Source organism: Neophocaena asiaeorientalis, unplaced genomic scaffold, assembly GCF_003031525.2.
Source record: "Neophocaena asiaeorientalis asiaeorientalis breed wild unplaced genomic scaffold, Neophocaena_asiaeorientalis_V1.1 scaffold118, whole genome shotgun sequence".
NCBI lineage: Eukaryota > Metazoa > Chordata > Mammalia > Artiodactyla > Phocoenidae > Neophocaena > Neophocaena asiaeorientalis.
Window position 1 is genome coordinate 10067266 of NW_020175528.1, and position 61872 is coordinate 10129137.

The 61872-nt window shown below is 37.1% G+C and overlaps 2 protein-coding genes across 2 annotated transcripts; one reads left to right on the forward strand and one right to left on the reverse strand.

The window, feature by feature from the left end:
- Positions 1-10375: 10375 nt before the first annotated feature.
- SERP1 (stress associated endoplasmic reticulum protein 1) lies at positions 10376-14952 on the reverse strand. The gene is made up of 3 exons (XM_024769044.1): positions 14451-14952; positions 14085-14160; positions 10376-12904 (listed from the first exon to the last, which is right to left on the reverse strand). Exons 1-3 carry the CDS (start codon positions 14532-14534, stop codon positions 12864-12866), a joined length of 201 nt encoding a protein of 66 aa, XP_024624812.1. The 5' UTR covers positions 14535-14952; the 3' UTR covers positions 10376-12863.
- A 157-nt stretch (positions 14953-15109) lies between these two features.
- EIF2A (eukaryotic translation initiation factor 2A) lies at positions 15110-52955 on the forward strand. The gene is made up of 14 exons (XM_024769043.1): positions 15110-15277; positions 24897-24966; positions 29838-29912; positions 32976-33094; positions 34218-34317; positions 34677-34759; positions 37799-37872; positions 38016-38160; positions 38363-38479; positions 41431-42002; positions 45745-45858; positions 50937-51065; positions 51864-51929; positions 52553-52955. Exons 1-14 carry the CDS (start codon positions 15226-15228, stop codon positions 52616-52618), a joined length of 1782 nt encoding a protein of 593 aa, XP_024624811.1. The 5' UTR covers positions 15110-15225; the 3' UTR covers positions 52619-52955.
- Positions 52956-61872: the final 8917 nt, after the last annotated feature.

Consider the following 61872-nt stretch of genomic DNA (forward strand, 5'->3'; position numbering starts at 1 on the left):
GGAATAAATTTAACATAAGTGCAAAACATTGAAAACTACAAAACATTGTTGAAAGAAAACCTAATAAATGAAAGGATATCTCATGTTCATGGATTGGAAGACTTAATATTGTTAAAATGGCAATGTTTCCCAAGCTACAGATTCAACACTATCCCTACTAGAATGCCAGCTGACTTCTTTGTAGAAATTAACAACCAGATTCTAAAATTCATATAAAAACTCAAGGAACACAGAATAGCCAAAATAATCTTGAAAAAGAACAAGGTTAAATGACTCACACCTCCTGATTTCAAAACTTACTACATAACAAGAGTAATCTACGTTCTGGGGCTGGTGTAAAGCTAGTCATATAGATCAATGGAATAGAACTGAAAGTTCAGAAATAAACATATATATATAAACCATCTGAGGGACTTCCCTGGCAGTCCAGTGGTTAACCCTAACCCTAACCCAATGCAGGGGACACAGGTTCAATCCCTGGCCGGAAACCAAGATCCCTCATGCCCACGGTGTGGCCAAAAAAATAATCAATCAATTAATCACCTGAAATTCCTCTCTCTGATTATGCTACTAATTTGTTACACAGTTAGGTTCATTTGTTCCATTTGATTTTGACTTTCAGGCTTTTCTTTATTTCTTTTTTTTTTTCCTAACAGCTTTATTGAGATATAATTCACATACCATACAATTCACCCATTTTATTAAAGTGAAAAATTAAGCAGGTTTTAGGATATTCAGAGCTGTACAACCATCACCACAATCACAACATTTTTATCACCTCAAAAAGAAATCTCGGGCTTCCCTGGTGGCGCAGTGGTTGAGAGTCCGCCTGCCGATGCAGGGGACACGGGTTCGTTCCCTGGTCTGGGAAGATCCCACATGCCGCGGAGCGGCTGGGCCCGTGAGCCATGGCCACTGAGCCTGCGCGTCCGGAGCCTGTGCTCCGCAACGGGAGGGGCCACAACAGCGAGAGGCCCGCGTACCGCAAAAAAAAAAAAAAAAAAAAAAAAAAAAGAAATCTCGTACCCTTTGCCAATTACCACTCAATTATCCCCCGCCCACTTTATAGCCTAAAGCAATCACTAATATACTTTCTGTTTCTATGTACTTGCCTATTGTGGACATTGCATATAAATGGAATCATTTGATATGTGATATTTTGTGACTGGCTTCATCCATGTTGTGGCATTTATAAACACTTCGTTCCTTCTTACAGCCGAACAATATTCCATTATATGGATATACCATATTTTGTGAATCCACTCATGAACTGATGGAGATTTGGGTTGTTTCTACCTTTGACTATTGTGGATAATGCTGCTATAAACATTTGTGTACAAGTTTTTGAGTGGATGTACGTTTCCATTTCTCTTGGATATATACCTAGGAGTAGAATTGCTTGGTCAAATTGTTAAGTCTTTGTTTAACTTTTTGGAGGACTGCCAGATTGTTTTCCAAAGCAGCTTTACATCCCCACCAGTGTATGAGGGTTCCAATTTCTCTAAATCCTTGTCAACATTTGTTATTATTATCTTTTTGATTCCAGCCATCCTAGTGGGTGTGAAGCGGTATCTCACTGTGGTTTAAGTTTGAATTTCCCTGATGGCGAATGATTTTCATGTGCTTATTGGCTGAGTGTGTATCTTCTTTGGTGAAATATCTATGCAGATCCTGTGCTTATTTTTATTTTATTTTAGTAAGAACATTTTAAAAATTGAGGTATAATTGACATACAACACTATATCAGTCCAGGTATGCAACATAATGATTCAATACTTGTATATATGCTGCAAAATAGTCACCACAATCATTCTAGTTAACATCCATCCCCATACATAGTTACAGATTTTTTTTTCTTTGCGATGGAAACTTTTAAGGTTTACTTTCTTAGCAACTTTCAAATATGTAATACAGTATTATTAATTATAGTGGCCATGCTCTGCATTACATCCCCATGACTAATTTATTTTATAACAGGAAGTTTGTACCTTTTCACTCTGTTCACCTGTTTCACGCACCCCACCCACCACCCCCTGCCTCCGGTAACCATCCATCAAAGAATATTTAATATGAGATCTCTTTTTGCCCATTTAAAAAAATATTTATTTCTTATTATTGATTTGTAAGAGATCTTGATATAATCCTAGATACAAGTCCTTGATCAGATATATGATTTGCAAATATTTTCTCCCAGTCTATGAATTGTGTTTTTAACTTTCTTGATAGCGCCTTTTGAAGCACAAAAGTTTTAAATTTAGATGAAGTACAATTAATCTACTTCTTTTGTTGCTTGTGCTTTTGGTGTCATATCTAAGAATTCATTGCCAAATCTAAGGTCATGAAGATTTATGCCCATGTTTTCTTCTAAGGGTTTTATAGTTTTGGCTCTTGCATTTAGGTCTTTATCAATTTTGAGTTTATTTTTATATATGATATAAGGCAAGGATCCAATCTGATCCCTTTGTTTGTGGCTATTATTGTCCCAGCACCATTTGTTGAAAAGAATATTGTTTTCCTATTGAATCGCCTTGGTGTCCTTGTTGAAAATCCAATTGACTCTATCTCCCTCATGAAATATTGCCCAAGGACAAAAAGAACTGCAAAGAAATTTTTTATTCTTTTTGTTTTTTCTTTTTAAAATTTTTTTTGCAAAGAAATTTTTTAAAACATTGTTGTCAGTAATCATAGTGTTAATAAAATTATTACTGTAATTTGAAGCTAGTGTAGATTTAGTGGGATAAAGTAACTAAATAATTATATTAATGTTCTCAGGAGCCAAGGTTTTCAATTTAAGAAAAAAAGGATACAAATATAAAATTTAAGAAATATGTGAAAGCCTGTAATCTTAAATTTTAGTTGGAATTATTGATATAAATTCATGTTGTATTTTCTCTTTTGTTTTCTACCTTTGTTATCTTTGTTTTATCATATTTTCTATCTTTGTTCACTAAAAGTCTTAGAAGCAATGAAAACACATGGGCAATTAGCATCCATAGACTTTAGGTTGTGATCTCTAAATACCGTATCCTGGTACAAAGAACTCTGAGAAAATGGCCGATTCCATATCTAGGGCAGGAAATATATCAGGTGAATCTTGGGCATCTTGTTATGCCAGTCTCTTTTCTATGTGCTTTACATGTGTTGGGCTGTACCCCTCAGGCCTAGAGCCTGGAGTCAGCAACAGAGACATCAATGGTTTAATGGATAAGGGGGAGCTTACACGTCTGAGACAAGGTCCTGGAGCGACATCCCACCATGTGTGGCAGACAGTGAGCAGGACATGGTGGCAGTCTTTGCTGGGTTGGGGATGGGGGCAAAATTACCAGTTATAGGGGAATTGACATCAGGTAGGCTCATTAGTTACTAGGGAAACAGAGGAGCACAAGGAGCAGAGGAGCACACCCTTCATCACACCTTTGATCAGCTATCACTGGGAATTCTCTAGAGGTCCAGTGGTTAGGACTCTGAGAAGCTTTCACTAGCTGGGGCCAGGGGCAAGTACTAGGAGGTCAGTCATATGGGTAGGGCAGAGGCAAAGCAGGCACTGGTTGGGCAGGGGATGTGCAGAGAGCAAGAGAATATCCATCTTGAGTGGCCTGATCATGCAACATGCATTAGCTCACTTAATTTCATTTTATAGTTGTGAAACTGAGACTTTAAATAGATTGCCCAAGGTTACACAGATACAAAGCGATAAAAAATAGATACAAACCCAGGCGTCAGAGCCAGCATTTGAAAAGTTGCTCAACCTTGCTAGGAATCAGACAAATGCATATTACAACAACACTGAGACTATTTTCTTATTAGAAGGGCAAAAGTTGAGGATATAGGAACTCTTACACATTGCTGGTGTAAATTTAATTTTTTAGAACCTATTTTGGATAATGATTTCACCATACTTAATACATTTGAAGATGTACATACCGCATACCCAGAAGTTCCACTTCTAGACTAGAGAAATTCTATATACATCTGTACAAAGAAACAATGTATAAACATCCACGTTGTTTACAGCTGTACAAATATTGAGAAAAAGAAAGCTGGTGACTTCCTGCCACGTTAAATATGGAGGCTGCCTTCTTTTTGTTTTCGATGAGGAAGGCCCCTTACCCTATCAGAGATCCCTTTGTTTTTGCGGTTCACGAAGCAGGGGCATGTTATTTGCATAGAGTATTTTTAAGTTTTAAAAGTGCTTTTACCATCATTAGGTTTCAGAACAGTTGCGTGTGACAAGAGGGTAAGTGTTTCCTTTTCCTTAGGCCAAGAAACTTAGGGGATTTAAGGCCATAGATCGAGAACTCGGAGCCCGCTTTAAAACTTCTCAAAATTTAATTTTCATACAAATCAGATGGTGGTCCTGTGAAAATGCAAATTATCTTTCAGTGGGCCTTGGGTGAGGCCCGAGATTCTGCATTCCTAACAGGTTTCCAGGTTACTGTGGGTCCCCTGGCCACACTCTTGAGTAGTGGGAGATTAGACCATTGACACAGGCTGGATATTAAACTCCACTGGTCCACTTTCCCTGTCTGTCCTTCGCAGTGCAGATGGATTTAAATGTAATGTTTAGCAAAAGAAAGGGATCTCACCTTGAAAAAATCCTGATGTTGTTCTCAAGCAAGCAGAAATGACTTTAAGATTTCATGTTTTCATTCTCTCTGGCACTTTCCTTCTTTGTGTAATCCATTTGTAATTAATAGGTGGGCCATGCACGGGGAACCAAGACTGGAGCTAGGCCGAAACATGCTTGGGTACTTCCAGTGTTGATTTATCTTTATGATTCAGGCTTTGTCAGAAATTATAGTCTGTCTCAGTCCTGGATGCCTTTCCACCTTAGAATCTACAATTGTTTATTAACTGATGCCCAGTGTGTCAAACAGAAAACAAACCTGCAGCACCTTCGTGGTTCACCCTGGTTCCCCAGCACTCCTGGGTGTCAGGAACTAAGTGCTGTTCAGGAGCTCTGAGTGGGAGCGCGACCCGCATTTACCCAGAGGGGCCCTGTGAGTCTCCTCTGCCCAGAGTATGAGATCTGATTTGGTAACCACACCACACCCCTTGCTGCAGGGAATTCCTCTGTGAAGAGAAGCAGCTATTCTCCCAGGGACTGGATCTGGTTTGGGGGGTACAGAGCCATTCTGGGTTCCCAGTCTGGTGTGGAGAAGGGTGCCCCAGTGTGGCATCCTTGCCCCTTCCTGTGCCCTAGAATGGGGCTGGGGACAGAGGGCAGCTGACAGCCCATAGGCACCTGTCCTAAACAGCAGGTGTGGTGGTTTGACTCTTTCCTTATAAGTGGACAGACTGGTATAGCGAGGTATCAGCTTTCTTTGTGAAGCATTTTTTGGTTTTCTCAATTATAATTATTATGAACGGTTCTCAAATGTGACTAAAGGACAAATACGGCTATTGATATATTTCCAAGTATCAAGCTTCTCTTGGGAGAGTTTGTTTCTAAGGTAGTCTGAATTCGAATGCTGAGCGCAGCCATTAAGCAGAGGCTGCCAGGATTGGAAGTATCTGGGATGCATGTTATTTTGGGGTTAGATGATCTTACAAGACACGTTCTTACTTTAAAGATGATTCTGATATAATAGCGTTCTCATTGCTCTCCTTCACTTTATCACTCAACTCAAATGTTGGGCTCAGGACTTCCCCGGTGGTCCAGTGGTTAAGGATCCACCTTCCAATGCAGGGGAAGTGGGTTCGATCCCTGGTCTGGGAGCTAATATCCCACATGCCACCAGGCAACTAAGCCTGAGTGACACAACTACTGAGCCCGCCTGCTCTGAAGCCCATGCGCCACAGCTAGAGAGAAGCTCCTGCACCATATCAAAAATCCCTCGTGCCGCAACTAAGAATCAATGCAGCCAAAGATAAATAAATATTTAAAAATAAATAAATAAAATGTTGAGCTCCCCCTATGTATGTAAAGTTTCACACTAGCCTTTGTGGTGGTGAGAGTAAATGAAAAAGAATGAAAAAGAAAGATATGGCATTTGTTCTTTTTTTTAAAATAATTTTTTAAATTTATTTTTGGCTGCATTGGGTCTTCGTTGCTGTGCGCGGGCTCACGGGCTCTAGAGCACAGGCTCAGTAGTTGTGGCGCACGGGCTTGTTTGCTCCACAGCATGTGGGATCTTCCCAGGCCAGGGAATCCCCTGCATTGGCAGGCGGATTCTTAACCACTGCACCACCAGGGAAGCCCCTGGCATTTGTTCTTAAGGACTGCATACACTAGCTGAGAAACTAAGAAACAAAACCAAGAATTATGGGAACATAATAAACACTAACTGGTCCAGAGTCATCAGTTCCAAAGAGAGTGTTTCTGACTCCCATAGCAAGGGAAAACTTCGCAGAGGAGGTAAAATTTAAGCTAGACTTTGAAGGCTGTGTAGTATTGTAACGTAGGAAAAATGAGCAAAAACACTTAAAGTGCAGGTTATCTAGAGAACAAATAGGTGGTTGCCAGAGGGGAAGGGACTAGGGGGAGGAGAGAAGTAGGTGACAGGTGAGGTGGTACAAAATTCCAGCCGCAAAATAAATGAGTCACAGAGGTGAAATGTGGGGAAAATAGTCAATGGTTATGTAATGTCTTTGTATGGTGACAGATCATAACTAGACTTATCGTGATGACCATTTTGAAGTGTATAGAAATATTGAATCACTATGTTGGGTACCAGGAACTGACATAGTGTTGTAGGTCAACTATACTTCAAAAACAAATCAACTAACTCAGAGAAAAAGAGATGAGACTTGAGGCAGTGGTGGAGCTGGGGGGAGGGGGAATTGGATGAAGGCAATCAAAAGGTACAACTTCCAGTTATAAGAAAAATAAGTATTAGATGTAATGTACAACCTGATAAGTACAGTGAACACTGCTGTATGTCATATGTGAAAGTTGTTAAGAGAGGAAATCCTAAGAGTTCTCATCACAAGGAAAATATTTTTTTCTATTTCTTTAATTTTGTATCTATATGAGATGATGGATGATCACTAAACTTATTGTGATCATTTCATGAAGTATGTAGGTTAAATCACTATGCTCTGCATCTTAAACTTACACAGTGCTATATGTCAATTATATCTTAATGAAACTAGAACAAAACAGTAAAGTGAATAAATGCTGTTGGAAAAATGGTGCTTATAGTTGACACTGGGTTGCTGCAACCTTTAATTTGTAAAAAATGCAGTATCTGTGAAGAACAATAAAGTAAGATATGCCTAAGCAGATATTGCTTTTTTTTTTTTTTTTAATTAATTTATTTATTTATTTATTTTTGGCTGCGTTGGGTCTTCGTTGCTACCAACGTGGGCTTTCTCTAGTTGTGCGAGCGGGGCTTACTCTTCGTTGCAGTGCACGGGCTATTTTTTGGTTTTTTTTTTCTTTTTTTTTTTTAGACAGATTGAGTTTTTGTTGCAACCCTGCATTGTTAGATGATTGTTATTTTTTAAAATATTTATTTTGCTGGGCTGGGTGTTAGTTGCAGCACGTGGGATCTTTAGTTGTGGCATGTGAACTCTTAGTTGAGGCATGTGAGATCTAGTTCCCTGACCAGGGATTGAATCCAGGCCACCTGCATTGGGAGCTCCGAGTCTTAGCCATTGGACCACCAGGGAAGTCCCAATAAAGTATTTTTTAATTAAGGTATATTCATCTTTTAAAGACCTAATGCTATTGCACACTTAATAGGCTACAGTGTAGTGTAAACATAACTTTTATATGCACTGGGAAATCGGACAATTCCTGTGACTCGCTTTATTGTGATATTCACTTTATTGTGGTGGTCTGGAACTGAACCCGCGTTATCTCTGAGGTTTGCCTGTATATGGGGATCAGTTTTCTCTTGAAGTTCATTCTTCCTTCTAGAGGAAAGAAAAGTGATTTTAATGCTAACCAATTCCACTAGTCAAAATAAAAGTAATGCAATAGAGCTCATGTACACTGAACCTAGATAATATGAGCCTTTCATGTATTTGTGATTTTAACGGAACCCCAGGGAGAAGACAGTACTCAAAATGGTAACATTTTGAGCCCAAAACCAAGAGTTAAAGAATACTTTTTAGTTGTTTTCACTTTTATAACCTCCCTGAAGTCAGAGTGTTTAGGCAAATCGTCATTTTATGTCTCTATTTAAGGTCAATTCTGTGTTTGTTCTTTTTCCACATACATGAAAAGAATGTTACCATGTCTGGAATGCTGAATCTGAAAAAATTGAGGTACAAGAACCTTATTGTGAATTATGCAAATAAAGGAAGTAAGCATTGAAAAAAAGAAAAGCACAAGGCTTCTGAAAAATGAAAGTAGAGTCTTTGGGCTAGAGCGAGTTTATGACAGGAAGATGTTGGGACAAGGCTAGGTTGGGCCATGTTGTTAAGTGTCCTAAAAATCAAAGCTAAAGAGTTAATGCAACCCAATGGCAGTAGGAAGCCATTGAAGTTTAGTTAATCCTCAGATTTTACCTTTATCAAACACTCAAGGGAGTTCATGCGATTAATATATAATCTTCTAAGGTAAGAGGAAACATTCCTAAAGAATTATAATTCCTTGGCACTCAACATACTAAAGAGCCAATTTGGTCATCCCAAATCCAGCTTTCTAATCCTTGCTTTGCTACTGGTTCACTGATGATGGGAAAGATAACTTCTCTAGGCCATAATTTCCTCAAGTGTAAATCAAGATCATTTGAAAAGTTCCTTTTAGCTCCAAACTCAATTATTCTCATTCTCCTGTTTGACTTTCTCTGTAACAGTGAGAAAAGAAGAAAAACCTGTTACTAACCCATTTAATGATATTGAAATCATGGTTTTAATTTTTTTACACTGGAAAAGAAGTCACATATGCATTATTCACTGAAACTTGTATCTGTGGAGAGCACATATGTGGATTTTTTTGACTACTGGGCTATCAAAAATTATTTTTTAACATCACAGATAAAAAAGAAATTAAACAAAAAAAACTTTAGCAAAACTACTTTTAAAAATGTACTCTGGAGTATGTGAAAGCGAATAACATTACTGATTTGATCTTTGTTAATTCTGTGCTGTACAGGAAACACCAATAGTAAATTTGTCACAAATTCATTTTCAAAAAAAAGTTGCATCCATAAAAGGACAAACTTTTTTTCTTTCTTCTTTAAATTGGCAACATGCAAAAATTTTAGCTTTCTAAAAGCAGAAGCAAAGAGCTCATGAAAACAGAAGTGTCCTGTGCGGGTATTTTGCAGTCACTCTTACGGTTTCTAGATGGTTGAGTGAGTCAGGAAATCTTGGCTCTAGTTTCTACTCTACCTCAACTAGTTCTGTGAGGGCAAATCCACCATTTATCTGGTCTTACTTTTCCTTTGAAAGACTTATCACAATTATGGTCGTTTTCATTGTATTGTCTTTTTCCTCACTACTGGACTGAAAGATACCTGAGTGCTGAGATTCTGTATTCATATATCTATCTCCAGATCTGGCACATAAGTTACTCAATATTCACTGAATAAATGAATTTTTTACTTATCTGTAAATGGAGGCAGTTGTACTAAGTTTCCCGTCATTTAAAAAAAAATAAATTTATTTATTTTTAGCTGCCTTCTGTTCTTCATTGCTGTGCACGGCTTCCTCTACTTGCAACGAGTGGGGGCCACTCTTCAGGTGGGTGCAGTGTGTGGGCTTCTCATCGCAGTGGCTTCTATAGCTGCGGAGCATGGGCTCTAGGCACGTGGGCTTCAGTAGTTGTGGTACGTGGGCTCAGTAGTTGTAGCTCACAGGCTCAGTAGTTGTGGCACATGGGCTTAGCTGCTCCGCAGCATGTGGGATCTTCCCCGGCCAGGGCTCAAACCTGTGTACCCTGCATTAGCAGGTATATTCTTAACCACTGCACCACCAGGGAAGCCCTCTATGGCATTTCTATCTTTGATTCTTTGATATGAATTTACTTTGAATTATTTAAGTCCAGACAGTTGAATTTTTCCCTTCAGCTTGATTTCTAGCATTTTGTTGCTCATTAGCACTCTTTCCAGATTTGGCCATTTTTGTTCTAACTTGAAGATAAAGTGGTACAAACAGCTAGAGTGGGACTGTGTATAGACAGGAAAGGATTCTCTGTGGGAGTGTCATAGAATTTGTTATTGAACCCAACTCCTACCTCTTAAAAGTTGTAGTTTGCATCTAAAATGACAAGTTAAAAAAACTAATACATAGGTAAATGTGAATCAAACTTCAGAACAATTTCTAAATGGAAAATCTGATGATGTCCTAAATTTTACAGATGCTAAAAGCATAATAAAATTTTGTTGCTGAACCTCCCAAGAATATAATCCAGCACTACATGGTAGTCCTTTGTGCCAACAAAACTCCAGGAACCTCAGTGACAATAGCCATGGCCTTGCAGTTGAGTATATACATTTCTTTAATGTAAATCAAAGCCTATTACAATGCATTCTGTTACAATGAAAATCTTCACTTATTTTGGAAGCTCACTCAATCATTTTGAGCAACATTATATACAACCCAACAGATACAATGAAATCACTGACAACTCCTTGAAACGTTATAGCTAAATTACAAAGAGTAATTGGATAATGTAGACAACCCCGATAAAGTATTTATTCTCACATTGTGCTCAATATTAGATGACATATAAAATTCAACTGGGAAAGGGAAATCAAGAAAAAGAAAAAAAATTGTGCTTTTCCTTGAACCAGACTCAAATAATGAGATGAGGGTAAACCCCAGTTGGGAAAGTATTTAATTCATTGTGCTTTTATATATTTTTCTTGCTACCTATTCCCAGTTAAAACCTTAAATTTGTGCCTCTGGGTACTATTTCTTTTAACTCAAGTACAACATACCAGGCGTTCCTTAAAATCATTTTCTATTAAGTATAAAAAGTATACTCAGATAAGAACTCTATAAAATCATTTCCTTTTAGAAGGCATCAAATATTAAGGGATCTTTATTTTTAAAGGGTTAATGAAATGACATACCTTTCATTGACCCAAACATGCATAATCCATCCTTAAAAATGCACCCAATTGGTAATGACACGATATACAAAGGGAATGCAACTTTACATATGTAAAATGATTGCTCACTATGGCAATTTAACAGTCAAATTAACAGACATTGTACATTAAAAACAAAACAACACAAAAACCCTCAATGTCTTAAAGCCAGTTATCTATAGGAAACCAAGGGAAATTCTGATATGGAATAGTTTGACTCAAAGCAAAGAATAAGGCACCTGCTATGAATTTAGAACAATAACTTTCATTTTTAAAGTTACAACAAAATAGAATTAGTTAACCAAGACACTTGTTTCCAAGAGGGAAACAAGTACAGGGGTTGATTTCCTGGGTGAGAAAGGCAGGTAACAATGCAGATAAAAACCTGCTGGCCTAAGGTCAGCAGATTCCTTTCCTATTGTAGTCAAGTTCCTAAACGTCCTTAACCACTCCTCTCCTTTATTCTCCCCATACTTAGGGGTATGGGAAGCTCTGAGGTTCACACTGTATATAGACTAGGTAGTAGATTTCCCTTCTGTTCCTCTTAAAACAGCTTATTTTCAAGAGGTATCCTGAGGCAATTAACACAGCAAACAAGCAGCTTTCTTTCCAATTCATGACCACATAGACACCTCTCAGGCTTTTTTCATCATTATGGCTAAGAATTTAAATAGCCAATACTTGAAATTTTCAACAGTACCAGAAAACTCAAAACCTGCCTTATCACTCACCCTTACCATTAGTAAAAAGAAAGTTTGATCAATCATAACCTATAAAATCATACAACAAAGGGAAGACTGAAGACTGATCCGTATCAGTAAATCCATTTAATTTCACATGACACTTTAGTCTGATGTATCTAGTACCCTAACAGAATTTTAATCATAAATCAAGAAAAAGCATTTCCAAACTAATTTGCAGTTGATGTGCCTTTTTGGTATTAAAAGTGCTATTAACATGCTGTCCTACGGCCCACTGGACTCAACAGGACGTCCTGATGAGGCATCCATTTTTAGTACTATTTTTCCCTAAAATGTTGTGAGCATAATAGGCCCCTTTGATATATTAAAGTAATTCTGGTGAAATCAATGGTGATATAAAAAACCTTCCCTGACTTTACTCCACCATGGCTGCTTTTAGTGAAACCGAAGTGACTAAGTTATAAAATGCTCAACCAAGTTGTTTTCTTATAGCCTCTTACGTTAGTATATTCACTCATGCAAAATCCAAGGTAGTGTAAAAGAAATAATATTGTTAAAATAGACGTTGTGGCTATAAGCATCTCCCTTTATATTAGGCATTTAGAAGCTTTTTAAAATTTTCAGGTGCTAAAGATTTTGGGAAAACTAGGCTAACTGTGTAGTTGTTCCATTTATAAGCACCTTATTACAGGACGGTTACATGACCCTCTATGGGAGTGTGCTTTCAAGAAATAGTAATAAAGTGCCTAGCTATATAAAAACCGTAGGATTCCAAATTTTAAATTAAGCTAATTGCATTTACACATTAGGGCTAACAAAATCTAGACCCTGTCTACACAGATTCAATCTAATTACCTATATTGTATACTGTTCTAATAACCACATTAAAAAAAAAAACTTACTCTTTACTGACTGAATAAGTAGGGTCCACTACTGTAGCTTAACAAATTTTATTGCTTTATTCATGTGGTGCTTTTGCAAGGCACTGTGGTATGGACTAGAAAACTTGGAATGACTTGTGAAGAAACCTTGGAATGACACATGAAGGATGATATGAAAAGTCATTCTGAGGCAGGATGCTTTACTGAATTGTTTTTAACCAGGGTATCAAACATCAGGAATGAGTTCAAGTTAAAATTCACAGGAGAATGGAAACATCTTAAGGTCAGTCACTTCACATGCCCATCCTGATACTTTGAATAATCTGGAAAATTGCTGTAAAGAGAGAGAGCAAGTATTAAAACATGCTTGGAATAAAACAGGCCTGGCAACTGACAAATATTAAGGTAGTTCAAGAATCCAAGAATACCCTTACAATTACTTGCAAATACTATGTAACTTCATAGTAATATGAACACAGGCCTACCGTAATAATACAATCTTTTTATGCCTCAGCTTCCTTGAATTTTATGCCAAAATGTCTAGAGAGTTACCAAATAAGCAGTGATTTTTAGAAAGAAATTAAAGCACCAAAGCAAAAAGGTTTTTCTAGCATACAATTATTTTGGTTTAACCCTAAACATTAGGTGTACTTGGCCTGTAACATATGCACATTTCCTCATTCTCACAAGGCTGAAAGTCAATAATCTTTAGGTTACATAAATTGCTTGGCTCTTGGCCATTTATCAGGAAAGCTTCCAATTGGTATGTTTAGGAGACAGGCAAAGTGAAATGTTTAAAAGAAACCTCAGTAACTTTAAGATGTCAGAACATGTAAAACAGAAACAAGTATTTCCATATTAACAGCTTGCATATTAAGATGAAGAGAAGAAGGCATTCTGTAATCCATCTCCTTGGGCAAGAGCCTACTACTCTAACAGCAGTCTGTCCTGATAACTATTTTTTCCTACCATATGTCAAACATTTCTTTTGTTAAACTAAAAACATTTGTCTCGCACGTTAAATTGCCAATCAGGTACAAGTTCCTCTACAATGAGCCAATTCTTTACACTAGCTTTACTTTATAAAATATATCCAATTTTGACATAAAGACATTAGATTTCGGAACATGTTAAATTAAGTTCGAACATCTGCATGTACATGATGTTCATAAGCTTCACTTTCGCAAAGGTTGCAAAATATTCTAAATTCTCATTCTGGGAGGTGTTTTTGTTTTTTGTTTTGGTCTAATATTTGTCAACTCGATCATTACTAAGGACCTGACCTCCTTTTCTGCTCTCCTGTGAGCTCAAATCAAGCGGGGAGAAGTTTCTAGAGCACCACCCTCTGTGCGTATGTGGGACAAGTAATTGGGTTCAGATAAAACAGAATTATGCGGAGCTCCCGGCAGGTGGATTGAGAACTATGCGGGCAGGATTCACCACTGATGGATCACCACGTCATCCCCAACCCGTCATCCAACACCCTACCCGATGATCGCCCCCAAAGCACTTACCAGAACCACAAACAACAAAAATGAAGAGAGCCAATAACCAGGGTCCTACAGACGCCTTCTCTTCGGGAGCATTTCTCTGCAAAAAGGAAAATCCACGGTCTCCAATGCAAAACAACCACTCAGACCCCGGGCTCTCACCCTGCACCCCGGGCCAGGTCGCCGGGTCCCTGCACCTCACTGGTCTCCCCTGCGTTCCCGAGCCGCCCGGCTCCGGCACCCACCTCCCTGAGCTCCCAACTTAGCGTCCGGCTCGCGACCTCGGGCCCTTGAGTCGCCCGGGTCTGGGGAAGGGAGCTCGGCGCGGCCCCGGGGCCCGGGCCTCATACCCGGCTGCGGAACCAAGAGGGGCGCCCGCTTTTCCCTTACCGAGGTCTTGGCAACGTTGCCGCGCTGGGTGATGTTCTTGCTGTGCTTCTCGTTGGCCATACGGATCCGCTGCTTGGCGACCATCTTCGCAGCGCAACCACCTGCCCCGGCCACCGCTGGGCCTCGCTCGCTCGCTTCTCCTCGGGTCGCTGCGACCAACGCTCCGCTCCCGGTGCCCGCGCCGCCGGAGCGAGGAGGCTCTCAGGTGGGGCGCTAGCTCCGGCCGCTGGGCCTGGGCGCGGCGGGCGCGGGGTCTGAGCCCTTAGCTGGGCGCGGGCCGCCGGCTGACTGACGACGCCGGACCGTCCGGCCGAGCGAGACGGGCGCGCGGGAGGGGGAGAGCAGGCCGCCGTGATATTCTCGCGTCTCCGCTGTGGCCTCCGCCGGGAGCGTGGAGTGAAAGAGGAAGAGAACGCAATGCTTCACAACGCAACAACCTGACGGTGCAAGCCGTCGCCTCGAACTACTTCGGGTTCGGCTGCCAACGTCAGCATTGGGCCGACTCCGCCCCGCGGAAGTGCACGCTCCGCCTGCTGAGGAAGAGGGAGAGGGAGGGCGAAGGCCGTCACTCCAGCCTTAGCTCCGCCCCTCCACGCTCCGTAAAGTGTTGCCCCAGAGCTGCGCGTGCGCGTTCGGGCTCCTTTTTCACGTCTCTCTCCGACCGGAAGTGAATTGGCCCCGAGGCTGGCGACCCCGGAAACACCGGTTCGCCGTCTCACGCCGGAGGAGACGTGTTGGGGCCGGGTTCGGCTCTCGTGAACTCTGACCCAAGCATATGAGTTTCTCTTTCCGGGACAAGATGGCGCCGTCCACGCCGCTTCTTACAGGTGAGCTCTGAACGAGCAAGGGATTATTTCGTTAGAGCAATAATTTTTGTGTCTCTAATCTTGGGCACCACCCGAGAAGCCTTGGAGTCTGATCCGCCTTTTCTTGTGGATTGTAGGAGAGCCGGAGGGCCTTTTGGATTTCTTGGTGTAGCGTGGCAGTCGGAAGTTAGGCTCTAGCCTCGGGAGCTCCAGCATTCCCCTTCCCTTTTGCTCGTCCATCATTCTTTCCTGACACTTTAAGTTCTACAGGAATAGAGGAAGGGGCATAAAAACGAAGAGTGCTAGTGGGATTTGTTACTCTGGGTCTGCAATATTGGTGTTACACTAACGCTTACTTGGTGACAGGCCCTGTTGACAGGGTGAAGTCATTTAGCTAGCTCTGTATTAAGAAAAAAACGTAAACGTATGACTCGGTCTACTAGAATAACCACGCACATTAAATACACCTGAATTTAAGTGATACCGAATCCTGCACTCCTTGCTTTAATGAAATTTGTGGGACTGAGTAGGGCGAGTGGAGCTGCAATAGTGTAGGTTTTAAGGGGATGAGAGTGTGGTCTGGGGTGGTAGCATATAATGAACATTATAAAGATAAAGTAACAACGTTAGAACATTACAGGATTCCTGAGGTTTCGAAGCTGAGGCAGAGTTTATAATGTTGGAGAAGATAATAAACAGTCTTAGACAATGTCGGCGATGACTCTGGATTAATGGCTGGAGTCTCGTATATGAGCATCAAGTAAGGAGAGGGGAGTTGGGAGGGAAAAGAAGGCTATAAGTTACCGATAACTTAATAACATTAAGGAAAAAGAAGCCATTGAGGGAAAGGTTGTCTACTTTTGAGGAAAGGGGTTATTTCCCCCTGAGACTTGGGGGGAAAATAAGCTTTTGCACTTTTCACCATTCTACATTTTGAAATCTTGGTTATTAAGCACCCTGCCCATTCATATTCAATCTGGCTACCACAGTTCATTCACCACACATTTATCAAAAACTAATTTGTTAGATAACATACCAGGCAGATACTGCTTAAAAAGTAACTAAATGAATTTATTTCTGTAGCTTCATAAAGGTAGCTTGTATGTTACTTATAATTTTGGAATACTAAATGCTTTTTTTGAACTTTAAAAACTGGTACATTTTAAAATTTGATCATTATTTTTTCCCTTTTAAAATCCTTACAGTGACTGCTTGCAGGGTAAATTCCATCCTGTTTAGCATAGCATATAGAACCCTTTATAATCCTTGAATAGCTCTTGTCATTCATTTTACTCCTTGCCATCCTATCCTATTTTGTTCTCCATCAATACTGAACTGCTCATAAAACCCTTGAACAACCTATTTCCTCAGTCTAACACTGCTCTCTTCCTCTTGATTTGGCTGACGTCTTTTTATCTTTTAAATTTCATTTTAGACATCATTACTTTGTGAAGTCTTTCCTTAGTCTTCCCAGATAGTCTTTCCCCAGCCTATTTTGGTACCTCATATATACTTGAGGTTTTTGGGGTTTTTTTCCCCACTTATCACACAGGGTAATTATCTAGTTTAGATGCTTTTCTCCCTTGCTAGACTGTGAATTCCTTAATGGCAGGGGCAGAGCTTTATTCATCCCTGTCTTCTCAGTACCAAGTACAATGCTTGGTAAACAATAGACACTAAGTGGGTTTTTTTGTTTTTGTTTTGTTTTTTTATTTTTGGCTGTGTTGTGTCTTCGTTGCTGCACGCGGGCTTTTCTCTGGATGCAGCGAGCAGGGGATACTCTTCGTTGTGGTGCACAGGCTTCTCATTGCGGTGGCTTCTCTTGTTGCAGAGCACGGGCTCTAGCCACACGGGCTTCAGTAGTTGTGGCACATGGGCTCAGTAGTTGTGGTGCACAAGCTTGGTTGCTCCGCGGCATGTGGGATCTTCCCGGACCAGGGCTCGAACCCGTGTCTCCTGCATTGGCGGGCGGATTCTTAACCACTGTGCCACCAGGGAAGCCCAACACTAAGTGTTAAATGGAAGAATAAATTAGTGAATGATAACCACTTTATTTGTAGTCAGATTAACCAAGAGTGACAGTTTTCTTACAGTGCTTAAGGTCAAGGACTTTGTAAGAGCTTAAGGGTTATCTAGTCTGTGTGCTCCAAATATTCTCATATTTATAGCAGCTCAGAGAAATTCACATTGCAAATTGGCAGAATCAGGATTATATTCAGTCATTCAACTCCATGGCCCATTTTTCTTTCACTATAACACACTGATTAATCTTTTAAACATTCTTAGTATAGGTATTTCAGTCAATAATAGATTCTTTTACTTCCAAAACCTTTTTTTAAATATAGACTTATGGGACTTTGGAGTTGTGAATAACTTAAAGATTATCCAGTAAATTTTATTAGTTATGACTTTTAATTGGAAATGACAAAAAGCTAAAGCAGGTAAAAAGGGGATATTTTAAAAATTATTTTTATTTTTGGCTGTGTTGGGTCTTCGTTGCTGCGCGTGGGCTTTCTCAAGTTGTGCGAGTGGGGCTTACTCTTCGTTGTGGTGCGTGGGCTTCTCATTGCAGTGGCTTCTGTTGTTGTGGAGCCCAGGCTCTAGGCGCGTGGGCTTCAGTAGTTGTTGCATGCAGGCTCAGTAGTTGTGGTTTGTAGGCTCTAGAGCGCAGGCTCAGTAGTTGCGGCTCCGTGGCATTGTGGGATCTTCCCAGACCAGGGCTTTGAATCCGTGTCCCCTGCATTGGCAGGTGGATTCTTAACCACTGCACCACCAGAGAAGCCCCGAAAAGGGGATTTTTTTTTTTTTTTTAAGAAAAAACTCATGTAACCTTAAAGCTTCTACTGTCACATCCAGGTATTCACATGACTCCAGAAATCTGTTTTTCTTCCTCCTTCAGCTCTTGCTTTCTTTCCGATTAAACTTATTGTCAGGCTGACGTTCTAATCGGGAGCTCCAGGTTTACAGTCAAGCAGCTCGACAGCCCCAGAGGAAAGTGCACATCTGTGCCAGTCTCGAGGCTGGCTGTCTTTGGCTTGGCTCATGCTCCTCTTTGAATCAGTCCAGTTTTAATCAGACCACCAGGACCAAATTATATTCTCACCCCTGGACGTTTCCCAAAGGAAAACTAAAGTCTCCTAAAAGGGGGGCCTGGATGCTAGGCATGTAAAACAATAGCCCTTACATGAAGCCCATATTGTCCAATCAGCTTGCCTAGTTGAAGCCATTGAGATAAGACTGAGTCATTTTCTTAAATTGATATATACTTCAGGGGATGTAAGCATTGGAAAAAGTATCATACTATAATGATCACCATATCCCTGGCATAGGACCCTTGTTTGTTGAAGTCCAGTAGTTTTCTCATATTGACTCAGGCCTAGAGCAATAAATAGTATGTGAGTATCTAGAAAGGCTAGTAAGTTTTAAAAAGATACTATGTAGGTACAGTATTTAATGTAATTGTTGTTTTTAAACAGTTATTCTGTGTGAAACTCTGGCATTTATTTGTTGCTTTAATGACAAGAACTGTTAGCATTCCAGATTTTTCTTTCCAGTAGAACATATTGCTGATCCTTTTTGATTAAAGGGGAAAATCACTAAAAATAAGGAATCAGGTCAAATGTCAATACACTATGTTAAGCTATCCCCACATTTTACTCAGTGTTTCACATTTAGTCGCTTCTAATTAAAATGAATTCCTCATTAGAAATTCATATGTAGAAAAAAATTGTTTCAGTTATTGAAAAGAGTTTGAGTCCATATTTATTTTTGCTTTTATTAACTTATAATGCAGTTTATGTTCTGTTATGAACCTGATTTTGTGTTTCTTCTGATAAACTTTGTATATCCACGTATTCAAGTTTGTATAAGAAGTTGCTCAAACCAATAAATCCAGTATAGTATCTTAGTGGTTCCAAAATGTCTTACAGCACTTTCTCATAGTTATGCTTCTATGTAGGGAAGTGTGAAAGAAAATATTTGTTTTAAATAGTGGTTTACATGTATGAACAAAGCTATAATGACTCCATATGACTTTTATCATGAATTTAATTGATAATTAGTTCACATATAACAGACATATCTATTGTAAAGCATCATGTACAAAGGTTGTCTAATTTAATGGGAATCAACAGTATCATCAGTGTATGAAGTAGCTTTGATATGTACTTTTGTCTTGCAGAATATGTTTTTATCTTAGTATAAAAATCTTGATCTATTCGATTTTTAATTTTAATTTAACACCTCTGTCCTGTATTCCCAGGCAAATCAGTTCTTGAGAAATGTTGACAGACTTTTGATTGGTTTTATTTCTTGCCGTATTGTGAACAAAGTATTACCAAAAAGGGATGGGCTTTTAAAAAGCCTTTTTATTTTGATATAAATTAAGACTTGAAAGAAGTTGCAGAGAGAATAAAGAAAGTTCCTGCATATCCTTCATCTAGCTTTCCCCAATGATAATATCTTATAGTATATTAGCCAAACCAGGAAATTGACACTGGTACAGTCGTATTTACTAAACTGCTCTCCTTATTTGGATTTTACTAGTTTGTGCATGTCTATATCACGTGTAGATTCATGTAGCCACCACTATCAGAATATAGAACTGCTCTATCACCACAAAGATGTTACCCGTTTATCATTGGACCCTCCTTCCAACTCTAACCATTGGCAACCACTGATCTGTCCTGTATCATGATAATTTTGTCATTTCATGAGTGTTATATATCCTGGTGAAAAGCCAACCATTTTTTTTTTAGTAAGTTTTTATAGCATGGCCGAACATAATTTGTGATAAATATTGAATAGCAACCTTAATATAATACAAAATTATTGAGACTACCTAGTGAAATTATCTTGATTATTATTCAAGGGACAATTGAAATGTACTTCTAAATTTCAAACAACAGTTTGCCTTTTTCTCCATCTCTATGCAAAATACAAATGTATTTTCCTTAAAAAAAAAAGTTAAAAAAATAAATAAAAGTTTTATAAATGGAATCATAGACTATGTAACCTTTAAATTTTTGTTTTCAAAGTGTTCTTTATTTTGAATGTGAACATATGCATGTTGAAAAGCAGTTGATTAATTTGACTCAAGATTTTGCTTCTCCAGAAACATACTAAAACCAGTCATTGAAAGCCACATGAGACTGAATGCTACTTGAGCAAGAAAGACATGGCACTTTTCACACTGACATTTCTGTGGGTGTTGCCTTCTGAGATTTGGGGTTAATAATCTGCATTATTAAGTTAAGTGGGAGTTTTGCTCCCCCACTCCTGTCTTAGTCCATTCTGGCTCCTGTAACAAAAATATCATAGACTGGGTGGTAAACAACAGAAATTTATTTCTTACAGTTCTGGAGGCTGGCAAATCCAAGATCAGGGCACTGGCAGATTCAGTGTCTGGTGATCACCTGCTTCCTGGCTCATAGACAGCCATTCTGCACTGTGTCCTCACATGGTGGAAGAGACAAAGGACCTCTTTGGGGCCTCTTTCATGAGGGCACTAATCCCATTCATAAGGGTTCTTCCTTCATGATCTAATTACCTCCCCAAAGCCATTCCAAATACTATTAGGGATTAAGTTTCAACATATGGATTTGGGGTAGGGGTACATAAACATTCAGTCTTAGCAACTCTTTTGGGATCTTCTACATGTCTTAGTTTGGGATGTAAGTATGAAATAGAAATTTTGGAAAAGGGAAACCTTGTACCCATACTGGTTGCCCTGAATACCCTGAAAGTTCCCACTGCTGTGGCCAGAAGGCTACCTTCATGGGTTCTGAGGTACAGCTGCCACTTTAATATAACATACGAAAACTTTGGATTTTCACCAAGTAAACATTGTGGTCGGTAATAACAGCAAAGTCAACAAATACAGAGGACCAAGTTCACTAGGTACAAGTGTCATGAGAACACAAGAAGCTGAGATGAGCTAGGGAAAGCTTTTTTTCTTTTTTGCCAATCACTTCAGGCATGTGTTAAGGCAATGAGCATGGTTTGATTGCATCATCATATGGCACATTTTAAAAGTATTGCGGCTTCATTGGGTATACACTGATAATGTACTGTTTTGTTTTCCTAGATAAGTATGAGAATTTTGAAAGAGCGATTAGTGAGTTAAATTGTCACTGCAGCTTGTGGGAGGGACCTCATTAGGCTGACAGAATTTTATGCAACCTAGCGATAACATGTAATCTGACAACTACAAACCCCCTAGTTTGGGAAACTCACTTTTTATTAATCCCTCAAATAAATGTTTATTAAAACCTTAACTGTAGTATTAAGAAAAGAATGGCTTGTTTTCTTCTAAATCATAATGTATCATACATTATATTGCAGCAGGCGATTGATTTGGTGACAAGAAACAACACAGCTTTGCCTGTGTAGTAAGAGAATTTTGATGCAATACTTGATTTTAGCCAGAATGCCAAGAAGCAGTTGAGAATTTCTGATGCTAAAGAATTAAACTTCATAGTTTTCAAGTCTTCTAGGAAAACATTTCCTGGCACAAAATGTTTACTAAATGTATTAGAGATTTTTAGAATAGATATCGTCAGTGTTTCATTCAAGGTGTAGCAGTAGACTGAGCTCCTTTTGAAATCATCATTTTGAGTGTAGTGATGGACTCATTTTTTAAGATCCCTAATACCTAGCACATGGAGCTGTGCAGGGGCCAGGTATAGAGCCTTGTAGGCAGTAGTGTGAGGAGTTTAGATTTTGATATGTGTAGAACACTTTGCTAGACTCCATTCTATTCAAGGGCAAACTACCCACAGCAGTTTGGCAACTCAGTTTAGTATATGAGGAAACATGGTATCCAGTTGTATACTTGTGGATATCTGACCAGAAACTCATTATTCAATTACGTGTTTACTCCCTTATTTTTCATCATTTCCACTAGAATGGAAGCTCTGTGAGTACATAGATTTTTATCTTGTCTGTCAGTGGTCCTTTTACTTTCATTCTAACTTAAAAACAAAAAAATTATTTATTTATTCATTCATTCATTTTGGCTGCGCCAGGTCTTAGTTGCAGCATGCGGGATCTTAGTTGTGGCGTGCAAACTCAGTTGCAGCATGTGTACTCAGTTGCGGCATGCGTGCAGGATCTAGTTCCCTGACCAGGGATTGAACCTGGGCCCCTTGCATTGGGAGTGTGGAGTCTTACCCACTGGACCACCAGGGAATTCCCTCAGTCTAACTTTAAATTATTTACTTTGGGAAGGTAGATTATATTATTTTCAATATCTGAAGATTGAGCTAGTTAATTTACAGGTAGAAAATTGATGTTATGAGAACTGTCCCTTGAGAAGGGAAAGAATATAGGGATCAGAGTTGGAGCCAAGAGTGGCCCCTCGCTACCAACTTTGCTGCTGAAGAGTGGGAGATTTGTGAATGAATAGCTGGCAGAAAAGGAAGGAAGTGAAATTGTAGCCATGGACTTCAGTAAAACTTTTTCCTTTCTTCAGCTCTTATAGTGTTGCTGCTAGCAGGAGTTCTAGCTGATAAAATAGTTACTCATCACCAAGTCCTGTTAGTTTTCTCTCTTGAATATTGAACACTTATTCTCCACTTTCCATTTCCACTGCCCTACCCTAGTCCAAGTTTTGTATTGTTTTGTTTTTTTGTGGCCGTGCTGCTCGGCTTGCAGGATCTTAGTTCCCTCCACCAGGGATGGATCCCAGGCCCCTGGCAGTGGAAGCTTGGAGTCCTAACCACTGGACCACCAGGGAATTCCCAAAGTTTCTATTATCTCTTCTGTAGGACTACTGCAGACCATCTTGAGTAGTTTCTTCACATCTTACTGCCTTCTGGTTCACTGTCTACACTGTACCAAGTTGAGCTTTTTGAATTGCAAGTCTGGTTTTAAAAATCTGCCTAAAACTTTTTTGAAGTTTCCCAACATTCTTAGGCTGCAGTCCAACGTTGCCTAACTTAAGCCACAGGATCCTGCTTGGTCTGAGCCCTGTTTTCTTCTCCAGATCCACCTCCTTCCAGCCACGCAGGCCTCCTTTCCATTCCTGTGATGCTGTCATCTCTCTTGTCACGGAGTTTCTGCGACTGTTACTGTTCTCCTTGCTTGTTAACTGCTATTCATCTTTCAGATCTCAGCACACAAATCACTTACTCAAGGATGCTTTCCCTAACCTTCCATTCTTAGATTAAAACTCCATATTATTCACCGTAGTAGCCTCTTATATCTTCCCTTTGTAGCACTAAATGCAGTTATAGATTTCCATATATTTGACTAATTATCTGATTAGTGAGGTCAGGGACAGGCTGATTTTCCTCCCTATTGTATCTGCAGTACTCAACATAAGGTTTTGGTGGTAGTTTTTTTTTCCTCCAGTAAGCATTTGCTGAATGAATGAATCATTTTATTTGGTTCAGCTTTAGAAGCTTCTAATTCAGTCATTTTAAAAAAGTATAATCTAGTTCTGTAGATGTTTCTGCTTATTTAATCTTGAACTTTGTTCCCATTTAATTTTTTAGAATATTACTATCATTGGGAGCTTAGTAAATGAATGTATCTCATCCTGCTTGTTCTCTTAGCTTGAGAAATTGTAAATATATTAATAATGTCATATTTTTAAGAACTTTGAATGAATTTATACTATATTTTTATGTTATTATTTTACATAAAGCACACAGTATTTTAAAGTTTATATTTTGCTGATTGGGGCACAGATTCAGAGGTGACGATGCATCTAAGGTTCCACAATCAGATAGGAACTGAGGTCTACCTTTGAGTTCATGTCCTTTCTACTATAGTACTGCCTTTCACTGGTGACAGTTACAATTTTGAGTTTTTAATGATAAAAGTTACTTGAGAGAGTAAGCTGATACAAAGATTTAACTTAGACTCAGCTCCTAATTCTGTTTCCAACATCCATACATTTTGAAAATGAGATTAGAAAATAATGTGAAAACATAATACTAAGATCACTTTTTTCCATTTGAATGAAGGAATATAAGTATGAATGCTGTATCTCAATGCAAATGCATAGATTTCTTGTAAGATAGATAAAAGTGGATTTATTGAAGTAGTCTCCTTAGAGACTAAATGAATTTGCTCTGTAGGAAAAGAACTAAGAGGGATATTACCTGTCTTAGTCAGTTCAGGCTGCTATAACAAAGTTCCACATACTGGGTAGCTTATAAACAACAGTAATTTATTTCTTATAGTTCTAGAGGCTGGAAGTCTGAGACCAGGGTGCCAGCATGGTCAGGTCTGGTGAGGACCCACTTGTTCGTTGATTGCCAACTTATTGTATCCTCTGTGTTTTTCTTGTAAAGGTACTAATCCCATTCATGAGGACTCCACCTTTGTTATCTAATAACCCCCCCAAAAGGCTCCACCTTCCAATCCCATCACATTGGGATTAGGGTTTCAACATGAGGATTTTTGTGGAGACACATTCAGTTCATCGCATTACCTGTTTATTTCTCAGCGATTACATGATTTTATGCAAGAGGAAGAAAAGTGTGCCCTTTTAATGCTGATGTTTGATAGTTCTATGAAATGTTTAATGATTTCATTAGTATTTTGACTGAAAGCTTTTTTTTTTTTAAACATTTGTGATAACTGAGTATTTATTAACAAAGTAATGGTGGTTCTTTCCCTTTTTTTTCTTTAGTCCGAGGGTCAGAAGGACTATACATGGTGAATGGACCACCACATTTTACAGAAAGCACAGTGTTTCCAAGGTATGGTTTATTTTGTCGAGTAATGTTACAGAGAACTATACAATGCATTCTAAAGTATTTTTGTTGTTATATTCTGAACAAAAAAGAAAAAGAACAGATAAGCTAGTTTCTTGGGACATATTATATAATATTAACAGAAGATGGAAAGAATGAAAGAATGCATATTCTCTATCAAGAAAAATGATCTTTAGATTTGAAAATAATAGCTTAAGCATGTTTAAAAGAAAAGGTGTAGGCAATAGTGTAATTCAGTTCATGCCTCTAGCTTAGAAGAATTTTATCTTAGGGACTGAGGAAAAACCTGCAAATGTGATAGCCAAACCACTGCCTATAATCTTCGATAAATTATAGAATGAAAAAGGTATAAGAAATGAAATATACAAAAAATATATAGCTAGATAAATAGAGAGACATTTTTCCCGAAAAGAAATAATGGAAAGGTAAACCAAAAACTAACAAAAGTGATTATCTATAGGAGGAGAGAGAATTGCAAGATCCAGGGGCATGTCTGTAAATGAACTTTGGTATATATAGTTTCGACTTTGGACCACATAATTGTTTTAAATTAAAAAAAATATTTAAATGGAAAATGGGAACAAGTGAACCTAGCTTTATATTAAGTTGGTGACATAACCATATGATGATGTACAATATTCTTAAATGCATTCAATAGTTTTATTATTAATAGAAAATTGATGTTGTCCTTTTAAATCTATTGTAGGGTAAAACAAATAAATAATTATATTAATGTCATTAGGAACCAAAGTTTCAGCATAAGAGTGAAGTGGGGAGATAGACTTGCATGTATCAATATGAATTCATGATTTCTTTTCATAAAAAATTTGTATTTCGTAGTTCTGTCCACTCTAAAGGGCTAGAGCCAGTGATAACCTGGTAGCAGTAAATACCTCACAGATTATGATTTCTAAATGCCATTCTTCACTAAAAGGAACCAGTTCCTTGGAGGAGTGGTCAACTCCAGGTATAGGACAAAAAATGTAGGAGTTGAGCTATACATGTCTTGTGCCAGAAAACGAGGAAGTTATAAAAGGCTAATGGGGTTTTGCTAAACTGTCACAGGAGTCAACATGAAGGGGTTTATACCAACCTTAGATGGGACAATTTGAGCATTAAGAAGAATAATGACTCTAAGAATTAAGACATGTTAAGTATATAAGTAGTCTGTAAAAAAATCCTCCTCCCTCCAAATCTTATTGGTCAGCATTAGAAATTGATGGGATCCTTGTTCATTACTTTGAAAATTGATAAAGAAAGAAAAAATCAAGCATTTATGTTGCCTTTCCTGTACAAACTATTTTTCAGTAACCAAATTGTTGATGAGGAAAACTTCTTTATAGAACAGTAGTAAATTTAAAAAGAATGATGGGATTAGATAATCACCATTTCGTTATCCTAAAGAAGTCATGTATCAGTGGTTCTCAAACTTTTGCATGCATCACAATCAAGAGCTTGTTAAAACACAGGATACTGTTCCCTCTTCAGATTTTCTGATTCATTAGATCTGGGGCAGGGGCCCAAGAATTAGAATTTTTAACAAGTTCCTAGGTAATGCTGACACTGCAAGTCTAGGGTCCACACTTTGAGAACGACTGATCTACGCAAATGATCATTAAAAGATGCTGTTAGATGAACTGTTGATAGGGAACTTTATAATCAGGCTGCCATCATCTGACTCTATTGACCATTTTTTTTTACTAGACTCAGTTCTCTAGAACCTTGTTACAGGAAGTATGGGCCCAAGATCAGCCATACTGGCATCACCTTGAGCCGGTGCAGAAATCAAACATCAGAACATCTCAGGCCCTACGCAGCTTACTGAATCAAAATCTGTATTTTAACCAGCTCCTCAGTGATTTGTATGCACATTAATATTTGAAAAGCACCACTTTAGAAAATAAGAGTCTGTGTTAAAGCTTTTGTGCTGCACTTCATTGGGGTGTGCGATCCCAAGGCAGCAGGAGTGAGGGGGAAAGGGAAATGAGACAAGGAAGAAGTGAAAGCAAATATAGAGTGAGGTGCACTGAACTGACCACAGATTCACAAAATCCATCCACGTTGCTTGGTCATGCAGAATTTCTCCAGAGAGGTTGTGTAGAACCACTGTGCCTTAGAACAATCTGTTTTGAAGAGGATGGGTACGAAATTGGTCTGCAGCCAGAATCTTCTTTTGATCTGTTCGGGTTGAATCTGAGTGCCCGTGCTTCTCTTCCTGCTACTGCAATAGGCATAATGGAAGCCGTGCTGAAATGGGGCCTTCATTCTTGAAGAGTCTGAGACAACCAGTGGTGTTAGGAGATGAGGTGGCCAGGTCTCTTCGTTGAATAGCTGGTGCCTGGGAGCAGGAAGGATTAGGTGAGTCTGAGGAGGTGCATAATGAGTCCAGTACAATCTCAGCATCACTAAGAGCAGAACAAGGAGACATTATGTGTCTCCTGGTAAGTTGCAATAGGAACTATGCAGTACTTACCTTCTATGAAGTTTTTTAAAAATCTGCTTCTAATCAAGCTTTTAGATGAATGGTCCTTAAATTTGGCTGCACATTAGAATGACTTGGGGAGCTTTTAAAAAACCGGATATCCAAATACTGGCTATTAAATGATAGTAAGGAATTATTGTTAATTTCATGAGTTAAAGTGGCATAGTGGTGGTTCTGTTTTTTAAAAATGCCCTTGTCAGTTAGAGATGCATACTGAAGTATAGAGTAAAATGATATGACATCTGGTTTTGCTTTAAAATATTCTGGCGTTAAATATGAAAGTAGGGAGTAGATTAAAGAAAATTGACCATGAGTTAATAATTATTTAAGCTTGGTGATAAGTGTGTAGGGGGGCTTATCATACTTTTGCTCTATTTTTGTGTATATTTGAAAATTTTCATTTAAAAGATTGTTCCAGAAGGAAATAGACAAAATTTTCCAATTGCCAAAATTAAGAAAAGAATTGAAGTCTGGATACTATAGTGTAGGAAGCTTGCTTTCATTCTTAAACATAATTCTAGAATGATTTATTAAAAAGACAATTTATAATCGTTACAATAAGGAGGTAATTATTGGAGTCAAAATGAGCTTGCTAAGAATAAATTGTTTCACGTTTATCTCATTTCCTTTCTGAGTAGAATTTCCAGACACATCAGAATAGAACTATAAACATGATTTTAGCAAAGTATGTGAGAAATGAAAAAGTCTTTTGGTTGAATGATGTTAGTGACAGAGTTGTCATTGGTTAAGAGCTGTGAAGTCAGCTGACTAATAAGTTGATTTAGTTTGAGGGAAGGACTATTGGTGAGCCACAGGAGCTTGTTCAAAGGTCATCCAATATTCTCATAATTAATTTAGATGATAGCTTAGAATGATGTTTTATAATTTATATTTTACTTAAATCTGTGAGGAGTGACTAATGCTTTTAAAAGGGAAAATGAAGATATAAGTAGATACCAGTAGGCTGGAATAATAGACCAAAAGTTGGGTAGGATTTTAAAAGAATAATTGTAAAATTCTGCCTTAAGGTTCAGAAATAAGTTGCACAAGTATAGAATGGAGGACATCTTGGTCATAGCTATTTATGTAAGGGAGTGAGAAAAAAAAATGTTTTAGTAGCTATACACTGAGGATAAGCTACCATTATTGTATGATTGCAGAAACACAAATGTCATTTTCAGATGAATTAATGCAAAGACAGTGTCCAGGGCTTCCCTGGTGGCGCAGTGATTAAGAATCCGCCTGCCAATGCAGGGGACACGGGTTCGAGCCCTGGTCCAGGAAGATCCCACATGCCACAGAGCAACTAAGCCTGTGCGCCACAACTACTGAGCCTGTACTCTAGAGCCCGCAAGCCACAACTACTGAAGCCCGTGTGCCTAGAGCCCGTGCTCCACAGTAAGAGAAGCCACTGCCATGAGAAGCCTGCGCACCGCAACCAAGAGTAGCCCCTACTTGCGGCAACTAGAGAAAGCCCGCACACATCAACGAACACCCAATGCAGCCAAAAATAAAATAAATAAATTTATTTAAAACAACAACAACAGAAACAAGACATTGTCCAGTTTAGAAGGGGTGTACTGGTCAGTTCTCTGTGTGTCGTTATTTGACAATTCAAATATTTGTTAGCCACAAAGTTCTGATCTAATGTTGTGACTACACATATGGACATCTACTGTACACACATGCACACATTTCTGTTTGGGTCTTCATTATCACTGGGAGGTGTACTCACAGTAGCCATCTCCAGTTGAGAAATACAGTACTTAAAGTTTTGATCGTTTGATAGAAGATTGCCAAGAAGTTCGAGTTCCACAGGTTAGTTTTTGTACAGAATCCTACATCCATATTTTTTTAATGTGAAGATCCTCTTATCGTTGTTATACTTTCTGTCTCTGCACATGAGAAATTGGTGGAAGGTCTTTGTCCTTGAAATCCAGGGTCACCTCTTGGCCGCTTGAGGATATTTTATCCACCATTGTTTTGTTATGCAGGTAGTTTGGAAAATTCTTTACAAAACCTCCGTGTTGAAATCCTTCAGCTCTCTCAAGATAAGGGCTGACAGCTGGTAGCTTCCACATACACCTACATTTTTGGGTTTTCATACCAACTAGTTATTTACCAAAAAGGGCTCTATTTCTTACTTAACATTGGTCTGTTGGTATAAAATCAATTTCCTGCTTTACAGTGGTAGTTGGCACTGCATTTTAAGAGAGAAAGTATTTTTGGTAGACTAAAGCATTTTGGAATTATTTTCTAAAATTTATGTAAGTTCTTAGTCATTAACTTTGTGGTAAGATTGTGGATTTTTAATCAGATTTTTTTTAAATATTAATGCTTATTAATTTAAGCTTTTTTTTCTTATTATTTTCAGAGAATCTGGGAAAAATTGCAAAACCTGTACCTTTAGTAAGGATGGGACCTTGTTTGCCTGGGGCAACGGAGAAAAGTTAGTGTTCATTTATATAACATTTTATGTGTGTGTTGTGAATATAAAACATAATTATGTGAATAACATGTATTTGGATGTCATTTATAAAGTCCATCTTGTAATGTGTTGGTGCTGTTAGGTATTATCTCCAATATAACATCCATAGAACATCTACAAAGTTGTTAGTTTCTATTTATGTGCCAGGACTTCTTTGAGTTCTCTAGTTACTTAGAATTAAAAAGTAACATATGGGGCTTCCCTGGTGGCGCAGTGGTTGAGAGTCCGCCTGCCGATGCAGGGGACACGGGTTCGTGCCCCGGTCCAGGAAGATCCCACATGCCGTGGAGCGGCTGGGCCCGTGAGCCATGGCCGCTGAGCCTGCGCGTTCGGAGCCTGTGCTCCACAACAGGAGAGGCCACAACAGTGAGAGGCCTGCATACAGCAAAAAAAAAAAAAGGGGGGGGCAATTAATTTAATGCAGAAGAAGCTGAGAGGTTGTTTTAAATAGTGCTCTAAGTGATTGGTTAGGGTTTCTTAAGTTCTGCACTAACATTTAGAGAATAACTCTCTTTGCTTGTTTATGGTAGATACCTTATATCTTTGCTGTTAACTTATTAACAACTGTCTATATTTATTACTGTTAGTTTTATTGTGTATAACAGCATGTCATCTAAATATAAGTTATTCAAAAGTATGTTTGGTATAGTCTGTATTACATAAAATAATCAGATTACAAAATTGGTCTTGCAAAAAAAATAGTATTTTGGTTCAGTGTTCATAATTTCACTTAGAAAACCAATTCTTTTCAATTTTCCATAGTCACTGTATTTCAGTTCACAGCAGGAAAATGCCTGAATATTTGTTGCTTAGTTTAAAGTTATTTTTGTTGTTTTTAGCCAGATATAATACCTTAGGTTTTTTAAAGGGGGAAAAATGATTGCATCCTTTTGAAAAGTATATTTTAAATGTTTCTTACACAGTGGTACTATATTCTGAGGTCTTTCAGCTATCAGGTCAGATTGGATTAACACATGATTTTTAAAAATGCTAAAATGATTGTGTTGAATTAGTTGATTCATTTCTATGACTATAAGTAGCTGGCAGAATTAGCTTTTATAATTAAAAATGTTCATCAGTATTTTATTTTTTTTAAGTTATTGAATCCAACCAACAAACTACTACTCTCAAATTATTAAGAATATAATTAAAAAAAAAAAAAAGAATATAATTATATTGGGTCTTATTCACAGTGTTAACAGACAGTCTTACTCTCAGCCTCAAAGAAAGGACGTACTCTCAACTTTTCTTATTTCTTTAGGTGTAACCTGTTGTGGGTATTTGGGGGTTTTTTTCAATCCATATTTTATTATTTTTCTAATATTTATATATTTATTTATTTATTTTTATTTGGTTGTGCTGAGTCTTAGTTGTGGCATGGGAACTCTTAGTTGCGACATGCATGTGGGATCTAGTTCCCCACCAGGGGTCGAGCCCAGGCCCCCTGCATTGGGAGTGCAGTCTTAACCACTGTGCCAGGGAAGTCCCTAAATCCATATTTTAGTTTACACTATTTGAGTAATGAGTTGATAGAAATTTACTATCTGATGGGACATATCATACATCTTTTCATTGCCTATTATCTTTTTGAGGTATCCCTTATTATACTAGCTTACAGTTTATTGAGTAAGTCTATTTTCACTTTGGCAATTATTAATTTTTTATATGTCATATCTCCACTTTGTTTTCTGTTGGATTCAACTCAGTCCTCTTAATATGTCCCCACATGTTGTGTCCATCTTTTTAATAGATTTTTTTATACCTGGTTCTAGCATTTATTTCCTTAAGGTGCTGCAGCCACAACAGTACATATTGTTCCTGGGGCAAGAGAAACAGATATAGTGTATTGATTGTGGTCTTTGCTGGGTTCATGGTTAACTAAGTCAGAAGCTATAACTGATTTTTCCTTAAATTTGTGCTTATTAAATTAAAATAAACACCCTTCATTAAACTAAGAATAACTTTAAAGTTTATTAACAACAACAAAAAAGAAAGCTTCATGTAATTCTAAAATATGTAATTTACAGTAAGTTGTAAAGAATCTACAGTCATAAGTGTGTGTGTTTGTGTGTATGTTCCTGTGTTTAAATAATATATGGTAATTGTTTATTCTTACCAGTTGCCACTTATCCTAACCCAGTGTCCTCAAACTTGAGTTGAACAAGGTAACTTTAAGGAATTTCTGCAATGGGATGGAGTATCTTTTTTTTCTTTCTTTCTTTCTTTCACCACAAGGACTACGTAAGAGCAAGTCAGGCCAAACAGGTTTCAGAGCATTGCTCTGGCATTTATTAGGAGTATGCTCTTGGGCAAATCATCAGATCATTTCATTTTTCTAACCTGCAGTTTTACCATTTGTAAAATGGAGATGATAATACCTGTTTTATGAGATTGTTATGAGGATTAAATGAGAAAATGTACATAAAGTGGTTAAACCAGAACATGGTTCATAGAAAGTGTCCCCAAAAGTGGAAACTGCTTTTTTTTTTTTTTACAATTATTGTCTTTTTTGTCATTGTACCACGATAATTCTTACAGTAATATCTTTGTAGACGGCTTCTGAGGTTTTTATAGACATCAAAAGTATCCTTGCTAAAAAAAAAAAAAAAAAAGTATCCTTGCTGATTTCCCTAGCCGCTGCAGTTTCCATTTACTCAAATTAAAAAATATATACTTTTCATTTTCTCTTGGATTTGAAATTCGTCAGCTTGTCTGTAGATTTGTTCTGTGTTCACTTAAAGGCCTGTTTTTTCCTTTTTGGTTGAAGGTGGTATCTATTGTATCTTTCTGCAAATTCTATATTACTTCCCAACACCAGCCTTAAATAGGGGCCTTTGGTAAAATGTACACTCTTTTACGTTAAAGTGTTTATTGGATATTTTCTAGAACTGACTGAAAATTGATTTTTATGAGGAATGAACACTTCAGAGTGATCTGTACTTAAAAAGAAGTATGAATGTTTTGGATAGTGCTGGCTATTGTGAAACAGTATTTCATTGCTGAAGTAATTTCTTTTGAAACCAGAATAAATGTTATCAATGTCACTAACAAGGGACAACTGCACTCCTTCGACCTTCCAAAGGCAGTTTGCCTTGAGTTCTCGCCAAAAAACACTGTCCTGGCAACATGGCAGCCTTACACTAGTAAGTATTTTCCAATTGTAAAAATATTCTGACAGGACCAACTCAACTCAGTGGGGAAAAAAAAGGAGGTTTATAACCTTATAGGAAAGTAATTAATATTTATGATAGTAAATAGTGTTTGAGAATATTTTTAATTGACAATGAATCTTGTATTCCCCAAATAGAATGTACTTTAAGTAATTTCAAGGTATAGTAAGTTAGTGAGAAGATCCATCATGAGATAGAGGAAAAGAAAAAAGCTCAAGGGAAAATTTATAAAGTAAATAACCAATGGATAGAGAAGATCGCAAAAATTAAGAAGAATAATGACCTTTAAAATAAAAATCGTTTTATATAATTACAAATGAAAGAGGAAGTACAGTAGACACAACATCTAAGAAATGTTTATGGTATGACAAAGGTAGGAAATGGTGTGTCATTTTCTAACGCATTTAAAGATCTAATATACATTATATGAACATTTTATTGGCTTGGCCAACAGTTCGTTTGGGTTTTTCCATAACATCTTACAGAAAAATCCAAATGAACTTTTTAGCCAACCCAATATATAGCTGTGCTTCATAGATCAGTGATAAAATATTGGGTCCCGGTATAGGGCTTATTTTAAGAAGCATTTTGTAATAATGTGGATATTGTTGAATAAATATATGATAGTAGCTCATTGTTGGATTATGAACTTCCTAAGTTCGTTCTTCGAAGAGGCATGGACTCTAATGAATATTATTTTTCCAAGTAAGTAAAAGGGAAATTGAGAATCAGTTGAGGACTGTGAGTGGTTTTATATAACTTTTCTTCATGTGTGTAACTTACAGACACAGCTTTCGTGATAAGACAGTTTAATCTGTTTAACAGCAAACTATGTCACACTTAATCTCTTTAATTATTCTTAAAAACTGTAGTAATTAACTCATTTCAGAAATACAAAATTCTGCTCAGACAGCCATCATATTGTCATAGCTTTAGGAATGGATGATTAAATCTATAATTAAAGCTAGAGGGGAAAGTTGATTTAAAGCAGCTCTTACCCGATCTTTTATAATCTTGTTCAAATTTTTTCTAAGAATGAAATCTTTTTACTAGTGTTAGGAGACAATTACTGCAAAAATTTTTGTTTTTATGGCAGCTTCTAAAGATGATACAGCTGGGATACCTAACCTACAACTTTATGATGTGAAAACTGGGACGTGTTTGAAGTCTTTCATCCAGAAAAAAATGCAAAATTGGTAAATAAATGCTTTAAAATATTAATTATTTTTAAATATTTTAAATATCTTTGTTGTATGTTATTTGTTTCTCTGGTATTGATTTAGAAAATAACTTCTCAGATCAAAATCTAGATCTTTAAGGATTTTGTATGTGAGAATGTAATAGAGTAAAAACTTGATCTTTTATTTAGTATTTGAATCAAAAGGAATAATATTTTTCTATTATATATGCTGACTAAAACTATTAGTAACTGACTTGACATCATATTTATAAGTATTTTTCCTTAAGTAGTAAACAATATCATAAACTTTAACATGTTAACATATGATGTTATATTCTATTTAAAATTTTTTAATATTCTTTCTTTTCAATGTAGGTGTCCATCCTGGTCAGAAGATGAAACTCTCTGTGCCCGAAATGTTAACAATGAAGTTCACTTCTTTGAAAACAACAATTTTAGTATGGAAAGATTTATGAAATAATTTTATTATTTGCTATAAATATGTACAGTTTTTATTGCCTTATATGGTATCATAGGGTTCTCCTAAATACTGTTAATATATTAACAGTTGCTGTTACAGTAATTCATTTGAATAACTCCAAGTGTAATTGCTAGTAAAACTTTATAACACAAACATTCTTTTATAATAAACTTTTACTATCTAATAATTACTATTAAGACATTTGAGTACCTCTTTCTGAGTTTAGTTGCTATTGAAATTCTGTGATACAAATTTTTAAAATATTTTGTTGTGTAGAGTTTCAAATACAAAAGTAGACACCTAGTCCCATAGCCATCAGCCCATTGCCAAACCTTCTTCATCCATGCATCTGTCCACCTACCATCTCTTTTACTCTGCTAAAGAAAATTGTAGACGTCGTATAATTTTACCTATAACTATTTCAGTATGTATTCTGAAGATTAGGGCTCTTAATATTTTTTTCAAACTTAGTCATAATACCATTATCACAGATTATAGAATATCTGGTCAGTGTTCAAATTTCTAATAATTGAAAATGTGATAATTTTTTTAAAACTCAGGATCCAAATAAGGTCCTTCACATTGCAATTGATTTATATATCTTTTAAGTTTCTTTAAGCTATAAGTTCCCTCTCCATTCTTTTTTCTCCCTTGCAATTTATTATTTAAGAAACAAAGTTACTTATATATACTCCCATATTTGAGTTTTGCTCTTGTATCCCATTCTGTAATTTAACATGTTCATCTGTTTCCTGTAAATAACTATTTGGATCTAGAGTTGGTCAGCTTCAAGTTCTTTTTTGGGGAGCTGAGGGCAAGACTACATCATAAGGCAGTGTTCAATTCTTTTATCAAGAAGCACATAATGTCTCATTGTCTTTAATTTTGTACGGTTAATTGGTGTTAATGTTCAATGCGTGGTTAAAAATTGGTGATACTATAGTTTCCCTCCTTCCCCTATCATTTATTAGCTGTACTACCTCTATAAGGAGAAATTCCCCTTTCTACTATTTGGTTACCTAGTGGACCATTTATATGGGAAAGGCAAAATAAATATTCTTCTCCTTTATCACTTTTAATAAAATGAGTTCTTTCTTTAGCAATCTCCATTGCAACCGATTAGTCCCCACCCCCAACCTAATGAACTATGGATTTACTTACACATGATGTGTTTCAATCCATTTTAATTACTATTCTTATTGATTCTCAAATTGTCCCATCATTGGTCAATTAGTCTTTAATGACTTTTTTGCTATATGGTAGGACAAATCATTCTAGGATTATCTTGTATATTTCTTGCTATACACCTAGAATCAGCCAATTCTCCAATATACTCTGCTCCCTTTTAGTGGAAAATGGTATTTAGAGACCACAGTCTGGGTGTAGAGGATTCTCATTGCTACTGTGTTGATTGATCATTGTTTCTAGGCCTTTTTTTTTTTTTTTTTTCTTTTTTATCTTATATCTGTATTGCCTTTTGCCAACACCAAGAATGTGTTTCTCTGGGATAACAGGGGTGATAGTTTGAGAATATCACATCCACATAATTATTCATTTGCTTTATTCTTCATTGACCACATAGCATTCTTAGAATAGCAATACCAATAGTAACACCTATAACATGATTACTGAAAAATAATTTAAAGAAGAAAGTTTTGCAGTTCCTTTTGTCCTTAGAATATTCCATTGGTGACTGAACACTTTTTAGTACAGTCACTGACTCACAATAGTTTGAGTTAAGATTTTTCAACTTCATGATGGTGTGAAAGTGCTATGTATTCAGTAGAAATTGTACTTTGAATTTCAATCTCTTCCTGGGCTAGCGCCATGTGGAATGGTACCCTCTCGTGATGCTGGGCAGCAGCAGTGAGCCACAGCTCCCAGTCAGCCACATGATCACAAGGGTCAACAATTGATACACTTAGAACTCTTTTGGACCTGTACAACCATTATGTTTTTCACTTTCAGTTGAGTATTCAATAGATTACATGAGATATTCAACACTTTATTATAAAATAGCCTTTGTGTTTAATGACTTTGCTCAACTGTAGACTAATATTAAGTGTTCTGAGCACTTAATATTTAAGGTAGTCTAAGTTAAGCTATGATGTTCAGTACATAAGGTTTATTAAATGCATTTTCAACTTATGATATTTTCAACTTACCATGGGTTTATCAGGACATAACCCCATCATAAGTCGAGAAAGTAGAATGGGAATTGGCAAATGTTCACATGTACAGAAGATGGCATGCAGGCTGATTTTGACACCATCTACACAGTCATTTAGCATTACCCTTCAATTTCCTGCTTTTGAGGCTTAATCCTTTCCCCACTAATTTGGGGTTAGCTTGCTTGCTTATCTTCCTTGCCTCTTTATGAGCATGCCAGAAGAAGGGGGCTGCCAGTTTAGCAGTTTGGTATGCTACTTTTGAATAGCTGTTGGTCTCTATATTTGAACAAAGAAAGAGTAATAGCTCTTGATCCCATTAACTAGGAGAGCGTAGTGTTCATAACATGGTTTCTTACTGCCTGGCACAGAGTAAGCACTCAACAAATATCGGCCATTGTTATAGTTACTCTTGTTGATTATCATTGTTGTGGATCTGTTTATCACATTAGTTACAGAATTTTCATTTCCACGTTCTACAGTAGCAAGCTAGGGTCATCTGTCCCGTCAAATGGGCTCTAAGACTACTTTAGTTCAGAGATTTAAGAGAAGAGAACTGATATTTATTTAATACCTACTGTGTGCCTGGCACTGTACACTAAGAATTAGGTATGTAATCCCATTACTTGCCCAAGGTCACACAGTCACACAGTGACTGAGTAGGAATTCAAGCACAGGTCTGTCTCACTCACCCATGCTTTTTCCACTCTGTTACTCTGCCTCACCGACATGAGACTACAGTGAGCCGTTTTGTGTATAGTTACGTTAACCTTTTATAATGCATTCAGAATTTGAGATATTTCTGTTAGCTTCTCTCATTAATCTAATATCATTTACTTTTTTTTTAGATACATTTGCAAATAAATTGCATTTGAAAAAAATTAATGATTTTGTGTTATCACCTGGACCCCAGCCATACAAGGTAACTGCTAATGTTTTTGTTTGTTCATGTGGAATATTATGACATTAAACCTTTTCCTAGTTTTTAGTGACTTTAAAAACATGTCCATCTTAGTTTATATGCTTCAAAAAATTTAAGTCATTATTTATGTCTGTGTATCTTAGGTGGCTGTCTATGTTCCAGGAAGTAAGGGTGCACCTTCATTTGTTAGATTATATCAGTACCCCAACTTTGATGGACCTCATGCAGCTTTAGCCAATAAAAGTTTCTTTAAGGCTGATAAGGTTACAATGCTATGGAATAAAAAAGGTATGATAAATATATTTTATCTCCCATTTTGTTTATCAAGCATTAATTTAGACTTATATTCCTATGTATATAGAAAAAGAAAAGAGTATCAGTGCTTATTCAATGAAAATTTACATGTGCTTTGTTACACTTTTTAATATTTTTCTAATCACCATTAGTTTAATTTGTGTCTTAAATCTAATTAAAGTTTTTACCCTTACAGCTACTGCTGTGTTGGTAATAGCTAGTACTGATGTTGACAAGACAGGAGCTTCCTACTATGGGGAACAGACGCTGCATTACATTGCCACAAATGGAGAAAGTGCTGTGGTGCAATTACGTGAGTGTTCCAGCAGTCTTCCTTTAATAGAATAAATGATAGTAAAAAATACAGTGCCATAAAGATGATATCATCTAAGTTCTTGATCAAGTGATAGAACTCACATATTTTAATAACCTTTAAGATAAAATTCCTCTTATCATCCCCAAGCATACCTTATTTTGACAGAATCCAATTAGTTAATTTAGTTATGCTAGCAGTTTAGTAGGGAACTTGCTGAGTGAGATAATTTCATTGTAATAGCTCTTTGGGGACTTGTTTAATTAATTATGACAGCAAGTTGGTGTAGTGTGTTTAGCACCGTCTTTAGAACTGAAGAGTTTTAACCACTTCATATTTTGTTTTGATGAGTTAACTGTGAAAAACTAGTTTTAAAATTCTGGCAACTCCCTAATCTTTTTTATTTTGAATTGAACATGTAAGGGTAAGGTAACCTTTCTTTCAAAAACTGTGTATTCCCATTCAAATCAGGAACAAAACAAGGATGACCCGCCCCCCTTCCATTTATTATTTAACATTCTGAAAGACCTAGTCAGTGTACCTGATCAAAAGAATAAGTATATAGTTTAGAAAGGTGAAAATCGAATCATCTCTGCTCATCAGATGAAGTTACAGCATAAACAACAGCCTCTTAAAAAGCAAAATGGAAGGAAAGATTCCATATACAGCAACAAAAAAGAAATATATAGGGCTGATGGGAAGAAAACTTTAAAACTTCTGAGGGGCAAACTATAACCTTTAATAACTTTACAAAGATGTCATTTCTCTCCAAATTGATCTAAAAATTAAACTAAAATGCCAGTAGATTTTCTTTTTTACAATTAGATAAGCTGGTTCTAAAGTTGATATTGAAAAATAAACATGCAAGAATGTTTTGAAAACTTTGCAAAAAAAAGAGTAGCGAAGGAAGGATTCTGATACTATTAGATATTAAAATGTAAAGCAATTGTAATTAAGACAATTTGGTTCTGGCTTATGGATAAGCAGATAAATCAGTGGAACACAATAGGATCCACAAATAGATCCATACTTCCAAAGCCATTGACATATAATAAAGTCAGCATTTGAATCAATGCAGGAAAATATTGATCATTTAATATATGGTTTGGGGACAGTTGGCTAGCTATTTGGAACAAAAAGTTACTATTGCTAATTCTTTACCAAAATAAGTTCCAATTGGGCCAAAAAATTGTATCTAAAACTACAGAACTAGAAGAAAATGTGGGAGAATTTTTTTCTAATTTTAAAAAAAATTTTTATTGGAGTATAGTTACTTTACAGTGTTGTTAGTTTCTGCTATACAGCTACAGCAAAGTGAATCAGCTATACGTATATTTTTCTAATCTTAAAGTAGAAAAAGACTTTAAACAAGGTAGAAGTCGTATGGGGAAAGTGATAAATTTTAGTATATGAAATTACAGATTTCTACACTGGGGGAAGAAAAGAGTCCATAAATTAAGCAAAACAAACAAAAAATTAGGGAAAAAAAGTTTTAGACAAGGGATAAATATGAGAAAAGGTGAATTTTGTTAATATCTCAAGTGTAACAATAAAAGACCAATAACAGGAGAGAAAAATAGGTATAGGACAGTAAAAAATAGTGCACAAAAAAAGAAGTAAAATTATGTATAAGTATACTAAAAGGTGCTTCATTTATAATAAAGGAAAACAAGATACAATTTTTCACTTAGGAGGTTGGCAAAGATAAAAATATGAAACAGTATGAGTGAGAGTGAGGGGAAAATCTTTGCTATCAAAAACTACTGGTAGGGCTTCCCTGGTGGCGCAGTGGTTGGGAATCTGCCTGTCAATTCAGGGGACACGGGTTTGAGCCCTTGTCCGAGAAGATCCCACATGTTGCGGAGCAGCTAAGCCCGTGTGTCACAACTACTGAGCCTGTGCTCTACAGCCTGTGTTCCGCAACAAGAAAAGCCATCGCAACGAAGAGTGGCCCCCACTCGCTGCAACTAGAGAAAGCCCATGCACAGCAACAAAGACCCAACGCAGCCAAAAATAAGTAAATTTAATAAATTTAAAAAAAAAACAAAACTAATGGTAGTGTAAACTGGTACAAGTTCTTTGAAGGGCATTTTGGTGGTACATTATGAAGTAAATGTATGTGCCCTTTGACCAGGCAGTTTCTCTCCTACAGATGTATTTGTGTACATTTACAGTGGAATATAAACAGCAAGATTTGTAATGGAATACAGTGCAACTGAATGAGGCAGAGTTCAGTGTGCTTACATGGAAAAATTTCCAAGAGTATTAAACGAAAACAACAAAGGTTTAGAACTTTTTGTGTGTGTGTAAGTGCTTAAGAGAGAGATGCTTAATTTCAACAAAAATATTCTGAAAGGATATGCAAGAAGTATAACAGAGGGCTGCCTTTGCGTAGAGGGACTTATTTTTGTGGCATGTCTTTTTATATAGTTTGTATCTTTATTACTGTATGCATATATTACTAGAAAAACTAGTTTTTTAATAGTAATAATAACCTATGCTTCTATGAGCCCACATTGCCAGAACGTTTACAAGAAATTAAGGGACTTCCCTGGTGGTCCAGTGGTTAAGACTCCGTGCTTCCACTGCAGGGTAGCACGGGTTTGATCCCTGGTCAGGGAACTAAGATCCCATATGCTACGCGGCATGGCCAAAAAAAAAAAATTTTAATAAAAGTACTAAAGACAAATAATAATATACAAAATTGCAAAACAATTATAAAAAAATAAAAGAAATTAAGATTCATTAAGCGTTCTTAAATAAATTTATAATCATACATTAATCCCCATAGTATGTCATGTAAAAATATTTTAACATACCATGAAATTTTTGGATTTTTTTTTAGTGTTTGATGTGTTTATGAGTGTTATGATTGTAATTTGTGCTATTAAATATTATAATACTATACGTATTTCTTTATCACTAACTTGGATTTTATATTCTTTTTCTAGCAAAAAATGGCCCCATTTATGATGTAGTTTGGAATTCTAGTTCTACTGAGTTTTGTGCTGTTTATGGTTTCATGCCTGCCAAAGCAACAATTTTCAACTTGAAGTGTGATCCTGTGTTTGACTTTGGAACTGGCCCTCGTAATGCAGCCTACTACAGCCCTCATGGACATATATTAGTACTAGCTGGATTTGGAAATCTGAGGGGGCAAATGGAAGTGTGGGATGTTAAAAACTACAAACTTATTTCTAAACCGGTGGCCTCTGATTCTACATATTTTGCTTGGTGCCCAGATGGTGAGCATATTTTAACAGCCACATGTGCTCCCAGGTTACGTGTTAATAATGGGTACAAGATTTGGCATTATACCGGTTCTGTCTTACACAAGTATGATGTACCATCAAATGCAGAATTATGGCAGGTTTCTTGGCAGCCATTCCTAGATGGAATATTTCCAGAAAAAGCGATAACTTACCAAGCAGTTCCAAGTGATGTACCTAGTGAAGAACCTAAAGTTGCAACAGCTTATAGACCCCCAGCTTTAAGAAATAAACCAGTCACCAATTCCAAACTGGTAAGTAAAGTTTTACTACTTTGGTAGGAAAAGGTTTTTCAGTGTGTAGAGTTCCCTAGATCCTTATGCATATTCTTGTGTTACTTAGTATCTGATTAGAAGATACAAACTCTAGGGTAGAAATTGTGGAGGACCTGCTGCTGAAGATGGTGAATGGTTGTTTTGGGTTTTGTTTTTTTTGTTTGTTTGTTTTTTTGGCCGTGCACTGCGGTTTACGGGATTAGTTCCCTGACCAGGGATTGAACCTGGGCCCCCTGTAGTGGAAGCGAGGAGTCCTAACCACTGGACTGACACGGAAGTTCCAGTGAACTATTGTTAAGTTGACAAAGTAATTAATGTAAAATCTCTGGGAAAGATAACTGGGTGTAGATTGTGGGCTCAAATTCAAATGCCTGTCAGGCTAGGCGGCTAGTGTAAGGCAATGGTGAATGGGAGAGAATGGTGAAAGGGAGAGAGCAACTACACAGCAGTAGCCCATTGTTTCCACAGGAGATTTTAGGCCCAGTTTGCCAGGAGTTTGATTTTTCAAGACAAGTCTGGATGCTTGTATGAAATTTCTCAATTTTTAAAACACTGCTATTCAAACAAAACACACTTGTCCTTAGGCCATCAGTTCCAGACCTCTGTTGGAAATTTATGACTGGAGTATTGGTCAGATTCTGATCTGCTTTAAAATGTTAGCATTTCAGAGCTCAGGGGAAAGCATTTATTAATATCCTGAGTTTCTGTGATGACATTAAGGAATAAAGTTGCTCTATAAGAATGAACAATATTATTCATATTAATAGAATGATGACCATACAGTAGGTGTAAACTGGGACTGTTCCAAGTAAATGGGAATATATAGTCACTTAATTATTAAGGCACTCAGGGAAGTAGATACTTTTTCAAAGGATAAATGTTTCTGTGCCTCCATTGTGCTCCTAACCCTCTGAAAAACAAAAACAAAAGAACAAGCCTTCTTCCTCCACAAAATGTAGCGTTTTGACTTCAATGAAATGTTGGTGAAACATTTTTGTTGCATTAAGTTATTTAGTAAAAATATATAGAAACATATAACAAATTAAGCCCTGTTTATTATTTTTGCATTTAGATTTTTTTAAAAAAGATATAATAGTCTTAGGATTTGTTCTGTCTCTTTATTGAAGTTTTCCTTACCTGAGATTAAAAAAAAGAAGTGACCTTAACACATCCTGCTTTCTAAATCTGTGTAAGATAGCACAAGAGGAAGAACTTCTGAATTAGTGTATATTTTTATTCTCTGACTCATAAAACTAATTTGTTTTGGTTGGTGGAGGGAGAAAAATTAATATAGAAAGAATATATTTTGAAAATAGTGAAAAAAAACTAGGTAAGAACTTCTTAAAACCAAACTTTTTTTTTGCTCTTTTTTTTGGTTGTGCCGGGTCTTAGTAGCAGCACGCAGGATCTTTGTTGCAGCATGTGGGGTCTTTCATTGTGTCATGCAGGCTTCTCTCTAATTGTGGCACTCAGGCTCAGTAGTTGCGGCACGCAGGCTTAGTTGTCCCGCGGCATATGGGATCTTTGTTCCCCAACCAGGGATCAAACGTGCGTCCCCTGCATTGGAAGGCGGATTCTTAACCACTGGACCACCAGGGAAGTCCCCAAACCAAACTTTTTTGACATTTAAGATTTCTACTAAATTCTTGCTTTTGTATATAATCTGCTGATTATGTGATCCTATCACATCATTTTATTTGAAGGAACTATATGCCTATGAATGAGAAATTATTGTTTGTATCTAATTCCAGAAAACTAAATGGCAAAGAAAACATTGTCAAGAAATTACTAGAAACAAAGATAGTCTGGTCAATAACTTCACAAAGGAAGAAGGTTACATAGCAGAGGGGGAAAAAGGTGTTTGGATTCTTCCCCCTGAAGGAAAAAATTACTTTTTTTATAAGTAAAAATTCATATATAAATTATACTTAAAGAAGTATTTCTTGGCTTTCAAAAAAAACCTTCACTTTTATAATGTGTTTATTAAGACAATCTTATAATTGATGTAATTGAAGAAACAAACTTTATTAATGAGGATGAAATTGTGTACAGTAGACACATTGCTAGAGCCAGAAAAGCTCATGATCCGTAGTAGCTGTGTGGATTTTTTTCATCTAAAATGAAAGTCTGTCAGGGGACTTCCCTGGCAGTGCAGTAGTTAAGAATCCGCCTGCCGGTGCAGGGGACATGGTTTCGATCCCTGATCCGGGAAGATCCCACATGTTGCGGAGCAACTAAGCCCACACACCGCAACTACTGAAGCCTGTGCACCTAGAGCCCGTGCTCCGCAACAAGAGAAGCCACCGCAGTGAGAAGCCCATGTGCAGCAACAAAGACCCAACACAGCTAAAAATAAATAAATAAAATGAAAGTCTGTCAGTGGCTACATGATGCTCACAGTGTGGAAGAGACTTGTAACTCATCCTTTCTTCTTGCATCATTCTTAATTGCTTTCTCTTTTTTTTAAAAGTTCTCATGAGTAGAAACTTTTTCAGCTAAAGCAAGATACTATAGAAGAACTCACTATTGAAAGAATATAAAACAAATGTTCAAGGATTAGTATATCTTAACTAACATTATGTGCAGTGGGGATCAAAAAAGTGCAAGAGGCTTGCCATGCAAATTTGTGTGTTCTCCAAATGTGGGTTCTCATATATTCAGTTGCTTCAAGTAGGGTATGTTCACACACAGAACTTCAATGCCTGCAATAGTTAATGCAGCTGCTAAGATAAAAATCACTTTATGGTTTTTTACTTATTCCTCTATATCTTAAATGTTTGAGCCCTGCGCATTTGATTATAGCACTTATAAGTACAATACAGCTCTGAGATCTAGTACTCAAGAAACTTCAGAAGTGTACATCATGGTGATTTAATACACATTGTGAAAGGTTTCCCCTCATCTGGTTAATTAACATATCCTCACCTCACATATTTATCTTCTTTTTTTTTTGTGAGAACATTAGAATTCTACCCTCAGGAAATTTCAGTTATACAATTATACAATACAGTGCTATCAAGTATAGTCACTGTGTTTTACATTAGATCCTTCTTGATCCTGTATGTAATTCTATTATTGTTGAATGTGGTTGATAGTTATATAAATATCTGATGATGAAAATGATTGCCTGTTTTCACAGTATAGTCTGACAAGTCATTTAGTGTTTTAAAACCTCTTCATTATGTTAATTCTGGATTTATAACTATGTAGTTACCCCCTTCATATTTGATTTAATTTTTTATTGTCTGTTTTAGTTTTTCCATTTGCTTTTATTTTTAATCTTTTAATCTCTGATTTTGCAAGATCTAGCAAGTGACTCTTTGTGCAAAGAAAACAAATGAGGCAACTGTTTCTTTTGGCAGTAGTCAAATCCAAAAGCACCCAGAAGAAACTATTGTTAGTATCTAATTTCATAAAAATCATGTGTCAGTGGTAGTACTAAGAAAAATTCCATTGTTTAAACAAAAATAAAGTGAATTTTGCTGGCTCTTATATAACTGAAAGATATCATGTATCAACTAGTAGGAAGATCCTTATTAAATCCATCTTGACCGTTGAAGTGTGCCTACAGCAAGAGTTTTGAAATATTCTTTGCCAGTGAACTTAAGATAAATTTGGTAAAGTAAGTTTGTCCTGTACTAGTCAAATTGTATAATTTGTTGTATATGTTTGTAAATACGTGGACTCCATTTCAAAGTCATTTATTTTACATTTTCTATAGCATGAGGAGGAACCACCTCAGAATATGAAACCACAACCAGGAAATGAGAAGCCGTTATCAAAAACAGCTCTTAAAAATCAAAGGAAGCATGAGGCTAAGAAAGCTGCAAAGCAGGTATTTGGGACGCTTATCTTTTCAAACAAAACAAACAAATGAAACCAGTTAAATTAGCTGTGTGCCTTAAAGTTTAAAGAACTGTAGTCCTAAAAACTTGACAGGTTATAAAATGTAGTTGGAGTTAGACTTAAGTAGCCAGAATGTCTCTTTTGTGTTTGCCTATGAATTTCTCAGTAGCCCTTTATATATAATGTGGGACCTAGGAAACTGGAACTGACATTAAACCTGAAACCCTCATGGGATTGTGTAGTATGTTACTTGCAACAGACCCTCTTGGAGGAGCTGTGTGAAGTGGTATAGTTTGCTTTTTTGAAAGCATATGTTTAAGAGAAACCAGAAATTACATGACTATAAGGCCATTTTGTCACTCAGTATATTACTATAGGAATTGTTCAGCTGGGAATCTAAACACTAGAGTACCCAAACAGTGGAATTGTTCTAAAATAATGTTTTATATGATTTGGTAGTTGAAAAACCACACCAGCATAATAATTGACAAGTAAATTGTGATGGTGTGTGGCTTACGGTGATAGTGAGATCTGCTGGGCTGGAAATTTGTGGTTAGTAAAGTCATGGTAACCACATTTTTGAGACTGAGACAATTCCATCTTGCCTATTAATGCTTGAATTTTGACAGTTCTAGGTTACTTATGTGTTTTGACAGGCAGTTACTATTTTAAGGTATAGAATTTCATTATGCAGCCATATTCTGTTAAAATCTGGGCCTAAAAAAATCGGTGTGCTCTTTTGTAAATATATTTCATCTCCAGAAATGTCTCTAAATAACTCAGGCTTAGGTCCTTCCAAGTAAAATGATCTAGTCCATGTATTAGACTTGTGTAAAAAGGAGGACTTGGCCTTTCATCAGAGTGGGTAGACACCTCTGCTGGCCCCGAATATTACAAACTGGTAGCTAAGATTCCTTTTTTGTTGTTGTTGGTTTCCAGCTAATAATTACAGGTATAATTGACAAATAAAAATTTTAAAGTGTTCAATGGGATGATATGATATAGGTATACATTGTGAAAGGATTTCTACAGTCAAGTTAATTAACACATTCATCACCTTACATATTTACTTCTGGGGGATGAAGCACTTAAATTCTACTTTCTTAGCAAATTTCATTTACTGTATTCAGTACAATATAGTATTATCAGCTGCAGTCACCATGTTATACATGAGATCCTCAGACCTTATTCATCTTATAACTGACGATTTGTACCGTTTTACCAACCTCTCGCCATTTCTCCCACTACCCCTCAGCTCCTGGCAACCACCACATCCTACTCGCTGTTTCTATGAGTTTGACTTTTTTTTTTAGATTCCACATATAAGTGGTACCATGCAGTATTTCTCTTTCTCTTTCTGGCTTATTTCACATAGCATAATGCCCTCCAGTTTCATGCATGTTGTTGCAGATGGTAGGATTTCCTTTTTTTATGACTGGATAATGTTCTACTTTGTGTAAAAATGTAGGTATGTTTATATATCACATTTTCTATATCCATTCTTTCGTTGAAGGGCACATAGATTGTTTCCATACCTTGGCTATTATAAATAATGTTGCAGTGAACATGAGAGTACAGCTGTCTCTTTGGGATAATGAGTTTTGTTTCCTTTGGATATATACCCAGAAGTGAGATTGCTGGATCACATATTTTTAATTTCTTGAGGAACCGCCATACTGTTTTTTATAATGACTGTATAAGATTCCTTCTAACTGAGATTTAAGGGCCTTCAGAAACCCCCTCAACGTAGAATCCCACTTTAAGGGAAGCCCAGAATCCCACTTTTATAAGTGCTGTTTCTTCCTCTTTATCAGAAGATATTTTTAACATGACCATTGCTGGTACTGAGCTAAGGTCCCTTTGTAATAAAATATTAGTTTATTTATTTATTTATTTATTTAGTTTATTTTTTAAAAATATTTATTTACTATTTATTTTGGCTGTGCTGGGTCTTAGTTGAGGCACGCGGACTCTTAGTTGTGGCATGCAGACTTCTTAGTTGTGGCATGCATGTGAGATCTAGTTCCTGACCAGGGATTGAACCCAGGCCCCATGAATTGGGAGCATGGAGTCTTACCCACTGGACCACCAGGGAAGTCCCATTAGTTGTTTATTTTTGTGTGTTATTCTGGTATTTGAGCACATAAAATTTGGGGAGGAGGGTCATAGAATCAGTATGTCTTATTTAGAAAAATTAATATTAAAATAGTCTAACTTCTTTTTCTTTTTGCCTACACCGCACGGCATGTGGGATCTTAGTTCCCCAACCAGGGAACCCACACCCTCTGTCATGGAAGCGCAGAGTCCTAACCACTGGATCACCAGAGAAGTCCCAATGTGACTTTCTTAAAGATAACTCTGTGGTTCTTTTGAAAAAACAATCAGTGCTATTAATGTAAAACATAATAATTACAAAAACAACCCCCCCACACACACCCCACCTCATACAACCATATAATCACCCACACATTATTTACTAAAGATGACACTACTAATCCGTCATTTTGGAGTTATTCTGCGTGTTTTCTCAGTGATGACAAAGAGTTTTCTACATGCAAGATAATCCTTTCAGTATGTATTTTTGAGACAACTGGCTGGAGTTAGTAAAAGTTATGACTGTGTGATAGAACAAAGGTAAATGATCTATGACCGGATCTCATCCCTGACTGAATTAAGGAACCAAAGATAAAGGAGTCAGATGTACATAATCTAACCAAGTACTTTTATAAACTGGTGATGACTTTGTAAGCTTATCAGCTTTACCAAAAATAATTGAAACAAAGTTTAATCTTACCACGTACATAACTTTTTTTAGAGAATGACCAGAATTCAGGTATATTAACACAAACATTTTAACTTATTCTTGTTTTTTTAAAATATGGAGGAAAATCGTCATTTCACTTAACTTTACTTATTTATTTTAAATTTATTTTTATTTTTTTGGCTGCGTTGGGTCTTTGTTGCTGTGCGCGGGCTTTCTCTAGTTTTGGCGAGCAGGGGCTACTCTTCGTTGTGGTGCACAGGCTTCTCATTGCCGTGGCTTCTCTTGTCGCGGAGCACGGGATCTAGGCGCGCAGGCTTCAGTAGTTGTGGCGCACGGGCTTGTTCCACAGCACATGGGATCTTCCCAGACCAGGGATCGAACCTGTGTCCCCTGTATTGGCAGGCGGATTCTTAACCACTGCACCACCAGGGAAGTCCCTCACTTAACTTTAATAGTTTTTCATAGTTATAACATTTATCTTCCTAGAAAATTAATATTCTCAGCTGATTACAAACAACTAAATTAAAAAATTTTTTATCTGATGTCAAAAGTGAATTTTGATAGGCAAAGTGTGTCTCTTCTCCTTTTATCCACTCTTCTCCTTTAATTTTATATTATGAAAAATACCAAACTGTATATTATCAGAACTTATAGGCTCCTTAAGAGTGGAAACTAAATAATTTCTTTCTGAATACTCTGTTAAAGTGCTCAGTAATGTTCTCACATAGAAGGTTAGGAATTAATGTTTGTTGATTGTAATGTACAAAATACAACCAACATGACTCTAAAGAGAAAAAAATACTCCAATTCTGCACTCTCTAAAAACTCTCAGGCAGACATTTTTAGATTTGGAGATCTAGGAGTGATAGCCTGTCCCATGTTCCCCTGGGATGCTTTGGTAGTTTGGAGTATTCCATCCAGAACTCTTAAGAGGTTTTAGAGTCTTGCAGGGTCTGTGCATTCCACTGGGAACTCTATAAGGAAGAAGTAGAAACCCTACCTTTGGTCCAATAAAGAAAGATTTTCATAACTTTTCCCTCCTCTTGTCAAAACGTACGTCTTGTCATAATTGCAAAGGAGAGTCGGTCTTCTGCTCTTTCGTTTATTTAGCATGTACAGTCGAGCTCACATTATGCTGAGGGCACAAGTGAACAGAGAAACCTCAGGTACAGTCTCATGGGGGATAGTACAGTGCAGTTACAGTAAGGAAACGTACCGTGTGTTGTGCAACTAATCTGGTCTCTTGGGGGGTGGGGGAATTTTCCAGAGGCCTAAAGGGTAAGTAGGGTTAGCCAGGTGACCTGAAGGTGTTCTAGGCACAAGGAACAGTACACATGAAAGCCAGGAAATAAGAATATATGGCACCTTAGGGGATATAAAAATGGTTCAGAATCAGTGGTTACTCGGTGAGAAGGGATGAAGCTAGAAAGGTCATCAGAGATCTGATCACATTGGGAGCAATATACTGTCCCTTTCAGGGAACAAAGTTTTCCGTGGCACTTTCTTGCAGAGCTGAATTGATCTGATTATAAATAAATATCTATGGAACCTATCCTGTAGCATCATCTATTACATGTACTTGATATATGTGTAATAGTTTTTGAGGATATTCCAAGAGTGAAACTTCAAACACCTTAATTAGAAAAGCCCTCTCACATTTCCAACCATCCACATAGTGGCACTTACCAAAATATCCAAAAATTTGGAATGCTTATTTGCTGATACAGAAACCTCCTAGTTTACTCTGCTAAGGTTATTTCATTTATTTCCATTTGTTATTATATTACTAATTATACATTTTATATTACTAACATAATATTTTATATTACTAATATAATTTTATATTACTAATATACTATTATTTTTTATTTTATTATTATGTTACCTTAATTTGGGGGGGGGGCCCACACGTCACAGCATGTGGGATCTTAGTTCCCTGACCAGGGCTCAAACCCGTACCCCCTGCATTGGAAGCGCAGAGTCTTAAGCGTGGGACTGCCAGGGAATTCCCTAACTTTAAATCCTAGATCTAGCAAAGTGTTCCCTATGACAATTATATAGTGAAAACCTTTTGGGTAGTTTATTATACTGTGACTTTTTTGAACGCTTCATTGTAATTATCTGTTATGGGACAATATAGCATACTTCATGAGACCAGCAATTCAGATGCTTTCTTTATATAAAATGTGCAAAAGATAAAATCATATATTGGTTTGTGAATTTTATGTACCAAGGCTATGTTTGTTGAAATACTTTAATGATTTCATTTTAGCAAATTGAATTTTTGAAAATATTTTCTGTAGGAAGCAAGAAGTGATAAGAGTCCAGATATGGCACCTACCCCTGCCCCACAGAGCACACCACGAAATACTCTCTCTCAGTCAACTTCCGGAGACCCTGAGATAGACAAAAAAATCAAGAACCTGAAGAAGGTGGGAGGCTTAAGTGAAAAGCACATGTGTTTATTGAAAGAATACATGAGAATTATACAAAGAAAGTAATGCTTAGATGCCTAAAGACAGGCATCCGAGAGGTTTGTACAGTCCTCATTGTTGCTTTTTCACCATGAAATACTGTAACTTAGGAATGGCACCTATTTTAGTTCTGTTCACAGTGGTCTAAAGGATATTAGTCTTTATTACTGATTTTTGGAGTAATAAGAAATAATGTACATTTGAACACTTTTATACTCACTTTTTCATTAGACACTTGTGAGACAGGTAAGAGCAGATATTTATCCCATTTTTAAAGATGAAGAAAGAGAAACAAAAGGAAGTTTATTAACTTGTCAAATTGCAACCAGTTTGTGATGGCGGCCTTGGAGGTAAAATCCAGGTTTCTAGAGCCCTTCCCAGGCTACATTATGGAGTTTCTCTTAAAGCCAAAGACATCGTCCAGGTACAGTGAGTTTCTGAAATAAATGGTGAAAATGGTGATATATTTAAATACATGTACATGTATACACATAGATGTACATATATGATAATATTAATTAAAATCTTGAAAAATACTTTGCTAAATTCCATGTTCTTAACATACCCAATTTTACATTTAATTTTAAAAAATAGTTTACCTTAGCATTTTAGCAGTCTGTTCCTGATACAAATGTAAGATAATTGATTTTCCTTATTCAGGCTTCACATTTATATGATTGAATTGTTAATAAGAAAATTTGCATTCTAAAATTACTTATTCTTCCTTTTGACTCATAATATATTTGATGTTTGCAGAAACTGAAAGCAATTGAACAACTGAAAGAACAAGCAGCAACTGGAAAACAGCTAGAAAAAAATCAGGTCTTTTCTGTGTTTTTCATTTGGGCTCACAGTCACTACCACCCTTCCCTTTTTATTATAAGCAATTATTTAATCAGGTAAAAGAGCATATAGATTTTAAAACTTCTTTTGAAAACCATGTGCCATTTTTTTTTTTTTTTAACATTTTTAGTCTTAAATAGGCAAGGGTAGGGGAAGACATGATGTGGATCGTGGTGAATGAGGAAGTCCCTATTTCCTCTGAGGGATACTAATGCCATTGCTGCTGAAAATAAAGGCAGTTTATATTATGTTAGACAAATGGAAGATTCTCTTCTTTCCTGTGTCTCAGGTCACACTGTCCCGTTTGCCCCTCTCCCTCCTCCTTTCCTCAACACTTCGAAGCCCAAGTGTAGAATGGAAGATTTATTAGACCTAAAGATGCATGCAGTAAGACAGCTCCGTTTTTTGCTCCCTTAATTCATACCAAATAACAAATTAGAACTTGTTTCTAATCTGTATTTTTAAATCTATGTTTACCAGTAGATCTGGTAAAGTCTCAGAAATATTCTTTCTCTAAATTTTTTCTCTTTTGCTATATGGCTATAGATCCAATAATTATTTTATTTCCTATTTAATAACTTTATTGTTTTAAACTTTTCTAGTTGGAGAAAATTCAGAAAGAGAAAACCCTTCTCCAGGAGCTGGAAGATTTGGAACTGGGTATTTAAAGATTCAAAGAAAGCAAGTTGGTTATCAGAAATCAATGCAAACATATTTTCTGTTAAACCCATTGGTGTACATGGAATATTCATGTGCCCACATTTAATGTTCACTTATAATTTTAACCATTTATCCAAGATTCTGCATATGTGTGGAATTATTTAATAATGTCTGTTAAATTGATTTTTACCTCCTGCATCCTATATCTTGTCAACACATGATATAGAAAAGAGACATATGATTTTTCTTTTAAGCTAAGCTTGACAGATTGAAAGACCAATGTCATTGTTTTTTAGTAGGGGACAGTATTTACCATATAAATGAATAAAGACGTTTTAAATTTGATCATTGTTGACTTTTGTCAATTAACGGATTCTTTATTAATTTACAAGGCAAGTTTGGGAAATATTTCCTTTGAATATATAATGTGGCTATCTTGATCCTAAACACTGTATTATCAGACGTTAAAGAAACACCTTAAAATCAGGTTGTACGGAATATATTAAATTGTTGGGACTTCCCTGGTGACACAGTGGTTAAGAATCTGCCTGCCAATGCAGGGGACACAGGTTTGATCCCTGGTCCAGAAGATACCACGTGCTGTGGAGCAACTAAGCCCGTGTACCACAACTACTGAGCCTGCACTCTAGAGCCCGAGCACCACAACTCCAGAAGCCCACGCGCCTGGAGCCCGTGTTGCTCATCAAGAGAAGCGCACCGCAACAAAGAGTAGCCCCTGTTTGCTGCAACTAGAGAAAGCCCACGCATAGCAATGAAGGCCCAATGCAGCCAAAAGTAAATAAATAAATAAATTTTAAAAAAATAATAAGATAAATATATTAAATTGTTTATATTATTTGTAGTATTTGAAGTAAAGTTTTTCTGACTAGTTCTAAAAAGTAAGTATAGAATAAAAATAGAAAATAGCAAAACATTTTATTTTGATATTTCAAATAATAAACCTGATCATTTGATGATGAGGTAAATATTTTCTAAACATGAACTGTGATCATTTTGCTATAGTCATCTTGATTGTTTTGATTGTTCACTCATATGAAGAATAAAAGATGTACTGATAATCCAAGATACTCAGCTATCAAAACTAATTTCTATTTGGTCTTAGAATCTATTACTGTTAATTTTTTTCATCTGATTTACATTTGAAGTTATTTTTATTTCATTCGCATTGATACAGGTTTTCATTATCTAGAGCTAGTATTTAAGTAAAACAAAAGAATCTAGGAATACTTTGAGAGATAAACACAAACAGATAACTGAGTTCTCTGATGCCCCAAAGCTGCAAATAAGATTTGGTAAAGACCTAACGCATTAAAATTTGAGTGGTATTTTAAATGTTTTGTGTGTGAAGTGAGTGTGAATATACACACACTCATGTACATATAATTGCTTTCAACATTAATTTATTTCTGTTAATAGAAACTTAAGCTTTTTTAAAGTAATATATTGCTTTTATAATATATTTAAAAATTGTTTTTCTAATAAAATGTTAAATAATTCATCCTGAGACAGTATAATGTTTTTTGGCCTGGCAGCCTAATAATTTTTTTTTAATTTTAAATTTTTAAAATGAATTACCAGTTTACACAGTTTACAGCAAATATATTCATCATTTTTAAAATGTTAAGCGAACTCCCTGGCGGTCTAGTGGTTAGGACTCCACACTTCCACTGCAGGGGCATGGATTGGATCCCTGGTCTGGGAACTAAGATCCCATATGCCACGTGGCCAAAAAAAATTAAGAAAAATAAAATAAAATGTTTATTTTAGGGGTAGTATCATTGAACCTTTTGTTTTAGTCAGATGCTTTTTAATTGCTCCAAGGTGACTGTTCTGACCAAAATTAGATTGCTTGGACTCGTTTTTTAGAATTGTCTTTATTTGTGTAATTTAATCCATCTAATTTTTTCCAAAGAAATGTTTTATTTCTGAGCACATATCAGTATAAAAATCACTGACATGTTCTTTGACTACATATTTTGTTTGATTTTTATTTTAAATACATTGTCCTCAGGGAGTAAGAGTAAGGTGATAGAAGAGTGTAAGGTGATAAACGTGTGCTTGAAAATGAAATTTTAAATACACTGCTGTGTATTCATTATAAAGGAAAATCTATAAATCCTGTATTCTCATAAAAATCTCCTTTCCTTAATCATCTCTGAAATGTATTTGGCATTTACCATAAGCATCTGTGAATACCATTGTAAGCTTGAGGGGAGATAACTGCAGTAGACACAAAGGCTCGTGCATGCGTTACACAAGCTTCCCAGTGAGAGAAGAGAAAAAGGGGCAAAACCCAACTTTTGTAGCTGGAAAAAAGGAATTCTCTTAGAAAAGGAACAGAGATACAATTTACGTCAAAACATATATGTTGCCAAATAATACAGAATATTTTTGAAACAATACTATGTTTTTTATGGCTACATTTAAGTATGTAAACTTACAGAAAAAACTTTGGACAGGGTATGCACTGGACTGATAACATTGACTACTAGGATGGGCGGTAGTCAAAAGGAACTTTAACCTTATTTGTAATGTTTAACTTTTTTCTATCTATTTATTTATTTATTTTGGCTGCGTTGGGTCTTCGTCGCTCCGCACGGGCTGTCTATAGTTGTGGCGAGCAGGAGCTACTCTTTATTGCGGCGCGCAGGCTTCCTCTAGTTGGGGTGCTCGGGCTCCAGCACGTGGGCTCTGTAGTTGCAGCATGAGGGCTCTCTAGTTGTAGCATGCGGGTTTAATTGCCCCACAGTGTGTGGGATCTTAGTTCCCCGACCAGGGATCGAACCCGAGTCCCCTGCGTTGGAAGGCGGATTCTTAACCACTGGACCACCAGGGAAGTCCTTCCTTCTTTAAAGGTTTATACTTCTACCAGTGAAATTTTCCCATATTCTTATCAAATCCATAAGGCTTTTGAATTTTTACCAAATCAAGGGAAGGGAAATAATACTTTTTGGTTTTGTTGTTTCTTTTTATTAGTAGTGGGTTATGTACTTTTCCACATTTGATGGTGGTTTATATTTTTTTAGTGAATTGTTTTTTTCTTTTCCTTGGCCCATTTCTCTATTTGGCTTTCATCTTACTGATCTGTAAGAATATCGTATATAGTAACACATAAAATCCTCTATTTTTAAATTTTAAATAGGAAGTATGTGAACAGGATTTTTTTTTTAATTCAAGCAGTGCAAAAGGCACACAGTGAAAAGTACCTCTGTTCTAGATGCAGTAATTTCCACTTCCTTATGTATCTTTCTAAAGATACATTGCATATTTATATTCAAGTATACATCCACTTCCGTTAAAAAAAAAAGCATATACACTGTTCTTTATTCCTTTTTTCCCTTAACATATTTTGGAAATCATTCCATATCAGTACATAGCTCTTTTAAAATTTATACATATATCTTTATAATGACCACATTGTGTGGAGGTAAGATAATTTAACCAGCTCATACTGATGTACATTTAGGTTATAAAATGTCAGTTAAACACACATATACACATGCTTTAAAATAACAAGTATAGATGTTTATCTGTATTCTGGGATTAAGCTGGATGTTTTGAGAAATTAAATTTGTTCTATGGATGCTCAGTTTAACTGGTGGTCATTTTTGCAGTATATTTCTTTGAGTTAGTGAGATATTAGAAAGGACAGCTAGGACTATTAAAAATCTTTATTCAAGTGAGGTTTCAAAGCAGTTCTTGGATTCATCCACCTATGTAAATATATTAATGTCCAGAGCAAGGCAAAGTGATATGAATTTATAAGTAGTAAAATGACAGAAATTACAGTGACAGCGTTGCTGTTCCAATCTTGCCAAAGTTAAGTGTTTTCTTTATTCCTGGAAGGAAGGAGGAATAGTGGAATAAGCCACACCAGGTGCCTACTTCTCTGGGTCATCTTTGCCCCCAAGACCATAAAATCAAACCAGATTGAGGAGGAATAAACTTCGTGCTTTTTAGAGAGGTGCATAGGTCAATTCATCAAGTGTTTACTGTGTAAAGTGCAGGTTACAAAGGAGATACAATGTATTTAGAAATGTTAAGATTGACATTGAAATGAAGTGAAAGACACTTGAAGATTCAAGACCTGGTACCAAAAGATGTAGCCAGGTGTCTTAATCCATCAGGACTGCTGTAACAAAATACCATAGACTGGGTTGCTTATAAATAAGAGACATTTATTTCTGACAAATCTGCTTCCCGGTTCTGTCTTCTTACCATCTCCTCACGTGGTGGAAGGTGTGAGGGAGCTCTTGGGGCCGCTTATATAAAGGCACTAGTCCCATTTATGAGGGCCCTGCCCTCATGACCTAACCACTTCCCAGAGGCCTCACCTCCAAACACCATCATGCTGGGGACTAGGTTCAACGTCGGAATTTTGAAGGGACACACACATTCAGTCTATATAGCACCTAGGCAAAAATACATAAAACAAGCATACATTGTATATCGATATAAAGAGATGGGAGATACTACTGTGGTTTACCGGTATTTCTTGTTCTCATCTTCCGGTCATGTGGGAGAATTACACTTCCCTGTCTAGAGTTTTTACAGTTTCTAGACCACTGCCTTCTTTCCAGCGTTGCCATGGATTTATTGCTGTACCACTTTACTGTCATTTCTCTAAGATCCTGAGAAAGAAGAGGCAAATGCATGTGCTTATTTCGCTATCTTAAAGCAGAAGTCAGAAAAGCATACTTCTAAAGGTTTTTTAAAAAATATTTTATAATATCTTTATATTTTAAGTGAATTTGAAAATCAAAAGCATTTTTTTCATTTCACCCAAAACACAATTCCTGTTATGTTCACTAGAGGGTTTCAAAGATCAGAGAATTGGGGAATTAAGGAATAAGAATTTATGCTCCTTTTTTTTGGCCGCGCAGCATGTGGTATCTTAGTTCCCCGACCACCAGGTATTGAATCCATGCCTCCTGCATTAGAGGCATGGAGTCTTAACCACTGGGCCACCACGGAAGTCCCTGCCCTTTTTATATTGACAAACTCCTTGAATTAACCCTCTTTAGCCCCTTGCCATCAGACTTAACTCCTACCTTCCCCTGAGTTCTGTCAGTAATCTCCTATTGGCTGCAGATGAATCGTGTCTCAAGAGTTTGTTTGTAGGTCAAATGTTTGCAAATGGAATTTGCATATGTTTTCCCATAGAGGATAATAATATAAGTGGTTATTGGTGCTGAGGTGAGCCCATGAAAACTTTACATGGAAGAACTGAGTATAGATTCATTAAAACAAAAAAGCTGTTTACAAATTAATTTTTAAAATGTAAGGCCAATAATAGAAAATAGAATGAGAATTCTTTTTTTTTTAAGAAGATGTTGGGGGTAGGAGTTTATTAATTTATTTATTTTTGCTGCGTTGGGTCTTAGTTTCTGTGCGAGGGCTTCCTCCAGTTGCAGCAAGCGGGGGCCACTCTTCATCGCGGTGCGCAGGCCTCTCACTGTTGTGGCCTCTCTCGTTGCGGAGCACAGGCTCCAGACACGCAGGCTCAGTAGTTGTGGCTCACGGGCCCAGTTGCTCCGTGGCATGTGGGATCCTCCCAGACCAGGGCTCGAACCCGTGTCCCCTGCACTAGCAGGCAGACTCTCAACCACTGCACCACCAGGGAAGCCCATTGAGAATTCTTTTTGAAAGTTTGAATGCTAACTTTTTTTTTAAGCAGATTTAAATGAAGGAAAAAGTAGAAGAAAATAATTTTTAGGAGATTCCTATAGATGCTTTTGGTCATTTTTATGTGCTTTAGATACTGGTTCTTTGCTACATACATATAAACTTATGTTCTCTTTTCCTTCATTTAAATTTTCACTATTTCTAAATTCAGCCACAATTGAGATTTTTCCTAAGATCACTAAGCAAAAAATGGAAGCAGGAGGGAAAGTGAAAAAGACATTACAGAGAAAAAGATATACATGAGATGGACAGAGAAAGAAAGCAAGGGAGAAGTGAAGCGAAGAGACCCTGGAATTGGGTCAGAGCCATCACACCCAGGACACCATCTCTGGTTCTTTTCTGAGCTGGGAGTGATGGTGAGCACCCTTGGAAGAGGAAATAGGTGCTATGTAACCCAGGTATAGCTGCAAATCAGGAACTGTGTGACTTGGGAATACCTCCACAAATCTCTTAGGAATTAAAGCTCCTTTCAAAAGAAAAGTCAAAAAACAGACAAAAGTCAGCTGTGTTTTTTTGTTGTTGTTTTTTTTTTCCGGTGGCAGGCCTCTCTGTTGTGGCCTCTCCCGTTGCAGAGCACAGGGTCCGGACGCGCAGGCTCAGTGGCCATGGCTCACGGGCCCAGCCGCTCTGCGGCATGTGGGATCTTCCCAGACCGGGGCACGAACCCGTGTTCCCTGCATCGGCAGGCAGACTCTCAACCACTGCGCCACCAGGGAAGCCCCCAGCTGTGTTTTTAAAGTCTTAAAAGACATGGCAAAGCAGAGCTGCTTGCATTCACATCCTTGGGCAAAATTACTTCTGAGCACAGTTTTGTTTATTTGTCTATGTTCAGTTGAAGCTAAACAAGTCAAATCCTAGAATTGTGATATCACCAGAGAGAACCTTTTATTGCACCCAGCCTGCTTTGCTTTTGTGTTCTCTCCCCCTCTTCTTCCCAGCAAGGGCCCATGGTACCCTCTTGAGGAGTCTAAAGTCCTCGGCTTGTGCCTCCTCTCCCAAGCCCCCAGTCATATAATAGAGACAATTCATGCATACTTATTGATTGAAATAATACATCTGGACCACAAAACTCAAGCAGGCATTTGCATTTAAACACTGGCAATGAAAGACTTGGGAATTTACATAGAGAGTTTGGTAATATTGACCGGAACAGAGAAGTGATCAGCCTTGGGCACAGAAGTAGCAGGGGCCCAGTGTGAAATGAAAATGTGGAGCTCCTGTTCAAAAACTAAGAATTTCATGGCAGTGACAGCAAAGCATTAAACCAAGTGCAGGGTGTTTTTAAGTCCCGAGCCCTGTGTAACCACACAGGTCACACAGCCATGAAGCCAACCCCGCACAGAAGCTGTGAGAATCTGAACTCCCTCCGATCTAAATGAAGAGACTTGACTGTTTCTGAACATCCCCCTGTTCCCTGGAGGAGAAAGAGTTAGTGGCTGACCCTAGCAAGACTGCTGCAGAGGAAGGGAAGGTGGTGGGGGTCTTTTTTCAGATTTTTTTTCTTTAGATGAGTTTTTAGGTTCTCAGCAAAATTGAGGTGAAGGTACAGAGATTACCTTTATACCCCCTTCTTCCACTTATGCACAGCCTCCCGCATTATCAACATCCCCTACCAGAGTGGGACATTGGTTACAACTGGTGAGCCTATCTTGACGCATCATAATCATCCGAAGTCCATAGTTTACATTAAGTTTCACTCTTGGAGGCGCACATTCTATGGGTTTGGTCTCAGGTGCAATGACGTGTATCCACCATTATAGTAGCGTCCAGAGTCATTTCACTGATGGGAAAATCCTCTGTTCTCCACCTATTCATCTCCCTACTCGCTCCCTGGCAACCACTGATCTTACTGTCTCTGTAGTTTTGCCTTTTCCAGAATGTCACGTAGTTGGAATCATACAGTATGCAGCCTTTTCAGATTGGCTTCTTACACTTAGTAATAATGCACTTAATGTTTCGCCATGTGTTTTCGTGACTTGATAGCTCATTTCTTTTTAGCGCTGAATAGTGTTCCATTGTCTGGATGGACCATAGTTTATTTATTCAACCATTCACCTACTGAAGGACATCTTGGTTGCTTCCAGGTTTTGACAATGTGAATACAACCGCTATAAACATCTATGTGCAGGTGTTTGTGTGAACATAGTTTTTATTGTACGCCTTTAATCTTAGGCCTCTTGCTCCAGCCCCTTCCTGGTACTGAGGTCTGGCCTTGATTCTGAGCTTGCTGGCCTGAACAGCTTGCTGGGCCCGGGTTATCCCATCTGTGTAATGGCCTCCTAGACACTGATAGTCTACTGTCTGAACTTCTAAGTATTGTCTGCCAACAATTCTATGTTTAAGAGTTGGAGATGGGAGTGGGAAGAGTTTAAGAACCTAAACCAGGCTTAAGGAAAGAAAGAGTTTAACATGGCTCTAACCCTAAGGTTAGGGTTCTTAGTTTGCAAGCAAAAGAAATGGTCTCTCTCTAACTTAAGAGGAAAAGAGTAGTAACAGAATATGCTACAGCTCACAGATTCAAGTGAAAAGAAAAACAGGCCCAGGAGATGACAGGAACCAGAGTAGTTTGGGGTCTAGAATGCTCCTCAGGGTTCTTCTACCAGAATTAACTGGCTTCAATAGTTTTTGTCTTGGGACATGGTCACAGCTCTGGCTGGGAAAGCTTTGTGAATCTTTTTTTTTTTTTTTGGCGGTACGCGGGCCTCTCACTCTTGCGGTCTCTCCCGTTGCGGAGCGCAGGCTCAGCGGCCGTGGCTCACGGGCCCAGCCGCTCCGCGGCATGTGGGATCTTCCCGGACCGGGGCACGAACTCGTGTCCCCTGCATCGGCACAACTACTGAGCCTGCGTGCTACAACCACTGCGCCACCAGGGAATCCCTGGGCATCTTAATTGACAGTCCCAACAAGATTGTGTGCAATGGGTTCCGGCCAGTCCTCCAAAGAGAAACTGAAGTGCCATTACCAGAAGAGGGGGAGTCAATGCTGGGGAGCCTTCCTACAATATGCACCTTATTAATATTATGAAGAAGCCCCCACAAGGTAACTTGCTGCTCAAATTTTATACAGCGTTCTTTATTTCTTTCTTACTTTCGATCTTGAAATGGATACATTCGGTTCAAATATTTTTCCATACAGCCTATGTTCTCTAGATACTGTTTTTAAGTTCAATTCTAGATGATTATATTAATTTACTTTGTATCAAATGCTTTTAATTGAGGCATCAAAACTATTATGTGTTTACTACATATGGATGTTCTTTCATAATTTTATCTACCACGTGCACTTAAATTATCCCCAAATACATATGTTTACATTCTGTCTCTTTCTAGTACCATATTACTAGTTATCTCCATCATAAGTTTACTTGACTATCTAGTCAAAAGTTGAAATTTAACACATTGACAAATTATCTTCTTTTACCACTTGCCAAATTTTCCATTACCATTCACTGCAATCAAAGTTCAAGTAACTTCCATGTTCATAGTAATTTGCTGGGTTCTCTGGAGATTTGAAGACAGATAAGACCTGAGTCTATACCCTAAGAGACCTCAAGTCT

Coding starts and splice junctions, on each gene's coding strand:
- SERP1 (XM_024769044.1), bottom strand. CDS start 14,534: ATGGTCGCCAAGCAGCGGATCCGTATGGCCAACGAGAAGCACAGCAAG. Junction 14,161..14,450: donor GCAACGTTGCCAAGACCTCG/GTAAGGGAAAAG, acceptor TCCTTTTTGCAG/AGAAATGCTCCCGAAGAGAA. Junction 12,905..14,084: donor TTTTGTTGTTTGTGGTTCTG/GTAAGTGCTTTG, acceptor CTCTCTTTACAG/CAATTTTCCAGATTATTCAA.
- EIF2A (XM_024769043.1), top strand. CDS start 15,226: ATGAGTTTCTCTTTCCGGGACAAGATGGCGCCGTCCACGCCGCTTCTT. Junction 34,318..34,676: donor CAGAAAAAAATGCAAAATTG/GTAAATAAATGC, acceptor TTTTCAATGTAG/GTGTCCATCCTGGTCAGAAG. Junction 38,161..38,362: donor AATGCTATGGAATAAAAAAG/GTATGATAAATA, acceptor TTACCCTTACAG/CTACTGCTGTGTTGGTAATA.